The 72,089-nt window shown below is 39.7% G+C and overlaps 3 protein-coding genes across 3 annotated transcripts; 1 reads left to right on the top strand and 2 right to left on the bottom strand.

Annotated features, from left to right (window-relative positions):
* The first annotated feature begins 5,556 nt into the window (after positions 1-5,556).
* Positions 5,557-6,627, top strand: LOC143853936 (uncharacterized). The gene has a single exon (XM_077363631.1). It carries the CDS (start codon positions 5,557-5,559, stop codon positions 6,625-6,627), a length of 1,071 nt encoding a protein of 356 aa, XP_077219746.1.
* A 27,938-nt stretch (positions 6,628-34,565) lies between these two features.
* On the bottom strand, positions 34,566-45,449 carry LOC143854922 (glucomannan 4-beta-mannosyltransferase 1-like). Its single transcript, XM_077365062.1, has 9 exons — positions 44,771-45,449; positions 40,634-40,732; positions 40,290-40,542; positions 37,080-37,190; positions 36,866-37,002; positions 36,387-36,500; positions 36,006-36,205; positions 35,178-35,372; positions 34,566-34,996 (listed from the first exon to the last, which is right to left on the bottom strand). Exons 1-9 carry the CDS (start codon positions 45,089-45,091, stop codon positions 34,831-34,833), a joined length of 1,596 nt encoding a protein of 531 aa, XP_077221177.1. The 5' UTR covers positions 45,092-45,449; the 3' UTR covers positions 34,566-34,830.
* Positions 45,450-68,996: 23,547 nt separating this feature from the next.
* LOC143853935 (uncharacterized) lies at positions 68,997-71,248 on the bottom strand. The gene is made up of 3 exons (XM_077363630.1): positions 71,020-71,248; positions 70,334-70,960; positions 68,997-69,895 (listed from the first exon to the last, which is right to left on the bottom strand). The coding sequence occupies exons 1-3, from the start codon at positions 71,246-71,248 to the stop codon at positions 68,997-68,999; spliced, it is 1,755 nt and encodes a 584-aa protein (XP_077219745.1).
* Between the last annotated feature and the right edge of the window lie 841 nt (positions 71,249-72,089).

The raw sequence follows: 72,089 nt of genomic DNA, 5'->3' as shown, positions 1-72,089 counted from the left end.
CTTAGGTTTTAGGGTTTTGATTTATGAAGAACATTGGGTTATGATAATGTATATATATGGTCATGAATCTTTTTAGGGTTTGTTTGGGTGTTAACTCACCCAAAAAGGATGGAAATCGGCACTTCATAGAGAGTTTGGAAACTCTCGGATTCTCAATCCGCGACATTCTCGGAGTTCCGAGGCATTTTCTCGGAGTTCCGAGAATTCTCGGAGTTCCGAGAAATGCTCTCGGAGTTCCGAGAACCGGATTCCAAAACTACTGTCCGATTTCTCGGAATTCCGAGGTTATTTTCTCGGAGTTCCGAGATCTCTCCAGTAGTTCTCGGAGTTCCGAGAATTATTCTCGGAATTCCGAGTTTTAGTTTTTTTTTTTTTTTTTTTTTTTTTTTTAGGGTTGTTACAACAACCCAAAGGATTACGATTTGCTGATCCGAACGGTATAAAAGTGGTGTTAGAGCATCTAGGTGTAACCTTACAACGGTGATCGTGAGGATATCTTATGCTAGTGCTTACCAACGAGAAATTTGCGCCAGTTCAAGTTTCTCAATGGCCAATCGACGTCGCTGAGCTCCGATTGAAAGAGAGGCTCCCAATCGAGAGAGGGATCTTCGTGATATCGATATTGAGGAATTGAGGTGTCAAGTCCAAACCCTCACCGAGAGGTTAGCTCTTCAAGAGCCTCAAGATGAGGTGGAGGAAAGAAATGGATCGGAGTCGGATGTCAACCCTTTCACTCGGCCACACCAACACCAAGGAGAGAGTGATGTTTCTTCTTCAAGACGTGGTCCTTTACGTCAACGTTTCACCGGCGTTAAGGTGGAGGTTTCCGAGTTTGAAGGAAAGATACAGTCGAATATCTTTATAGAATGCCCTACTTCCGTTGTATTGAATGTTCTAGATGAACAACCACTTTTTGATGACTACAATGATGATGAGAGTGATGAGATCATTTGGAACGATCGTGGCGAGGCATTAGTTACTCGGCATGCTATGAATACGGCCAAAGTGGAAGAAAATCCTCACGGGTTGTCGCATAATATTTTTCATAAAGGATATATGTCAAATGAAGAGATGTGCAATCTTATCATTTACAGTGGGTGTTATAAGAATGTGGTGGCACAAGAGATAGTCAACAATGTCAATCTTGAGACCAAGATGAGGCCTATGAATTTCGAACTTGCATGGTTCAAGAAAGTGAAAGAGAGTAAATTTTTTCTTTACGAGAACAAATTTGATCAAGAGACCAAGGGTAATGGCATATCTTATGCTCTACTTGATGTTAAAGCTAATGAGGAGCACATGGAACTTCAACGGAAATTTAATGAATTCATCACCAAAGGGATTGGATTGGTCAACATATTAGGTGAACCGATGGATATTGAAGAGATGGGTGAATGGAAAAAAATTACATCAATTTTTTCATCCAATTACATTGATCCATTTTTATTCGATCCGACATCGAAGCGTATAGCGTTTATTCATGAATTCAAGCATATTCAAAATGGAGACATATTCTATTTTTGCCATCTTGAACAAGGGAAGTTTGACGAACTTCAAGATCACGCGGATGGTCCATTTCGAGATCAATCACCTGAAGATTATGGCGTTTCAGCTACTTTCAATATTTTTTTATCTTATTACATACCATGAAAGTGACCCGTTCAACTCGGGGACAACTTGACGTTCAGCCGAGGGAGAACAATGCAGGTGCATTCCTGCTACTAGCTTCTGACTGATTTTCAACCACACTTTTGGGATATTAAATGGAAGAATCATGGAAAATGGTAAACTAAAAAGTTGTAGGTCTTTTTGAGATGTTTCCACAAGTACTCATTGTTGAAAATTGGAGTAGTGGTTAGAAAGTTATGCCAATTTTAGTAGACTGTGTTTTGTTAGCCTTGACTAGTCAATGTTTTGAGTTTCTAAGCTATTTATGAGGGTCGTAAGTCCCTAAAATTATTAATGGGATAGCTTGAACGTCATATTCTCATGTATTTCTCTATTTAAAGAATTGCAAACATCTGTAATGAAAGTTTTAGTTGAAGAAGAAAAGCTTTTTTAAATATTTTGGAAGAATTTCACTTCTTGTTTCTCTCCACAACCCAAAGGATTGTGTTTCGCCGATCCGAACGGTATCACATCTGGCCCCAACTCTTACAGTTTACCAAGACAGTTGATCCCCTTTATCAAACTATGTTGCTGAAGGTGCATGGCCCTGCATCATACATAAATTTATTGTGTACCTGATAGAAATGGGATTGTCCAAAGGAGCTGAGTGTGATTTCAGCTGATGTATACTATTATAGATTAGTTCTTGATCAGTTGATCTTGCTGGTAGTTATGATTAAAAGTTAAGCTCAGCAGGTGAAGCAGTGTGCAGAACTGACAACTTCCTACAAAATAGATATAATGCAGAATTTCTATAAGTGGGGATGTACTTGATGTCCCTTACTGGAGAAGCATGCTATGTGATTGGAGTTGATCGTTGTTCCTAAGTAGAAACAAGAAATTGTTGGAATTTACAGTCCACTAGTAAAGTAGCATGGAGCTATAATGTTGAGGCACACTAATTGACAGGTCATATCGGAATGTACCATGTGAACAAGATATGCGATCTGATCAATGAAGAGGGAGATGTGAATTCAAAATAGCATGCTGACAATGGAGGAAGTACTTCTCTCCCTTTAAATATGCCGAGGAAGGTACGAGCTTGAGGACAAGGCCATTTCTAAAGGGGGAGTATGATGTAGACAAGGACAAGGAAATGCACCATTTGGCCAATATTCAAGACAAAGAAGCCACGGTGTGGCTGGGTTATGGATCAACGGTCAAGATTAGGCAAGCTATGATGTAGTTTGGCAGTGTAACAAGTGTGTGTAATTGTGAATGTACAAGTGGCAAGTGCAAGTATGTGAGTGTGGGCCCTTAGTAAAGTGGCATGACAACCTATGCTCAGCTGTCATCCACTTGAGAGGGTTGGATGTTTTCTATAAGTAGGGTTGGGTTTGTCTTGGGGGGGGGGGGGTGTTTAGGCCCTATATCAAGGCTAAAGTTGTAAAGAAGACAGAGAAGGACAAATCGAGAAGAAAAGTAACAGTAGCAAGTAATTGGAAGGTAGTCGGAGCTAAAAAATGATATTCACCTGAAGTGACGTGCGGACACCTCATGGTTGTAGAATTTCTCGCTAATGTGCAAGATCCAACTCCTTGGCATGATAATTCAAGCGATGTGATGTAATTTATTCACCTATCTTGAGATTCTCTATGACTTTTGAGATAATTTTTTTTTCTACATATTCCTTTTCTTAGATCTTTTAAATTTTAGTCTGTATGCTTGAATTCCATTCGTGGTTTTCATGTTTCTCATTCGTAGTTTGTTGAAAAATAAAATCCTAGATCCGAATTGAAAAACAGTCAATAGATCTTGTGAAAACAATCCACTTTCATAATAATCCTGTGCACACTTTCATAGAAATTTCAGATCTGATCATACCTTTCCAGATCTGAGATTTTGAATGATTTTGTTGATTACCATACATGGCTGTTGGTGAATGATCTTGTCACCTATCTAATGAAGCCCTGCCATGGAAGGGCCATGGCTGAAAATGATGATAGATTGAACTGTGTGTAACCTAATGGGGTATGCAAAACAACCCCAATCGTCATACGACACGTGGCACCAGGGCAAACCCCTAAAAGCCCTCATCTCCTAAAGGGTATTCTTGTCATTGCGCCAAACCAAGATGGAATCATCTGTTCACCTCACCCAACCATGGGTTGACACTTGTCTAAGGGCAAAGAAACAGAGGCGCAATTTGACTCAATAACTGGACGACACCTGTCCCAAAAGGACAAGCAAACTTACACTCAAAGTCCCGCTATAAATAGCCCTCATAAAGACAAGGTAAGGGACTCGAATCCCAAAAAATCACTATTCATCACTTTGGCAGTTCAATTTCACTAACTTGAGTGTCGAAGTGCCCGTCCGGAGCAAGGACTCTGGGTTGGCCTTCTGACCTCGTGTGCCGTCGTGCAGGTTATTGCCTCTTTATCAATTCAGCTATCAGGATTCGCCAGATCAGCTCTTACGTCACTGCCTTATCTGTTACCAATTCAGGGCGTAACAAATTGGCGCCATCCGTGGGACCCGAACAAAAAGCCGTTCTAAGTCTCAAGAAAAATGGCAGGACGGAAGAGTACCCGAGCACCTCCTGTTCGGACAGTCCGACCTACACCACGTCAAAATGCTAGGGAAGAACGACTCGCCTCGAGGATCGTCATTCCTCCAGCCAGAGCGGAGCCAGGCCCTGCTCAGTCGACTCCGGCTTCGGCTCCTACGCCCGAGCAGGTTCAAACTCTTTTTCAACAAAAGACTATGTTGGTCGACCATTACAAGAGCTTAGTCCAGCAGGTCCCTCAAGACCTTCCCCCTGAGGTCTCTGCACCCCCGGAGGTAAGGATGGATCTGCCAGTGGGCGAGCCCGCACCGCCCCGTCGCTATCAGACTCCTCATTCTCACTCGAGACATGACCATCACTCTCGGGCAGGACTTGTGCAGACTGAACCTCATAAGCGATATCGGTCCAGATCTGTGCAGCAACACTGGCCCCGAGCCGCTCATGCAGAGCGGAAGAGATCCAGCCGTCACAGAAGAAGTCCAGAGAGCCGCTCGGATTCAGCGGCAAGCCCCACTGTGGAAACGAAGGCCAAACCATGCTGCCGGACAGAAAAAAGAGCTGATCCCGTACTGCGAAGGTTTGAAGAGATTGACCATCGGATCGAAGAACTGGCCAAAAACCACAATCGGTCCTCCATAAAGTCGTTCTCCAACAGACATCCTTTTACAGATAACGTGCTAAACATGCCAGCTCCAAAAGGATTCAAAATGCCTCCGGTCCAACAGTACGATGGGACCACGGATCCCGTAGATCATCCGTAGACATTCAAAACCATGATGCTATTGCACGGAGCTTCACACGGATTCCTCTGTAGGGCATTTCCAACCAGCTTGACCGGAGCTGCAAGAGATTGGTACTCGAGGCTCAAACCGAACTCTGTAGATAGTTTCAAAGAATTAGCGGACGACCTGGTTAGGCACTTCATGAGCAGCCGAAGGCCGCGCAAGACCGCGGCGTCGCTAATGGCTCTTAGATAAGAAGATGGTGAAAGCCTAAAAAATGTTTGTCAGCCGATTCAACAGAGAAGCCCTGCAAGTCCCGAACTTGGATCCCTCTGTCGCTCCAAATGCACTCCTCGCGGGTGCTAAATCAATCGAATTCTGCCGAGCTATAGCTCGTCGGAACCCACACTCATTGGCAGATCTCATGGTGGGGGCGGAAGAGTACATCTCTATAAAAGAAACATTGGCAGCCCTGGACTCAGGGAGGAGAAAAATGCCGGAAGAGGAAAAGAACCCTACGAGATGTAGGGACGAAGGCTCCTAAGGAGAGAAAGAAGCCCGGAACGAAGGGAGCGAAATTTCACGCCCCTCAATACATCCAGGAACCGTATACTGGCCACGATCAGAGGAGAAAACTTTCTCAAATGGCCGGACAAAATGCTAACTAAGGGGAACAAGCGGGACAAATCTAAGTACTGCTGGTTCCACAAGGACCATGGGCATGACACTAACGAGTGCAAGCATCTTAAGGAAGAAATCAAGCTATTGATCCAAAGGGGATATCTTAGGAAATACGTTGAGCATGGCGGTGACAGAAGAGAGCGCCAAGAAAGAAGTCCTCAAGGCAGAAGAAGCCCCCAGCGGCCACGGTCACCCCCAGCCCATCGAAACTCTACCGCTCCTCGCAGCCCGCGGTCAGAGCTGCAACGATCGCAGCCTGCTGGAGTCATAAACACCATCATCGGTGGCCAGGCAGCAGGAGGAACCTCATCGGCCGCCCGTAAAGCCTATGCTCGGCAGATCAACACGGTCCAGACCAGCCAAAAAAAATTGAAAGTAGAAAACGAGATCTCATTCTCGGACGCAGATCTGGACAACCTGATACTCCCCCATGATTATGCCCTGGTCATAACCATGCTGGTTGCCAATTGGGAACTGAAGAAAATCTTGGTGGATAACGGCAGTTCAGCCGACCTCTTATATTACCACGCCTTCAAGCAAATGATGGTCGGAGACGACCGCCTGCAGCCGGCGAACTCAGATTTGTTCGGATTCTCTGGGGAGATAGTCAAGGTAGAGGGACAGATCGAACTCCCCGTCCTGGTCAGAAAATATCCCCACCAGGCCTTTGCAATGGTTAATTTCTTGGTAGTGAGGGCCACGTCGGCCTACAACGCTATATTAGGAAGACCGGGACAGAACCTACTCTGCGCAATCGCCTCAGCCTATCACCAGAAAATGAAATTCATAACACCCTGCGGTGTCGGCAAAGTGAAAGGCGACCAGCCACAGTCGACGGAGTGTTACGCGACGGCACTAAAAGGAAAAAATACATCAGAGGCCTTACCGATTGAACTGCAGGACTTGAGAGATGAAACCCGGACTATTATGTACCAACCCGCAGAAGACATGATTCCAATCGTGTTGTACGAAGATGACCAGGAAAAACTGGTCAGCATAGGTGATTGTGATTTAAAAAGTAACCGCAAGTGTACGGATCGCGTGTAGTCACAGGTCGAACTCAGGGAAGAGAAATCTTGTTTGTGAATCCTATTCTTGTATCACTTAGAATATAAACTATAATATATGTTGCCTAGCATTTACTCAGGATTTCCGTGGACGTACCTCGGAGCCAACAATATCTATGAATTTTTATTCTAAGCAATCTAAGAATCGGACACAAATAAGATTGCGATTTGGAAATCTTAATTTAGGCAAAGTGTACCAAAATTCTAACTATCTTTATTAACTACTTTTCTAATTTAATTAGAAAACCAAATTCTAAGGGCTTAAGTAAATTGAAAAATTGCAAAAGTAATTTGGAATAGTGTAAAAACCTTAATTCAATATAAAAGAATACTTAGGGTTAGAATCCACCATGGGTTTGGATTAGATAGATTAATTAAAACAACTCTTGAATTGGGTTGAAAATTCGATTAACTAGTCAATAAGGAATAAGATCAAAGGGATGTCATTCCTTATAAGTAATTAATCAAATCTACTCTCCAATTTACATTAATTATATAGAACTTTATAGTTGTTAATCAACAATCATTCATACGAAAGGGGAAAGCCAATGGCATGAATGATTGAGATTTTCCAAACACAAAATCCTACACAATTTTTTAATTGAGTAGATTGATATAATTATAAATATTTCTCCTTCCCCATGGCTTCAACTAAACCCTAAGTAATTAGGATTTAGTTATTCATGAATAAGGGAAGAAAAACAAAAATAAAAAAAGATAGATGGAACTTGAAAGGAAATAAAACAAAAGCAAATTACTTCTTCACTAACTTGAATTGAAACAAAATTACATCAAATTGAACTTAAAATAAATAACAAAAATTAAATAGAACTTAGTCTTTTTCTCCTCCAACTTTGGCCAAATCCTCCTCTTCAAGCTTTAGTGTCACCTTGGATTGAACGGTGGATGATTGATCCTTGGTTGAGAGTAGATAGAAAAAGAGCATGAAAAAGAGTAAGAGAGAACAAGAAAACCTAAGAGTGGTAGAGAGAAAAAGAGAATCAGAGAATCAGAGAGTGCAAAGGAGATATGGAAATGACAAGAGAGAGAGAGAGAGAGAAAGTATCTAAGAGAGAGAGGAGTGCAAAAGAGAGTTTAAAATATATAGAGTTTAAGTTGCCAAAAAACTTAATTTCCCCAATTCGTTCCTCTCTTTCCCCTTTTGTAATTTTTTTCTTGTAACTCTCTCCACTTGGATATCTCTCTCCTTTAATTTCAGCCATGGATCACTTTCTCTCTATAAGATGAATGGCTGAAGATAGAAAGTGGGTGAACTGTAGAGAGACCGAGTCGAATGGCTGAGGGTTTGCAAAAAAATACCAATTTCCACTCTTGGTTGTACACGAAATTTTATTCCTAAAATTTAGCCGCATGGTTCCCAGTTTATTTGTCACATTCTTCCCTCTGTGTTGTAGTCGGTTAGAAACTTGGAATACCATCTCTTTTTTTTCTTCTAACTTTCCCCAATTAAGTTACCCGAATCAATCCAACGTAGCAACCTGCATTTTATAATCCTTATGCTACTTGTCCAAAATCTGCAATAACACATGTAATTTCCATGTCAAGACAAGCAACTTCTTCCTTTAAAGAAATACGGTTTTTTTTATAAATCAATTCCCTTTTTTCAGCTCCTTATTTCACATGGATAATCAATGCTCTTTGAACCACGTGGGCAACATCCAAAGACCAAGAATAACACTCGTCCAGATATAGAATCTTCTTGCTAGCCTGTTATTGGTTTTGTTTTTGAATTGAAAATGACTGAATACAAGTCTTTTTCTCTTGATAATAACACCCCCTGCCATTCGAGTTTTTCAACCACCTAGTATTGACTAACTGTGTGGCCGACCATCATGTGGGATCTACATAGTTGATCTCAGCACTACGTAATTTGATATTGGCACCACCATGTGCATCACCATGATCCAAATGGTCCAAATTAAATTCCACTGATGGGACCCACCATTTCATTACCACCGACCTTGCAATTTCATAGTATTTTTCCTTCTTGGTTCAACTCCACTTGGGCAACAATTCATGCCATATCTTTATGCCATGCATATATGTATAGCGGGCCCCATCAAGCTACCATAAAAGTCAAGTTTCTATAAAAACAAAAGTCTTTCTTATCACCTTCCCATGCATGTTATCCACCCCATGCAACAATTCATGCCATATCTTTATGCCATGCATATATGTATAGTGTGCCCCATCAAGCTACCATAAAAGACAAGTTTCTATAAAAACAAAAGTCCTTCTTGTCACCTTCCCATGCATGTTATCCACCCCATGTAAGTATAGTAGGTTTTTTTTTTTTTTTTTTTCTTGCCTTGCATGCTCGGTTACACTATTTCCATGCATATTGATGTCATCAAATCCATGCAAACCTTGTGCTCTCTTTGTTAGTGCATGGGTTTATTGGTACATAATACAAAATTGCACATCAAGAATAAATCCAAACCATCCAAAAGAAAGAGTACAACCCATTCTGAGAGTAGAAAATCGAATTTTTAAATCCAAGGGTGGTCCCTTCCTTCAAGCTTAGACGAACATGTCTCTTTCTCCCAAAATTTATATTGTTCATAGTGGGCCCAATTTTCAGGTTTAACCGAGCATATAGTCTCCCTTGTGACTGGGACATGTGGTTGGGCCCATTTGAATCAAATTGGGCAATCCAAACCGTTACTTTGTAGACCACAATGTCCATTGATGGTCCTCTCAATCCTTTTCACAAGATGATCCAAACAGTCCATTTAGTGGGACCCGTCAAATGAAGTTGAAATCTAAAACCCACTCAATGCACAAGGGAAGTGATATTTACACCCCTTTTTCACAAGGGACACCCATTTGCTAATGTACTTGGTAATCAAAGCCCTTGGATTTTTCAGTCATGAAGTACATTTGCCCCCCTTTTCGCCATTGATATACTTACGCTAGGTGCCCCTGGCAATGAAAATGGTGTAAATTTGTAGGACCCACTTCTTGATTTTCGACCACAACGACGCCCTTTTTATCTTTTTAGCTTCATTTTCTGTAAAAATCCATAGATAACCCTGTAACACCATAAACACACAAAATATTAGTAGCACCACTTTAAATGATAAAAATATGCATGTTTCCTACCAATACCATTCACACATAAATGTGTTAATCAAATTCCCCCATACTTGAACTTTGCTTGTCCTCAAGCAAATAAGAAGAAAATAAAGAAATATAGAAACAAAATAAAATCCTAACTCACTTTCATAGGAATCACGATTGCACTTAGCACGTGCAACAAGCCTTTAAACCCCTAGGTTACCCTAGTGGACGAGTTTTGTCTCGTGAGTGTTTGCAGTGAATATACTCACAAAATTCTAAAAACAAACTTTTCTTTCCAAATCTCACTATAGAATAAAGCTAAAAATTTCTAATCATTTTTCTCTGATAAATTACTCAAAATAGAAGAACAAGAATACCCCCATATTAAACTTTGCATCCTATCCCAAGTTGAAAAAATTAGAAAAATATTTTAATCAAGGAATCCTCTTTTGAATTTTTCCTACTCTTCTCCCTTAAACTTGCCTCTAATGTAATCGTACCATAAAAGAAATTTGATTGGGAAACTTAATAGAAAAATCTGCAAATTTATATGGTCCACCACACTTTCCACTTTTCCCATACTTTCTAAGAATAGAACTCAATTTTGTGATCCTCTACTGGTTTTGGCGTGAATGACATGCAGGGCATTCACCAGAAAGCTACTAAGCAGTGTCCGACTAATCTTTGATTTGCATATATCATAGACATTGATGCATATGAGTTCAAGTTTTACCTTTGATTACATGCAATGTTTTGATTTATTAAGCTTTCTAATTGACCCATGTATGGAGTTTTCAGTCAGTTGCTCTCAAGCTAGTTAGTTTTAAGGAACTAGGCATAAAAACCCTTCAGACTTAATAGCTCAAGTAAAAAAGGCTACAAATCAAAACTGTAATCAAAAGGTAAACTTTCTAAAAATAATTTTTTTTCAATCTTTCTTTCCTTTTTCACATACCATATAAAAAGCAAGTTTCTATTTTTATTTCTTACTCAAATCCTTTTAAGAGAAAGATTCCAAAAGAAAACAAATCTAAGAAAGGAAAGTATTATTTCTAAATTTTTCGGATTCCAAAATTAAAATATATACTAACTTTCTTTCTTAAAATAGGAAAACAACTTTTTTCTAAGAATACCAAGTTCTTTCTAATTTGAGAAAAATTACCAAAAACAAAAAGAAAAAAAACTTTCTAACTTTAAACCATAGAAAAGAATAGAAAAGGAAAGTTTCGAAAAGCTACCCCCCCATACTTGAATTAGGGATCAGTCTTGAATGCCGTCCTATGAGCCTACAAGGCATCCACAAATCTAATGGACCAATCTTTGCGGTTTGGATTCACTGTCTTCTCCAAAATTTGCTTAACTTGCCTATTTGAAACCTCCACTTGGCCACTCGTTTGTGGATGATAAGGGGTGGCCAACTTATGAGTAATACCATATTTCTTCATAAGGGCTTCAAAAGGTCTATTACAAAAGTGCTTATCCCTATCACTAATGATGGCACGAGGTGTACCGAAGCGCGAAAAAATATTTTCTTTAAGAAACTTGACCACCACCTTGTGTTCATTAGATTTGCAAGCAATGCCTTCAATCCATTTTGACACGTAATCTACACCTAATAAAATATACAAGTTTCCAAAAGAGTTGGGAAACAGACCCGTAAAATCAATACCCCACACATCGAAGATTTCTACCACTAAGATCGGGTTAAGGGGCATCATATTTTGCTTTGTAACTCTTCCTAAGGATTGACATGACCTACAAGCTTGACAAAAATTAAAAGAATCCCTAAAGAGACTAGGCCAATAGAAACCACATTGTAAAATTTTATGTGCGGTTTTCTTTTCACTAAAGTGGCCACCACAAGCTTGATCATGGCAAAAAGATAGAATCGATTGGTGCTCATGATCGGGCACACATCGTCGGACAATCTGATCCGAACAAGTTTTGAACAAATAGGGATCATCCCAAAAGAAATACTTTACCTGTGAGTGAAATCGGTATTTGTCTTGGTAGGTCCAATGATCCGGTGTAGCACCTGTAGCCAAGTAATTCACAATATCCGCGTACCATGGCTCACTAGAAATAGCAAACAATTGCTCATCAGGGAAGTTTTCATTAATTGGACCTTCGTTATTCTTTGCATTAGGAAGTCTAGACAAGTGATCGGCAACCAAGTTTTTCGTACCTTTCTTATCTCTAATTTCCAAATCAAACTCTTGAAGAAGTAAAACCCACCTAATGAGGCGAGCTTTAGCATTCTTCTTTCCAACAAGATACTTGATTGCCGAATGGTTGGTATAAATTATCACATGTGATCCAATCAAGTATGACTGAACTTCTCTAATGCAAACACAACCGGTAAGAATTCTTTTTCCGTAGTGGTGTAGTTGAGTTGTGCATCATTGAGAGTCCTACTTGCACAATAGATTACATGCGGTAATTTATTGAATCTTTGACCCAACACGGCTCCTATTGCAAAGTCGAAAGCATCACACATAATTTCAAACGGTTCGGTCCAATTGGGTGCTTGAATGATGGGAGCCGTAGTTAACTCCTTTTTCAAACACTCAAAAGAATCGAAGCATTCTATGGAAAACTCAAATTTTTTATCTTTTGCTAACAAGTTGGTTAGAGGCCTAGCAATTTTAGAAAAATCTTTTATAAAACGTCGGTAAAAGCCCGCATGGCCCAAAAATGATCGAATATCTTTCATACTTTTGGGCGGTGGAAGATGGACAATGAGATCCACCTTGGCTTTATCAATCTTAATACCTTCTTTTGAAATCACATGACCTAGAACTATGCGATCTTTTACCATAAAATGACACTTTTCCCAATTGAGGACAAGGTTCTTTTCTCTACTCCTTTGTAAGACCAATTTTAAGTGATGTAAACATTCGGCATAGGTGGAGCCATGAATAGAAAAATCATCCATAAAAACCTCTACGAAGGTCTCCACCATGTCAGAAAAGATACTCATCATGCATCTTTGGAAAGTTGTCGGAGCATTGCATAAGCCAAAAGGCATGCGTCTATAAGCAAACGTTCCAAAGGGGCATGTGAATGTCTTTTTCTCTTGATCTTCAGGAGCTATGGGAATTTGGTAATAGCTGGAATATCCATCAAGAAAGCAATAATACCCATGACCCGCTAACCTTTCTAACATTTGATCAATAAAAGGCAAAGGAAAGTGATCCTTCCAAGTGGCGGCATTAAGCTTTCGGTAGTCAATACAAACCCGCCAACCCATTTGAATGCGAGTAGGTATAAGCTTATTGGTGGCGGATTGTATAACCGTGACTCTCAACTTCTTAGGCACTACTTGGACGGGACTCACCCATTGGCTATCCGAGATGGGATAAATGATCTCATTATCTAACAATTTAAAAATCTCTTTTTGGATGGCTTCCTTCATCACAGGATTAGCCCTTCTTTTATGTTCCCTTGAAGGTTTGGCACCCTCAATGAGATGGATGTGATGTTGCACAATCGAAGGGCTAATTCCTTTGATGTCGGCCATTGTCCAACCTATGGCTTCCTTGTTATCTTTTATCAATTTAATGAGTTCCTCCTCTTGAGTGGAGGTTAGGTCCGCAGCAATTATTACAGGCAAAGTACAATTGTCACCCAAAAAAGCATAACGTAAAAGAGAAGGAAAAGGCTTCAACTCCAGCTGTGGCGCCTCTTCAATTGATGGCTTTGGAAGAGATGTTGCTAATGGTCCAACAGGCTCCACATTTTGGATGGCAAAAGCATTGGAGAAGAAATCATCTCCATCATTTCCTAGTTCGTCCAAGCATTCTTGGAATCCTGCATCAAAATCAATTTTAAAATTAGAAACAATATCGTCAGGAAAGGAATGCAACATATTGATTTCTTCATGAAAATTTGGTTGCTTACCCAATCTAAAGACATTAAAATCAACCGATGTGTTTCCAAAAGACAATTTCATTAATCCATTTCTACAATTAATGAGAGCATTGCTAGTAGCAAGGAACAGCCTACCAAGAATGATGGGGATTTGGTCCTTGTTATTAACAACCGGCTCCGTGTCCAAAATCACAAAATCCACGGGAAATAAGAAATTGCCTACTTTTACTAGGACATCCTCAACCATACCTTTTGGTATTTTAATTGATCTATCCGCCAATTGGAGTGTGAAGGTGGTAGGTTTGAGGTCCCCTAGTCCTAATTGCTTGAAAACCGAAAACGGTATGAGATTTACACTAGCTCCCAAATCTATAACAATGCATGATCAATTTGAGTGTTTCCAATAGTACATGATATAGTGGGACATCCCGGGTCCTTATATTTTGCTACCATTTGATGGGACAAAACAGAACTAACGTTTGCGGCAAAGAAAGCTTTCTTGGGCACATTCGTTGTTCTCTTTTGTGTACATAGATCTTTCAAAACTTTAGCATATGTGAGGACTTGGGAAATCGCATCAAGCAAAGGAATATTCACATGTACTTGTTTAAAAATATTCAAAACTTTATCAATTTGATCTACCTTTTTATTATTAGAAAGTCTCCTTGGAAAATGAGCTTTAAGAATGAAATCTCTGCAGGGGGAGAAGTTACCTCTTCTGGACTTACCTGTTTGGGCTCCTCTTCTGAGCCTGTGGAGGGAGGTTCTTCACTTACCTCTTTTGGAAGATCTTGCCTATTTTTAGAAGGTTTGGTGCTGACCTCCTCTTTTTGGTATTCTTTTCCACTTCTCAAAGCATAAACCGCATTGCATTGATTCGCAGGGTCCTGCTGCGGCAAACTACATTGCATGGCATTCAACTGATTCACCTGTGGTTGTTGATTCCCATTCATGGCCATATTCCTTGGGTTAGGAATGGGTTGACTTGGCATCTTTCCTTTTTCCCTTTCACTTAGGGCCGTAGCGAGTTGGGAGATTTGCTTCTCCAAGTTGTGTTGGCTAGTCATGAAGGTACAAGTGAGGAGTTCTATGCTCTTCTCTAAAGATGCAATTCGTGCTGACTCCCATTATTTTTGAAAATCCGGAGGGGGCTGATTTGAAACATTATTAATCATGGGGTTTTGGAAAGTAGGAGGGGGAGGTGATGGCCGAACAAAAGTGGGAGGGAAGGTGGGCCTAAGTTGGCCGAAGTGGCCTTGGCCTTGGAAATTGGATGGCCCACCTTGACTCCATGAAAAGTTGGGATGATTTCTCCATCCCGGATTATAAGTGCTAGAATAAGGATTATTAGCATAAAGAGCACTCACATTCTCATTAGAATTACCAAATTTAGCAAGAGTTGGACACTCTTCCATGACATGGTCCGTGGCTTGACACCAATTACACATGGGAACACTATGTGCAATTTGATTGACTTGTGAAGGTCCTTTGACAACTATTGCTTCTAGCCTTTTGATTAGGCTATCAGGATTGGCCTCTTTTGCCACGACACCCTCTATTAGAAATCCCTTGCTTGAAGTGGCTCTCTCACCATCTTGAGTGGATTCCCACTCTCTTGTTTTTTCTGCTAAATCAAGTAAGAAGTTCCACGCCGCGGTCTCATCCGTGAAAGATGTAAAACCGTTAGGACACATGGACTCAAGAAGTTGCTTTGTTTGGTAATCTATGCCCTCATAAACAATTTGGCATAAGTGCCACAAATCAATTCCATGGTGAGGACACTCTTGGAGTAGGTCTTTGAACCTCTCTATAAACTTAGAAAATGACTCTAATGGTTTTTGTTTGAATTGTAAAATATCGTTCCTAAGCTTATTAGTTTTATGTAATGAAAATTTTTTTTTTAGGAAAGCGACGGTGAACTCCTCCCAAGTGGTGATGGAGTTCGTTGGTAAGCCATAGAGCCACTTTTTGGCTCCATCCTTGAGTGAAAACGTAATAAACCGCAACTTTACGGCATCATTGGTAAGTTGTTGCAACTTAATCAACGCACATACATCTTCAAACTCACACAAAAATAAAGAAGAATCCTCCGAAGGGAGGCCATGAAAATGAGGAAGCAAAGAGATAAATTGTAATTTTAACTCAAAATTATTGCCCTGCGCAATACTCAATCTAATGCAAGAAGGTTGCGCGATTCGGGCCGGATAGAAGCGATCACGTAAACTCTTTGGCGGCTCTTGTTCTTCCGCCATGACTACTTGATTTGGATTTGGTTCGATGTCTTCCGCCGTCTCTAACCGGTTAGTTCTTTCTAATCGATTGGCCGAGTTACGCACCCAACCTGCACTCATAAACACAAGGAAACCAAGTAAGAGAGATCGATAAGCAAGAAACCAAAAATATAACTAAACTAAAAATAACTACTAATCTAACACTTCAAATAATTAAGATTCTAATGAAACTCTCTTCCCCGGCAACGGCGCCAAAAACTTGATTGTGATTTAAAAAGTAACCGCAAGTGCACGGATCGCGTGTAGTCACGGGTCGAACTCAAGGAAGAGAAATCTTGTTTGTGAATCCTATTCTTGTATCACTTAGAATATAAACTATAATATATGTTGCCTAGCATTTACTCAGGATTTTCGTGGACGTACCTTGGAGCCAACAATATCTATGAATTTTTATTCTAAACAATCTAAGAATCGGACACAAATAAGATTGCGATTTGGAAATCTTAATTTAGGCAAAGTATACCAAAATTCTAATGATCTTTACTAACTACTTTTCTAATTTAATTAGAAAACCAAATTTTAAGGGCTTAAGTAAATTGAAAAATTGCAAAAGTAATTTGGAATAGTGTAAAAACCTTAATTCAATATAAAAGAATACTTAGGGTTAGAATCCACCATGGGTTTGGATTAGACAGATTAATTAAAACAACTCTTGAATTAGGTTGAAAATTCGATTAACTAGTCAATAAGGAATAAGATCAAAGGGATGTCATTCCTTATAAGTAATTAATCAAATCTACTCTCCAATTTACATTAATTATATAGAACTTTATATTTTTTAATCAACAATCATTCATACGAAAGGGGAAAGCCAATGGCATGAATGATTGAGATTTTCCAAATACAAAATCCTACACAAATTTTCAATTGAGTAGATTGATTTAATTATAAATATTTCTCCTTCCCCATTGCTTCAACTAAACCCTAAGTAATTAGGATTTAGTTATTCATGAAGAAGGGAAGAAAAACAAAAATAAAAAAAGATAGATGGGAGAAGAATTGCCATATAGAACTTGAAAGGAAATGAAACAAAAGCAAATTACTTCTTCACTAACTTGAATTGAAACAACATTACATCAAATTGAACTTAAAATAAATAACAAAAATTAAATAGAACTTAGTATTTTTCTCCTCCAACTTTGGCCAAATCCTCCTCTTCAAGCTTTAGTGTCACATTGGATTGAACAGTGGATGAAAGAGCATGAAAAAGAGCAAGAGAGAACAAGAAAACCTAAGAGTGGTAGAGAGAAAAAAGAGAATCAGAGAATCAGAGAGTGCAAAGGAGATATGGAAATGACAAGAGAGAGAGAGAGAGAGAAAGTATCTAAGAGAGAGAGGAGTGCAAAAGAGAGTTTAAAATATATAGAGTTTAATCTGTCAAAAAAATTAATTTCCCCAATTCGTTCATCTCTTTCCCCTTTTATAATTTCTTTCTTGTAAATTTTCCTCTCTCCACTTGGCTATCTCTCTCCTTTAATTTCAGCCATGGATCACTTTCTCTCTATAAGATGAATGGCTGAAGATAGAAAGTGGGTGAACTGTAGAGAGACAGAGTCGAATGGCTGAGGGTTTGCAAAAAAATACCAATTTCCACTCTTGGCTGTACACGAAATTTTATTCCTAAAATTTTGCCGCATGGTTCCCTGTTTATTTGTCACATTCTTCCCTCTGTGTTGTAGTCGGTTGGAAACTCGGAATACCATCTCAATATTCTGAGATTGGAATGTGGGGTTGATATGTTGGTTTGCAAAAGAAAGACTCCAAAAAGTTTTTTTTTTCTTTCTTTTCTTAAAGACATGCTATATTTGCAGCCCTCTTTTTATACAAATCTTTTTTTTTCTTCTAACTTTCCCCATTTAAGTTACCCGAATCAATCCAACGTAGCAACCTGCATTTTATAATCCTTATGCTACTTGTCCAAAATCTGCAATAACACATGTAATTTCCATGTCAAGACAAGCAACTTCTTCCTTTAAAAAAATATAGTTTCCTTTATAAATCAATTGCCATTTTTCAGCTCCTTAATTCACATGGATAATCAATGCTCTTTGAACCACGTGGGCAACATCCAAAGACCAAGAATAACACTCGTCCAGATATAGAATCCTCTTGCTAGCCTGTTATTGGTTTTGTTTTTGAATTGAAAATGACTGAATACAAGTCTTTTTCTCTTGAAAATAACACCCCCTGCCATTCGAGTTTTTCAACCACCCTAGTAGGGACTAACTGTGTGGCCGACCATCATGTGGGATCTACATAGTTGATCTCAGAACTACGCAATTTGATGTTGGCACCTCCATCACCATGATCCAAACGGTCCAAATTAAATTCCACTGGTGGGACCCACCATTTCATTACCACCGACCTTGCAATTTCATAGTATTTTTCCTTCTTGGTTCAACTCCACTTGGGCAACAATTATGCCATGCATATATGTATAGTGGGCCCCATCAAGCTACCATAAGACAAGTTTCTATAAAAACAAAAGTCCTTCTTGTCACCTGCCCATGCATGTTACCCACCCCATGCAAGTATAGTAGGTTATTAATTTTTATTTTTTTTCTTGCCTTGCATGCTCGGTTACACTATTTCCATGCATATTGATGTCATCAAATCCATGCGAACCTTGTGCTGTCTTTGTTAGTGCATGGGTTTATTGGTACGTAATACAAAATTGCACATCAAGAATAAATCCAAACCATCCAAAAGAAAGAGTACAAACCATTCTGAGATTAGAAAATCGAATTTTTAAATCCAAGGGTGGGTCCCTTCCTTCAAGCTTAGCCGAACATGTCTCTCTCTCCCAAAATTTATATTGTTCATAGTGGGCCCAATTTTTCAGGTTTAACCGAGCATATAGTCTCCCTTGTGACTGGGACATGTGGTTGGGCCCATTTGAATCAAATTGGGCAATCCAAACCGTTACTTTGTAGACCACAATGTCCATTGATGGTCCTCACAATCCTTTTCACAAGATGATCCAAATAGTCCATTTAGTGGGACCCATCAAATGAAGTTGAAATCTAAAACCCACTCAATGCACAAGGAAAGTGATATTTACACCCCTTTTTCACAAGGGACACCCATTTGCTAATGTACTAGGTAATCAAAGCCCTTGGATTTTTCAGTCATAAAGTACATTTGCCCCCCTTTTCACCATTGATATACTTACGCTAGGTGCCCCTGTCAATGAAAAGGGTTTAAATTTGTAGGGCCCACTTCTTATTTTCGACCACAACGACGCCCTTTTTATCTTTTTAGCTTCATTTTCTGTAAAAATTCATAGATAACCATGTAACACCATAAACACACAAAATATTAGTAGCACCACTTTAAATGATAAAAATATGCATGTCTCCTACCAATATCATTCACACATAAATGTGTTCATGAATAGGGTCAACATTGAGCGACTACTCCCGCGAAGAATTAGTCCGGTTTTTGAGAAAAAATGCTGACGTATTCGCTTGGGCGCCTACTGATATGCCTGGGATAGATCCCGATGTTATCGTGCACAAGCTCTGCGTTGACCCCACTTGCAAACCTGTGAAGCAAAAAATAAGGCATTTCGCCCCAGTTTACTTAGATCATGTCATCATTTTTGACATTTTGACTCGAGGTACCAACAGATATGCTCAAGATTGCTCTTATTTCTATTTGTTCAGAATTCTTATCTCATGGCTGTTGATCTAGTGTGTGCGCTTCCAAGTCAAGAGTCTGTGTTCAACGAAAGACCATTCCTCCAAAAGACTAACCACTTTCAAACACATTTGATCAAAGTAGTCTATTGCTTGCCCTATATTGCCAACATAGCCTTTTATTGTCCCACTTAACCCTGGCCTTGAAGGGTTATCCTTTCCGAGATTCCTACTTCAGGATCGAACTCAATAGATACTTTTATCATGGAGGAGGGTATACCGCCCAGGAACTTTCAATGCCAGTCTCTTGCTCATGAAGAAGTGTCAAGTTTTCAGAGTTTGTCTTTTGTTGAGTTTATACCAATTCTTGTATCAAATTTGGTAAGTCTAGTTGTGTCATCAATAATTCAGAATATATAGTGTTTGTCAGTCTTCTTGTCGAGTCAATGTCCAGTCTGGTGTTAAGTCTGATGTAGAGCCCATTGAGGCGCGTCAAAGAGTTACTGATGTACTTATATTTTTCAATTCAATAAAGTTGTTGATTTCGTAACTTTGATATTCTTTGATTCACACTTGGATTTAACGTTTAAATAACTAAAGACACCCTGCTCGGATAAGAATGCAGACGAAATTCCCCTCGAGATCTAAAAAATGGTCAAACGAGAGGAAGAACTTCTAGCATAGCCACTCAAAGAGGAAATCGAAGCTATCGATAGTGGTATTGAAATCCGAAACTCAGGAAAGATGGATTGGAAAAACTTTATCTCCCGATGAGCGCAAAGAATTGATAAACCTATTTAGAGGGGTTCATAGTAGTCTTGCTTGATCCTATAAGGATAAACCGGGTGAATGCCAGGGTAGGGTGCAAAGCAAGACTCCATTTGTTTGAGACATCGGGTTAAAGAACAAAATTCAAGAGAGATGGACATCAGACATCCTATGGAGCTGATGAAGAAGTGAGAGAAGACTTTCTCAAAATGAAGTCATAGATTTGAGCCCTAAAAGAACAATTGGGTTGTGTATTTTCATTATGATTCTGAGATGGAATATTTCAAGAAAGAAATGAGATTTTTAATGTTTAGAATATGAGAGAAAGACAAAGAGAAGGGAATGTGTCCATATGACAATTCTTTTGGAATATCAAAGACCCAGATGATGGAGTCAATGAGATAGATCGCATATGAGAATCGTCTTTACTATTTGGAGACAAATGAAAGTTGAAGAATCTTGAGCATGAATTCAAGATCTCAAGAAGAGAATGGAGCACCGTGGTTGAAGTCTTACTTGCAAATACCGCCAGACTACTCGACAAAAACATTCAAAGTCTTGAACCTTAAACATTCAAAAACTTGTACATCAAAACACCAGGAGGCCATCCTTGGACGTTTGAGCCTTTATAGCTAAAATCCCAACGTTTAAAAAAATCCTTTTGTGAGCCCTTTGAGCCAACATTTTAAAAACCAAACAATTCTTTCAACTACATTATAAACCAGGGGCATTTTATGCACCCGAACTACGCGGACCTGATCCCCACTTCTTCAGGGGTACGTAGGCAACCTGATCAACTCAGGTTCGGTCAACGTTTGGGATAAAAGCTAAATCATCCCCTTTTCAAAATTTTGAAGCTAAAAAGCTAAGCCATTCTTTGATAAACCCCAAAGCGAACTACGCAGATCTGATCCTCCATTTTTGGGGTACGTAGGTAGTCTGGCAAGACCAGATTCGGTCTAAATCGTTTGAACTTTTGATATCTAACCATTTTGAACCCGAGCCTACCTATAAAGTTCTTCTGGTGAAACGAGCAAAGGTTAAAGGCAATTGAAAACAAAAACAGAAATAAATGAAAAGAACGAGAGTCTGAAGAACCACTAGGTTGAAAACCCGAAAGGGCAGCCTAGAGTCATGCGTTTGCTAAGTCGATAACCAAATGAGCTGGCTTATGCAAAATGAGGGTAGCGATCTACTGGATTGAAAAATTGAAGAGGCAATCCAGTCGAGGAGTAGACTTCCCACAAGAAGTGAGCTGATAAGACATGGAAGGAGTTCTCGGTTGTGAAGAACTATGCTGTTTGAATAGTGTGAGAATTCCAGGCAAAAGCTAAGGCAAATGGTTTGCTAGACCAGAAACCTGGAATGCAATAATCATGAGTTCCCACCAGAGGAGACTCGAAGAGATGAAGAAGCAATCACTACACAGGGCAGGATCTTGGAATCCGAGTAGTGTCAGTGAGACTTACTTTGACATTTTTTAAAACTAGGGGCATTAAGACTAAGCAATCCGAATGGGGTAGTAACCATAACGGAAATCCTAATGGAGGAAATTAGAACCTCTTGACATTGTTTTCGAGATTACTCTAAAAGTGGCTAGCCTTACCATAACAAAATAACACATCAGATCTAAGGTTGAATCGAAAGTGAGTCAAGTCCTTTGAATAATCTGCATCTTCTTTGTTGAGTCCTTAGAAGTCTATTTTTCATTGATATTCATTTTCTTCTAAAGTCCATAGTGTATGGCACTGGAAAAAGCGGGTGCATACTTTCTGAAATGCGAAGAAAATTCAAAGTAGATTCTGGTTTATGAATCAAGGAAGAGGCAAGTCACATTTTGTTCAAACTTGTCAAAGACATCAAAGCCTCAAACATTGAGCAAAAGGAAGAATGCTTACATTCAGCCTTTGTGGAGATGGTTTTACCACTATACCAAAGAAAGAACCATGCAAATTTAAATTTTCCTACTTACCTTGGTTCTGCTTTCTTAAGACTCTTATCATGGAAGCACATCATACTAGGGGCATCTTTTATGACTTACGTCATAAAAGATATTACACAATGATAACTGGGATATCTATTCTTAGCAAATAGAAACCAGAGAAGCTTGAACACACTCTTTGAGTTGAATTCTTTGATTAAATTGTCAATTTTGGAGTCAAAGTTTCAGAAACTTCAATTCCCGGCGGAGTCTAGAAACTACTCCTACAGTCTTCAAACCTCAGCAAAATGCTTCTCACATGTTAAAGAGAGTCATTGCCCAAAAATCTCATCAATCTATTTGAGTTTTGCTTGCAGCAAAGATCATGCATTCTTAGTTACTCTCGACAAGAGATAACTAATCCATTAGTGAAATTAATCAAAGTTGTCAGTTTTTTCAGTCACTTCTTTACAGTTTTTAATAAGGATAGAAATTGATAGCTCCGTGCTTCGGAGTCTAGCTTTTCTTTCATCATTTTGAATTTTTTTTAATAAGGATAGAAATTGACAGTTCCATATTTCGGAGTTTGCCTTTTCTTCCATCTTTTGAATTTTTAATAAGGATAGAAATTGATAGCTTCGTGCTTCGGAGTCTAGCTTTTCTTTCATCATTTTGAATATATATTTTTTGTTTTAAGGATAGAAATTGACAGTTCCGTACTTTGGAGTTTGCCATTTCTTCCATCTTTTGAGTTTTAATAAGGATAGAAATTGACAGCTCTGTGCTTCGGAGTTTGCCTTTTCTTCCATCTTTTGAGTTTTTAATAAGGATAGAAACTGACGGTTCTCTGCTTCGGAGTTTGTTTTTTTTCCTTCCATCGTTTTTGAGAAGTTTTCAATAAAGTAGAAAATTACTAGAGTTCGTATTGCACGGTTTGGTCTTTTTCTTCAGTTTTCAAAAAAAAAAAAAAAAAACTCTTTGAGCGTTTAGTTTGTACTTGCTTTGGTAAAGACTCTTTGAGTGTTTGGTTTATACGTGTTTTGGTAAAATTTAAAAAAAAAAAAAAAAAAAACTCTTTGAGTGTTTAGTTTTATACTTGTTTTGGTGAAGGTTTTCATACATCGATAAAAAAAAAAACTCTTTGAGTGTTTGGTTTTATACTTGTATGGAGCTGGTTTATGCGGCACTATACAAATCAAGGTTGATCCGCAATGTGTTGCCACCTAATGAAATTAGGGGTCAGGCATATCTGCGAGGGTTCATATGAAGCTGGTTTATGCAGAGCCTTATGAATCTGGGTTTACATAGAGCTGGTCTATGCGGGGCCATGTAAATCTTGGGTGATTCGCTACCTTGAAAGAGAGGAGTCAGAGTTACCTTGATAGCTAAACAGATGAATTTTCAACAATGGTCTGTATAGTTATCGCCCTGGTATTAAACTCTTTGAGTGTTTGGTTTTATGCTTATTATCGTGTACTAGTGAAAGGTTCACATGGAGCTGGTTTATGAAGCACCGCATTTATTTTGAAAAATTGCATGGAGCTGGTTTATGCAGCACCGCACTTTTGAAAAGAAAATCTTCAGATGTTTGGTTTTGTAATATCTGTGAAGGATTCATATGGATCTGGTTTATGCAGAACCATACGAATCTGGATTTACATGGAGCTGGTTTATACAGCACTACGTTTCTGGAAAAGAAATCTTTGGATGTTTGGTTTTGTAATATCTGTGAGGGGTTCATATGGATCTGATTTTTGCAGAACCATAAGAATCTTGATTTCTATGGAGCTGGTTTATGCAGCATCGCATAAAGAAAAGAGGGACTCTTTGAGTGTTTGGTTTTATGTTTGTTTTAGTATGTCTAAGAGGAGGTTCATATGGATCTGTTTTGTGCAGAACCATACGAATTTGGATTTCTATGGAGCTGGTTTATGCGGCACCATATAAAACAAAATTTCTTTGAGTGTTTGTGATTTTAAAAATGAAAGAGTTTGTGTTTTGTGATTGTTTAGTTGACTCATGAGCGTTAGAGAGAGGCTATCTCTTTGAGATGTCATGGTTCCTATTTTTTTTTTAGGACTAGTGAGGGATCATTTTCCTATTTGTTTTGAGTCCTGTAGTGTCTTTTTGTTGTTTTATTTTTGTGAATATCGTTTTTGAACTAAAAACCCAAAAAATTACTTTCTTTTATTTTCGGGTCGATCAAAATGTGTTGTCTGTTCAAGTTTGGCATTCGCGCGACAAGCACGCTTTGCCAAAGAGGGGCATCTGTAGACACCCTATTTTGACCGGACCCAAGTTCGCTGTGTTTGTGCGAAACCCCATCAAATCAACTAGGTAGGGTCCCAAACTTCACCCTAGGCTAGCTTTGGGTCTTATCTAAGTCCTCGTACAATTTCGTCGAAATCCGAGCGCGTTTGCTCAGTGAATGAGCCGAGAGAATGTGCGCAATGCAGACCAAAAGGAGGGTGAAACATCTGAAAAGGGGGTTGTCCGCGGGAAAAAGGAGGTAAATATATCATGTATGTATAAAGGAAAAAGGGGGTTGAATCAGCCTATTCAAAGCCGAGCTCAGTTCGCGCGCTCATCAACGTTTTAGTGCGCTCATCAATTTGGGGTGCCAATAGTGGTGGCCCTATTTGTATATAAAAGTTATTATCGAAAAAAAAAAAGGAGGGATTTTTTCATTTTTGCTGGAAATTTTAGAGAGATAGAGAGTGAGAAATTAGAGAGAGAGAAAGCGGATCTCGCGCCTCAAACCCTTCTTCTCCGGCCTATCTCCGGCCAACCCGAACCAAATCCGATCAGATCTCCAGTTAATTTCCGGCTCTAGAGGGATTTTTTCTATAAAAGTAGAGAGAGAGAAGGAAATTTGGGGCAAATCCGTTGCTTTTCTTTCACCAGCAATTATTCGATCGGCGAGCTCATCTTCTCCGGTTGGAAGTCATCTCCGGTAAGCCTATGGGAATTCTGACAATCTTTATATCTTAGATTGTTTTTTCTTCTTCTTAAGATCCAAACCCTAGCCTATTCTTCTCCTTTTTCTCCGATCGATCTCACTTGAGATCCTATTTAGTTCCAGACAATTTCTGATCTATTCTTTCCGACGAATCTGCCAGAGCTCCGGTTAAATTTCGGGTCATCGGATTTGTATTCCTCCTCTTTTGATCTTCCATTTCTAGTTCATTACATTTTTTTTAGTGCTATAAACCCTAATTTCATCTCTATTCTATAGAAACCTTAGATCTATACAGCTCTTCTGTTCCAAACCTTGGATTGGGTCTCTTATATGTAGATCCATCACTAATACTTCATTTCCTCGGTGTCTTCAATAGAAATTGCAGAGGAGGTCTTGGATATGAGAAATAAATTTCAGATCTGAGCTTCTGTGATATAGATTTGTCTATTTTCATCAAAATTGTGGCTGTTTTGATCAAGATCCAAGCATTTTCTTTTACAAGTCGAAGAATCGTTCAGGTTACAAGGATATGTATTTGATTGAGGCGTAAAGAAGGTAAAGAAAGAAAGAAATTACAGAGTTCAGGCACTGTCATGATTTTTTACGATTCTAAAATATTGAGTAATCTCTTTTGTTCATTTGCTTGCCTACTCACTCTACAGCATATGCCATGTCATTTCATTTACAAGAAATTAGATTTCAAGGTAGAATTTTTGGATATCGTCACTTGTAGCAAATTGTTTTCACGTACATATGACTGTTCTTGTATGTGTATATGTATGTGTTTGTAGGGGTGTGTGTATGCATGCCTGTGTGTAGGGGTGTGTAAGGAAATAGGTATTGCAAAGGCCTATATCTTAGTTGAGTAAATGATTATATGCATATAACTGTGATAAGGGTTTTCTGTCAAGCTTCATTGTCAAGTAGTTCAGCTATTTGTTTTGACTGATCACAGGATTATGAGTGTAAAGTAAGACCTTGTAAAAATCTGTTCAATTATTTTATCAATATAATAGCGTACCTTTTCTTTGTGATAATTTATGAGATATTCTCGCGATCTAGTTTGGATTTGTGCATGTCTAAACATGTACATAGTCAAGTTATTCTCAGTTGTAGCATATAATGTAATTATATATTTTGCACTTTTGAAACTTAGCTCACCTTGTTGATGTTATCAAGCTAAAATGGTTGTATTGTTCTTTTGTAAGACAAATTGAGTTGGGTTGAAATCACTATCCCACTTAGAGAATAGTCTCACTAGAGGAATTGATTTGGAGACTCGAAAGGGAGCCTCGTGATAGTTCGTCATCTTTGGTTTCTTTATTTATTTTATAGTATAACTACCCTTCTTTCTTTTTTCTTGTATAACAGCCATTTTCTATATTTGTCAAGTCATAGTAATGCTCATGACAGTTTACACAGGTTGTTAGTATGTCCATATTTTTAGTAGTGATGCTTGTAAGACATTCACTCTAAGAATGCCCTCACTGAATTTCAAGTAGTTGAACATGGTTAATTGTCAATTAGAATATAAGAATTCAAAGGAAAAATTAATTTTTGTGAGGTTTTAAAAGTGATGAGATTCCAGATTTTGAATCCATTCCATAGCTTGCTCTGTGCAGTCAAAATCTGTGTAGAATCATTTAACTGGAGCAATTTAATCATAGACTGAAAAGGTTCTTATTGACATAGTTTCACTGTTCATAACCCATTGTTTTTTTTAGCCTTATGGAAATGATACAAAAGGTGGAAACTATGAGCTTGTAACTGCAGAAATGGTAAATAGTCTTCGATGGTGTAACCATTGCATTAGAACAATTTAAGTGGAGCCCATTTGCGTTTGTAGCTTTGTGGGAGTTGTTGTATGATAAGTCAGTTTGCTAGATCTTTGCTGGACCATTTTATATACCTGTTTGGTTGATTAATTGGGTAGAATACACTTGTCAAGATAGGATGTTTGTAAGTTTTGATATCACTGTTAACATGTTTTGCCGATTATAGCTATCTGATTTGTGTCTTCTATCCCATTCTGCTTCTTTATTTTCTATTGAGCATTCTCATGATCTGTTGGAAGAAGTAGAGTTTAACATGTGCATACCATCATATAATATGGATTTGTTTAATGATGTTTTCTAGTAGCCATAACAATTTCATAGGATAATGGCAGCCCATACCCTTTTGGTAATGTCAGCCCTCACATGGCTTTGATAGTGGCGGCCCACTCATCTTGATATTGTATTGTTTAAGGATTGATGTTCATAATATTGTGTTGTGCATATGATGTCACAAGATATATTTTTTTTTTTCACCTAAACATTTAACTTTGATGATTATTTCTTTCATAATGTAAATATCAGAGCCCATCCTTAGGGGACTTGCTCAGTCCAAGTAGCATACCCCTCCTTTGTATATAGGAGACTTGCCCAGTCTCATCAGATGTTTACGTCATTTGTGTCTCAGAGACAAGCCTTGTCTCATATAGGGAGTCTTTCTTTTGCGAGGTTTACCCAGCCTCATGTTAGAATAACCCTTTCTTCTAGCGAGTCTTTGACTCATTTTTTTCCCCCATTCTTGGTAGTGTTATTAGAGAGTCATTGACTCATTTGTACCTCTCTTTAGTGTTTAGTTAGGAGTTTCTCCTTTAGAGTTGTTGATTACTTCGCTTTGAATAGAGATTAACTCAGTCTTATTAGAGCTTTGCTCGTTTGAGATCATAGATTCGTTTTCTCTGTTCTTGGGACACTTCTTCATTGTTGTGGTTCGTCTCTTTGAGACGCTAGTTGCTTGTTCGGGGTTTCCCCGTTAGCTTTAGGGCTTTGCCCTAGTTTGTGGTTGTACTTGCGTGTTCCTTTTAAGAGTGAAAACATTTAAAGGTCCGAAACATTGGAAAAGCTTTGAAATAAAAAAAACATCGAAAATTTGAAATTTAAAAACATTTGAAAACGTTAAAAATGTCAAAAAAACAACTGAAAACATTAAAAACCTTAAATCTTTTGGATTGTTAAGTTTTAATTAGGAGAGTTCGTTTCGAACTACGTTGGCTTGATCCTCTTTCACGAGGTACGTAGTGCAGCTTGGGATCCACATCCCAGGTCCAGCCAAACCTTTAAAAATAAATTTGTCAAACCTTCCAAAAATACAAAAACTTCTTCAAAACTTTTTTTTAAAGAGATCTTCCCCTAGAATTAGGAGTTTGTCCTAGCTATTTGGTGTGTTTAGAGTTAGGGGGCTGTCCTGATTTGTATTGATATAGTGTGTCATGTCGTGTGAGTGTCCCTAGAGTTAGGAGGCCTCGAGTCGATCGGTTAGACATTTAATCGAACCGATGGCTAGACTAGGAAGCATATAGTCAGCCCATGATTTTCTTAGGATGCACAGACTAGTTACACATAGGGTGTAGGGCCCACCTGCATTAGCTTAAGGCTAACAAACTTACATTAGTTAGGGCATATAGAGAGTCCTAAAACTTACAATTCACATAAATTTAAGCAATTGTGTAAAATGCTTTAAAAATCAGTCGAGTCTAGTAGATCGAGTCTAGGATAACGGTTCTAGATGGTTAGGCATCGTAGTTTAGAATAGGTCATCGAGCTACGTTGACTCCGATTCTTCCCGAGGCCGGGATACGTAGAGCAGGTGAGATGGACTGTCATCTTGGTCCCAGTCAAGTCGCATTAGAGTTTTAGGATTCATCTTATCCAGTCATATATAGAATTGATTAGTGTTGTGTGTTTTGATGTGTTTTCTTACTTTCTTGTACTGATACTATACCTTTAGCTGTAGCTTGCATGTGTATGTCCACCAGAACTTAGACACCCATTAGGCATGTCACTCATAACTTAGCTTTGCTTAAGTGACACATTTTTCATTTCATTTTGTGTATGCTTATTTCTTTATCCTCAGGAAATGCATGCTTAGGTAGACGATTCCTGAGAATTGTTCCTATTTCATATGATTTTCGCCCGAAACTCTTTAAGGTTAATAATAAATGGCATAAGAGACCAAGTGCTTGTACTCGGACGAATTGGGGGTGCTCTTAAGACCTTTTCCATTCGTAATCAGGCACAAACCCATATATATTTCTAGTTATCCATGGTATACGGAGCCTATTTTGGTTAAGGATCCATGGCCGTATACCATGGATGGCGACTCTGAGTTTGTTTAGGTATGTTTCGAATCCGGACTTGTTCCCGAATCGAGAGGTATCTCTTTTATATCGCCACTCGTGCTATGCTAGGAGGGTGGCATCCATTTCGAGAGTTCCTTGGTAGAGCTCTCCTTCACACGTGGATGATCCTAGAGGCCGCTGGGGGCTCGTCCCCCACCTCTCTCCCGGATCGGGGTCCACACGTCCTCATAAAAGAAATTGTATACAGATGTAGTCGCCCTAAGATTTGTGCAATTAATGAAAATATCACGACGTTTTGCAAATTCGTTCACCTCGCATTAATGTTAACTTTGTTCGCCACCATCATCTCCGTTAAGACCGAAAATATATTTCTGGTCGGGATGGGTTGAAGCCTAAAACCAATATGGCGCTCGATGAAAACCCAAGTCATTTAGCTCGGGCTAACTCGGTTCACTTCGACCATTTCCATTTAGACCGGGAATATATTTTTGGTCGGGGTTGCTGTTGAAGCAGAATACCAATGGAGATCTTAAGACCCTAGTTCTTTCACTAAGGAGTTATGTCATCCTAGCCGTTCTTGTTGAACTTAACAATGTAGCCTCGAATGAATCGACATGCGTTCCAAAAGTAAAGTAAGCGGATTAAAAACAAACACTCATAAACGAACTCAAGCACTTGGAAAAATCCACAAAGTATATTCCTTCCAAAAAGAGCCCCATGGGCAAGGTACATCTTGGCCCAAAGCCGGCGTAAGAAAATGATGAAACAAAAAGAGAAGTACATAACAAGCAGAAGTGAGATCGAGATTCACTGAACGGCATCACCGGTCCCCGGACCCCAGATCGGGTCAGACTGAGTTGAAGCCGGGAGTTCGGCTTCGTGGACGGATTGAACCTGACCAGTCTCTTGTTCATCTTCGGTGGACAGGGGAAGTAATACGTCCTCAAGGTCCAAGTCCGAAAACTTCGCCTTAACAAGGGATTTGCACTCATCAAAGCCATCCCTAAACGACTCAGCAGCTAGTTCAATCAGCTCGTCTTCTTTGGCCTTCACCGCTTTTTCCAGATTAGACTGGTATTTCAGTTGCTGTTTTTCCGCCAAACCAATGGCCTTTTTCGTCAGCTCTTTCTGGTCATTCAGTTCTCCGGTCAAGCGCTCTATGGTAGCCCTCGCCTCCGTAACAACCGTCTCTAAGCTAGCCTTGTCCTTCTCCAACTTACCGACCTTCTCTTCAGACGAAGTCAATGTCTTGGAAAAATAGGCAGACTTAATCGCCAGATCAGTCCAGTAACATTGGAGCTGAAGAAAAAAATACTGACTAAAGTAAGGTTCGAGGTCGTAAACCAAAGGCAGATAAACAAGTCAAACATTTCAATAAGAAGTACCTGATAAAGAGCACTAAAGCCCCCAGCCTCGACCGTCTTGTTGTTCTGGTGAAGGATCCGAAGCCGATCCTTGTGCAAACAACTCTTCGTGACGATCTCCTGAGCCACCCAAGCATCATCCAAGCCGCAGTCGTCCTTCTTTACTCCCTACTTCGGACGAAAGGTGCTATCCGCTCCAGCTTGGTTAGTAGGCGCCGCCTCCAAGCCAAGGATGGGCGTATCATCATCTCCATAACGGGTGGTTCCACCAGCCAACTACCCCACAGTCAACTATGTGGATTTAGAGGTTGTACCGCCCTTACCAACAAGGACGGCCTTCTCTTTACCCTGAACGGTTGGAGCAACCGGTTCAGTCGGCTTCCTCTTCTGGCCTCCGCTCTTACCGAGGACGGACTGGCAGACTTTTTCACGAGCCGATTGCTTCTGCATCTCTGCAAAGAATACAAGTAAATTAGAACGGCCTTAAAAAAGAAGAAGTGATGAGCAGTATCTGAGAACGGCCTAAGACACCTACGTGTTCGGGAAGCGAAACTAATCCTGATCTCGACCAAAACCTCCTGCCTAGAGAATTCCGAGCAGTGAATAAGACCGTTCTTATGGATCTCATCGCGGATCATTCCTAAAGTGACCTCATCCTCGTCATCCAAAGCTGGTTTACGACTCATGGCCTTTGTATTCACAAAAGACCAATTTGTGGAGACCGGCCAACCTTCCTCGCAGCTGGCGTAGAAAAACCTGCTCTTCCAAGTATGAATCGAGGTAGGAATTCCAGTAATCATCCTCATCTCAGCACGTTGGCTAATATAAATCCAACCTCCCAGTCGATGGCTTTTCAGTTGAGCGCACCTCCTAAAAAGGGGCACAGACAAGTTCCTTTGAAGACAGAACCGCACAAGGTAAACAAAGCTGGCTATAGTCCTCCACGAGTTTGGCGCCACTTGAGCGGGGGCCAGACCATAGAATCTCAGCATGGCAGCTATAAATGAATTTATCGGCAACCTAAGACCGGCCTTCATGGCCTCCTCGTATATGCACAAATCGACGCTATCATTACACGCCCTATGCCCCTCTATAGCTGCCCTCAAGGTAAATCGGTCGGGAATACAGTACCGATCTCGAACGTCAACGAGTCGGGAAGCATCAAGTGTGTTTTCCACCTGAGCGGATGCGGTACCCTCTCTAACACCGCCCTCCATTCTCGCTGAAGCCAATAACTCGACTACTCTACTCCCAGCAAGAGAGACCGACGCCCTCCTCTCAAGGTTACTTTCCTCATCATCGTCCTCAGCTCCATTACTGTCGATAGTTGGGTTGTCCAGATTCTCGACCCAAACAGGAGTCAGATTATGGTCAACAATGACCTCATCCGAACCTACGTCTACATCCTCCTCGTCACCCACATCGTCTGGCCGACCAGCCATGGACTCTTGCCCCTTCAAATTTGAGACCGATGTTGTCCTCTCTGACGAACCCGAACTGGTTCCGCCTAAGGAGGAAGACCCTCCTGAAGACGAACTAGACCGTGAACCGGACACCAAACTAGACCCTGAACCGGACTCCGAACTAGAACTGCCACTACTCATATACGGCCAAAGAAAAATAAAAATCAGACTAGAAAATTACCTATGGGTAATCTGACCCCAAACTCAAGCAAACCGCACCGAACTGACCAAAGCGAACAAACCGCGCTGGCAGAGCAAAGGTGAAAATAAAAGTTACGGATGGTAAAAATGAGGCCCCACAGGCCCTCTTATACTCATCCTTGTCAGACGGCCGGCCGTGTCCGCCACCCATTTAATGCCACGCGTCAGGGTATTCAATGCAGACTCGAAAAACGAAGAGCCAAGGGCCAGGAATGAGACTGGAATGGGGGGAAAGTCGGAAAGGGAATAAGTAAAAACCTTCTATTTCAAAACCATCAAGTATGGGAGATTCAGAAAGGGAATGAGTAAAAATATACTCACCTAGAAGGGAAGAACGTACAGAGATCGTCTCAAGCCGTGGTGGATACAACGCAATCCACTAAACGACAAAACTGAGATCATCTCAAGCCGTGGTGGATATAACGCAATCCACTAAACGACAATACTGAGATCGTCTCAAGCAGTGGTGGATAGAACGCAATCCACTAAACGACAAAAAGGAGATCGTCTTAAGCCGTGGTGGACATAACGCAATCCACTAAACGACAAAAAGGAGACCATCTCAATCCGTGATGGATACAACGCAATCCACTAAACGACAAAAAGGAGATCGTCTCAAGCCGTGGTGGATATAACGCAATCCACTAAACGACAAAACTGAGATCGTCTCAAGCCGTGGTGGATATATGCAATCCACTAAACGACAAAAAGGAGATCGTCTCAAGCCGTGGTGAATATAACGTAATCCACTAAACGACAAAAAGGAGATCGTCTCAAGCCATGGTGGATACAATGCAATCCACTAAACGACAGAACTGAGATCCTATAGATCCGAGCTGAAAAATGAAGGAAAAAATATCCAGATCGTCTATGGCCGTTCTGGATAAATTCCACCTGCCTCAGCTCTGAATAAATCATTAGATCGTATATGGCCGTTCTGGATAAATCACACCGGCCTCAGCTCTGAATAAATCGCCAGATCGTATATGGCCGTTCTGGATAAATCCCACCAGCCTCAGCTCGATCAGTTATGGCCGTTCTGGATAAATTCCACCGGCCTCAGATCTGAATAAACCGTCAGATCGTATGTGGCCGTTCTGGATAAATCCCACCGGCCTCAACTCTGAATAAATCGTCAGATTGTCTGCGACAGGTCTGGATTAATTCCACCGGCCTCAGCTCTAAATAAATCATCAGATCGTATATGGCCATTCTGGATAAATCCCACTGGCTTCAGCTCGATCAGCTATGGCCGTTCTGGATAAATCACACCGACCTCAGCTTTGAATAAATCGTCAAATCATCTCAAGCCGTTCTGGTAAAACCAACCGCCCTCAGTACTGAAGAAATACTCAGATCGTCCCTGGCCGTTCTGGAAAGATTCCACCAGCCTCCGTATTGAACACGTGAATCAACTTTCCAGATCAACCTATGCCGCTCTGAACAAGTTTAACCTCGCTGAATGTTAACCACTGAATCCAATCCCCAGTTCATCAAAGACCGGGCCACCTCCAGTATGACGCTCAAAGGTGCTTCTCCAAGTCATTACAACGACTCGGAGAGCTGTGGGGCTGCTGATGGGGTATGCAAAACAACCCCAATCGTCATACGACACGTGGCACCAGGGCCAACCCCTAAAAGCCCTCATATCCTAAAGGGTATTCTTGTCATTGCGCCAAACCAAGATGGATTCATCTGTTCACCTCACCCAACCATGGGTTGACACTTGTCTAAGGGCAAAGAAACAGAGGCACAATTTGGCTCAATAACAGGACGACACCTGTCCCAAAAGGACAAGCGAACTTACACTCAAAGTCCCGCTATAAATAGCCCTCATAAAGGCAAGGTAAGGGACTCGAATCCCAAAAAATCACTATTCATCGCTTTGGCAGTTCAGTTTCATCCATCCGGAGCAAGGACTCCGGGTTGGCCTTCTGACCTCGTGTGCCGTTCTGCAGGTTATTGCCTCTTTTTCAACTCAGCTATCAGGATTCGCCAAATCAGCTCTTACGTCACTGCCTTATCTGTTACCAATTCAGGGTGTAACATAACCAACAATAAATGAGCAAAATTTCATTTGTTTTTTATCTTTGGGTAAGAAATGGTTTATTTAGATCAGCAAAAAACAGAAGATCATGAGAAAAAATTGGGCAAATCCCCAATCAAACAAGAAAAAGAATGGAGATTTTGTAGATGTGATTAACAAGCTCGATAAAAGTGAGCAATCAACGTATCCCCTTCAATAGACAATTTTATTATAGACAAGCTTAATTGAATTTTACTTATTGTGCAGTATATCCTTTTAGGATTACATAAACAATACAAAAGGATTAACACCTTCATCTGCGCCCTGACACAATTTATACTTGGCAAGATCGATAAACGCACTTGGGGAGCCAAATTGTACACCTATAGACACTTATATAGAACTTGGAGGGTGGTCCAACCTCACATATACATAGATTTCACCACGGTTCAACTGAAAAGCAATCCTTCCATCACCCCTGGTTGGGTACAAACGTTCCCATGTATCCAAATCCGATGATGAAGAACGCCCCCGCTTGGAGGAACAGATAGATGAACAGGTGATCACGGCCAAAGGCAAGATTATAGATTGCACAGTAGAAGAGAAAGAGTCCCATGGTCAGCTCTGAGACATGGATCCTGCATTTGCATCGAATAGACAAATTCCAGTATTTCATCAATGGAACAGTTAAAAGAAGGCATGATTACCTAAACTAACCTCTACAAATAATCAAATCTAATAACTTGGAACGAAATTTCGGCGCAAGCTGTTTTTAGATAACATTCACCAAAGCTACAAGGTGCCACAAAATACTAGTACCTTTCCCCAATTTGTGACCGCGGTTTGTTTTGGGACTTGGCTGAGCTCTTATGCTTCAGGGTATTTCCAAGCTTCTCTGTAACGACCCATTCATTCACGCGGTTTGCCTCTAGGAGTCCGATGATTGCCGCCTTTGTTCGGTGTAGAGACATAACATTCTCAAACAGTATCCAGAAAATAACCAAATGGAGAGACCTACAATGTACAAAATGAAAAATTAATTGAGACAACCATAGAAGAAACTCATAGCTAGTAATGTCTATCAAAACTTGAAAACTAATGAGAAATCTTTATGGATGCAAATGTTCATAAAGAGTGGGGAAGGCTTGGAGACAGATTGAACTAGAAGAGATGAATAGAGAACAGAACCATTTAGAGAGAGAGAATTCACCTTCATATACTGTCAAATTCTTACAAAAACCTCAGACACAACAAAACATAGTAATATTTTAAAACCAGTCAATCTACAAAAGAGTCAAGGGCATCTAAGCCCACTCAACAAGGCTAGAGCAGGGCAGACAAGTGGGTTTATTTCGAAATTTCTTCATTAGTAACTCTTTGTTTAACGGAAAGAATTCAGAGGATGGGGGAAAAGGTTACTAATATATTAAAAGATATGAACGAACTATAACAAGCATATCTAGTATAATGTTATTCCTAAATTAAACAGGCGTAAAGAACTAAAAACTTGCACCATAGGTTTGAGTATGTTCATTTTTATGTCATCTTGGCATTTTTTATATGTATTTATATATCTCCCTTCAAAAGATCATCTCAGCTACTATATATAAATTGCTCTGCAGTTATTAGATGCTACCATACTCTTACCTTGGAGTGCAGACTGCATTGAGGAAGGTAATCGCCGCTGGAATGTAAACAGCAATATATTTGGGCAGATGGATATCTGGGATCAACACGCTTAGGGGAATGATTATGCAATAGAAAAAGAAGGTGACCCAGTGAGCAACAATCTTCCTGACGAAGAAGAATGCGTATATGACATGGAGTTTCTTCCAGATTGATACTTTCTGAATAAGCAAACAGAATTTTTTTTTTATCAGTTTGATAATAAAAATCAGCAGTTGATTGAGATCAGATTATTCATTTTTCTTCAAAGTTCAAAACTTAGATGCCTTGCATTTTAAACATTTTATTGAGAAGCAATTGGAAGTTCAGTTTTGGATGATCTAGACCAAATATCAAGTATACCTCACAAAGCATGATCTCTTTGCTCATCTTCCGGAACAAGTTAGCAGGCCCACAAGACCATCTGTGCTGCTGAAATCTGTATGCCTTGAATGTGCTTGGTAGTTCATTTTTCACCTACAGAGTTTCATTTATTATAAGATAGAAATGTTGACGTATAGATGATTAAATAACACTAACTCCAACAGCTTAAGCTTCTGGAGTGATTGGTCGTTTCACATGGTATCAGAGATTGCCCCACGACAGGTCTTGGGTTCAGAATACAACTCCTTGATATTAAAAACCACACGACAGGCCCTGGGTTCAAAACCCAACAACTCCTTTATATTAAAAATCCATGTGTATGACCAACCAAAAAAAGGGGCCACACATGAGGGGGAGTCTTGACGTATAAATGATTAAATAACACGAACTCTAACAGATTAATCTTTTGGGGTAGAAAGAGTGGAAGATTGAAAAGAAGGTGAAAAGGAGAAACTGACTGATAAATCGCCAATGAAGACAAATTTCCAACCCTTAAGACTAGCTCTAACAGCAAGATCCATGTCTTCGACAGTAGTTCGTTCTTTCCACCCTCCAGCATCGTTAATTGCTTTTATCCTCCAAACTCCAGCAGTACCTGAAAATGCAGATTTTTATATATCTTGACACAGTATCAAAATGAACATGGTTTTGTTGATTCCAAAAGCGAAATACCGTTGAATCCGAAGAAGGAATATGTAGAGGAACCAACTTCTTGCTCCACACTAAAATGATAATCCAATGACATTTCTTGCAGCCGTGTCATCATACATTCATCCGCATTCACTGCATCAAAAGAGATATCAATATATGTATAGATGTTCATCCGCATTCACTACAAGAAAAGAGATATCAATATATGTATAGATGTGTGTGCGCGCATGTGTATATGTAGGGGATTTGCTAGGAAATTTCGCAGAGAGCCATTTCCTCTCTCTCTCTCTCTCTCTCTGTGCACGCTCGTATATATGTGTACATTCATCTGCATTTCTAGACATGTTTGTACATGTATCAGGTAAGAAAATGATATTTACACCCAGCATTTCTCCCACTTTTGTGTCTTTTCTAAAAACTGAGCACTTCCATCCCTAATTTGTCTGTTTTTCTGGGAATAGAAAAATCAAAAGGAGTGAAAATGTTAGGAAAAGGGGTGAAAAATATCATTTCTTAGAGCTCATATAAGCTTATATGAACTAGAGCTCACAAACCCAAGGGGCCCACATTATTTGGATGATCCAAAGCATTCATTTCATAGGCACTCACATAGATAGGGTGTGCCCAAAAAATCAGCTTCATAAGATCATCCTAACCCTTCAATTTGTGGAGGTTAAAACGGACGGGTATAAACCTCCATAAATCTGCCCATTTTCAACCTCCACAAATGGAAGGGTCATGATGATCCTATGAAGCTGATTTTTTGGGCACACCCTATCTATGTGAGGGCCTATCAGATGAATGCTTTGGATCATCCAAACAATGTGGGCCCCTTATGTTTGTGAGCTCTAGCTCATATAACCTTATATAGGGCGATGATATTCACACACCCCCCCATCCCTCGGCAGTATGCATTCGCCCCCCTTTTAACGTGATTTGACGTCAAAAAGCGTTAAAGTTGCCCACTGTTCACGTTATAAGGGGGCGAATGCGTAGTGGGGTTGAAAATATCATCGCCCTATATATATAGAGAGAGAGAGAGAACATTTCCTACACACTACCTTAAAATACAGTGGGGGCCCACATTGTTTGAGTGGGGTCCCAATCCGACGCATGTAAAAACTACTTGTAGAGAACATAAATCCAAGTCGTAATGCGAACCATAGTATCTATTTGCCTAAGAATATTTTATAGGTGCTTACATATCTATCTATCTATGCCCCCACCCGCCTACGAATATATATACATACATACACATACTAATATATATATATATATATATATGAGGAAACTGTTGGTGAGCTTAAGCGTTCCAATCACATGGGTCCCACATTTTTTGTGGTGATCCAAACCATTCATTTGCAAGGCCCTATGATGTGTACCAAAAATCAGCTCCATAGGATCATCCTAACCCCTCAATTTGTGGAGGACAAAAATGGGCAGATTTGTGGACAAATAATGTCTGTCCATTTTGACCTCCACAAATGGATGGGTTAGGATGATCCTACGGAGCTGATTTTTGGTACACACCCTATCTATGATAGGGCCTTGCAAATAAATGGTTTGGATCACCACAGAAAATGTGGGACCCATGTGATTGGGCGCTTAAGCTCACCAACACTTTCCTATATATATATATATATATATATATAAGAAAACGGTTCCTACACATATGTGTAGAGAGTTCTTTACACACTAGCTTAAAATACAGTGGGGGCCCACATTGTTTGAGTGATCCAAGCCATCCATTTTAAAGGCCCTCACATAGATAGGGTGTCTACAAAAAATTAGATCCATAGGATCATCCCAACGCTACGATTTGTTGAGGTAAAATGGATGTCTTTAAACCTTCACAAATTAGTCCATTTTTTGCCTCCACAGTTCGAATGGTTAGGATGATCCTATGGATCTGATTTTTTGTGGACACCCTATCTATGTGTGGGCCTTAAAAACGAATGGTTTGGATCACCCAAATAATGTGGCCCCCACTGTATTTTAAGCTAGTGTGTAGATAACTTATCTACACATATGTGTAGGAACCTTTCTCTCTCTCTCTCTCTCTCTTTATATATATATATATATATATATATATATATATATATAATGAGAGAACATTTCCTACACACTTGTGTAGGTAAGGTACCTACACACTACCTTAAAATACAGTGGGGGCCCACATTGTTTGGGTGATCCAAACAATTCATTTGAATGGTCCTCACATAGATAGGGTGTCCACAAAAAATCAGATCCATAGGATCATCCCAACCCTACGATTTGTGGAGGTAAAATAGACGTGTATAAACCTTCACAAATTAGTCCATTTTTTGCCTCCATAATTTGAATGGTTAGGATGATCCTATGGATTTGATTTTTTGTGGACACCCTATCTATGTGAGGACCATTCAAATGAATTGTTTGGATCACTCAAACAATGTGGGCCCCACTGTATTTTAAGGTAGTGTGTAGGTAACTTACCTACACAAGTGTGTAGGAAATGTTCTCTCATTATATATATATATATATATATATATATATATATATATATATATATATATATATGTAGAGGAAACTGTTGGTGAGCTTAAGCTCACCAAACTTATGGTGAGCTAGCTTGCCCAATCACATGGAGGCCCAATTTGTTAGGATGATCCAAACCATTCATTTGAAAGTCTCTTACATAGATGGGGGGTGTACGAAAAATCAGCTCCATAGGATCATCCTAACCCCTCCATTTGTGGAGGACAAAAATGGACAGACACAAATCTGCCCCATTTTTGTCCTCCACAAATGGAGGGGTTAGGATGATCCTATGGAGCTGATTTTTCGTACACCCCCCATCTATGATAAGGCCTTGCAAATGAATGGTTTGGATCATCCTAACAAAGTGGGGACCCATGTGATTGGGCAAGCTAGCTCACCATAAGTTTGGTGAGCTTAACAGTTTCCTCTATATGTATATATATTAGTGTGTGTATGTATGTATATATATTCGTAGGCGGGTGGGGGCATAGATAGATAGATATGTAAGCACCTATAAAATATACTTAGGCAAATAGATACTATGGTTTGCATTACGACTTGGATTTATGTTCTCTACAAGTAGTTTTTACATGCGTCGGATTGGGACCCTACAACTAGCACACGGTAGATACTTACAAAATATATATATAAACAAATAGGAGACCAAGGAACCATTCCATTCTATTGAATATCAACTCACTAAACTCTTACCGAATTTCCATCGTGCCTGAACCAAACCCAACTCTGGATTTTGGATTAGATAAGGGACGGTTCTCCAGAGATAGTCTGTTTCCGGTTGGAAATCAGCGTCAAAAATTGCCACATACTCGCAGTCTTTCACGTACTGCTTCTTCAGCCCTTCACGCAGAGCTCCTGCCTTGTAACCGTTCCTATTATTTCTCGTCTCATACTTTAGATTTACTCCCTTGTTCCTCCATCTCTGGCACTCCATCTCCACTAAATCCTATATGAACCCAAAATAAGGCGAAAATAATAAAAACTCACTTTCCTATTGAAATGGGTTTTAGAAAGTATTTTATTAATTGGATGATTACCCTGGTCATTTGGTTTGTAGAGTCATCAAGAACTTGGATTATAATCTTATCAGATGGCCATGATAACCCACATGCAGCTCCGATCGAAAGTCGATAAACCTGAAGCAACAAAGCACTATTTAAGTTGGATTAGAAAGAATAAAGCAAGATTTTATCAAGGATGATTAGGATCGAGTTCATTAATTCAACGTGATCTTTGCCTCAAATCAGATTTTTTTTTCCTTTTTTCTTTTTTGCCCTACACTACAAATAAATACTTTTTAAGCTAGGTGATTTTTTATCCAAAATATAAGCTACAATAACTATTAAAATAGTCAGTTTTAATGCACAGTTGAATGCCACACCTTCTAATAATTAAAATTGTTGGTGGCTACATTTTATATAAAGTACTATATAAATAATTATTAGATGAGGAAAGTGTTTCTAAGCTTATCTGAGCTCGACCTCAAAAACTCATGTGGGACCACATTTTTTGGGTGATCCAAAGCATTCATTTCAAAGGCCATTACATGGATAAGGTGCCTACAAAAAATCAGGTCGATAGGATCATCATAACCCTTCCATTTGTGGCGGAAAAAATGGGCAGATCTGTGCAGAGCCTTTAAAAAAATGGACAGATATGTGGAAAAACAGTATCTGTACATTTTTCCTTCACTTTTGCTTGGGTTAGGATGATCTTGTGGACCTGATTTTTGGTACACACTCTATCCATGTAAGGGCCTTCAAATGAATGCTTGATCACCCAAAAAATGTGGGCCCACATGAGTTTTTGACTCAGAAACACTTTACTCTTACTATTAGATAGGTGTTGACCATTACTGTAGCCTCTTACTCCCTAGCCATGTAATACTTCTTACGTCCAAATTGTTGTCCTTTCCATGCCCATGTTTTTGGTACATCAAGATTTATACGAGCCTATCTAGCAAGAACAAAACCCAGCGACCTCCTGCTGCCACTACCAATTGGGAGTCTCTCTCTCTCTCTCTCTCTCTCTCTCTCTCTCCATCTTCCATTGGTGTCAGTACCATCATCACACCAGAGTTCATGGCTACTTCGACCACTACAAATGATTCTATTGAAGAAATTTAAAAACATTTCCTATGTTCATACATACAGTATGTACTGTGAACAACATTAATGTTCACTTGTATGTAATTTGAACAACCTTCCTAGGAAGGTACTCACCTATATATGATATCACCGAATTTTTATATTAAGTATTACAAATTCAAGAGTAAATTATTAGCATAGGAACAATACTGGTTCCCGTGCTATAAGCAGTAAAATATTAAGGGATTATAAATTTATGTGGCATTAATTATTAGATCCCCAACTATAGTTTAATGCAAATATTATTTTGGTGGTTATCCAATATGGCAGTGATATATATCCTCCTTCCCCCCCCCCCCCCCCCCCTAACAAGCCTTTTGGACTTAACGGTGGCACCTCCACCCCTTTGTATATCCTAACGATATCTGTTGGGGGGATTTCTAGGTTTTCCTTTGTCTTATTAATGTAGCTTATTTATTTGACGGTCAACAATGAATAATAATAGAATTAATGAATATTTCGTCATTTTTGTTCTTGTAAAATATGCATCCAATTTCTTTAAGCCAAAAAACATGATTGTAATACCAACCGTTCGAAATATACCTTAGACTCTTTAACAATTTATCTATATTCATAAACTAATGGTTGAAAACTAAAATAAAAACTAAAAATACTAGCATAAGAATATATTTTACTAGCCCTTGAAAAAGAGTAAATAAATTTTACTAGCACGGAAAAACTAAAAGTTTTATACAAAAGCACCATTCAGTTTGGAATTTGTCACACACATACACACATAGACATATACTGGAGAATAAATATATTTAATAAATATAAAATAAATATATTTAATGAACATTAATATCAATTTTTTTTAAGCTTAAAAATTATATTTAATTATGTATTAATATTTGTGGGCTCGAGCGCATATAAGCTTATATTGGCTCGAGTGCACAAAATTGGGAGGGCCCACATTTTTGTGATGATAGAAACCATTCACTTGAAAGGCCCTTACCCAGATAGGGTGTCCACAAAAAATCAGATCCTATGGATCATCCTAACCCCTCCAAAAGTGGAGGGGGAAAATGGGCAGATTTGAGGACAAACAATGTTTGTCTATGGGTTAGATGATCCGCGATCCTATGGATCTGATTTTTGGTACACACCCTATCTATTGGAGCGCCTTCTCCTAATGAATGCTTTGGCCGGATCACCCTAAAAATGCGGTCCCACATGAGTTTTGTGCACTCGAGCGCATATAAGCTATATGCGCTTGAGAGCACAAACAGTTTCCCCTAATATTAATATCAATTATATATATATATATATATATATATATATTCTAGAAAATTAATATATCAAGCGAATATTGGTATCAAAATTTTAAGTAAGGTTAAAAAATAATTAAAATACAAAAACATAAAATTAGAATCATAACAAAATTCAGCGATTGAATACATAGTTCAAATAATATGAAATAAATGGAAATGATTTAAATGCACTTCATGTGCTCCATATTGTGGGGACTAGAGGTAATGGACATTTGGAGTGAGATCATCTTGACCATCCAATTGGAGTTCAATTTCCAAGCCACTATATAGTTAACCCCTCAGGATCATCTAAGTGGTGAGGCTTTTGACCCGTAGCTCATCCATGATATGACACACTACAGCCAATCTAGACCATCCACACATACAAAACATCTTATTCACTTCCATGGTTTTAAATTTTGGACGGCCGAAATATTTTGGTTTCGGTACAGACGGAAACAAAATTTACATGAAGTCGTTTCTTTACAAGATTTCCCCGAAATTTTATAGAAATTTTCATTGAAATTCTGAAATTTTACCGAAATATCTCGGAAATTTCGGTTGAAATTTCATATTTAAACTTTTTTTATAAAATTTCCACCGAAATTTTATAAATGTACACCGAAATGTTATAATTTTCATTGGAATAGCCGAAATTGACACCGAAATTTTAGACATTTCGGTCGAAATTTAAAAAATAAAGGAAATGATATTTTTACATTATTTCGGCTGAAATTTCGGCCCAAAGTGGCCAAAACCGACACTGAAACCAAGATTTAAAACCTTGTTAACATCATAAAATGGTCCACCGGATCATTCATTATAAACCTTCAAATTCTCAAGAAGCTAGGATATTGTCTAATACCGCGGATTAATAAACATCACGAAAGTCAATACTGATCAGCTCTCTGCTGAGAAATGGTCTAGATACCCTCTTCTCTGCGTTCTCTATTTCCACCCAGAATACGCAATTCACTATCTGAATTGTTTCTACTCAGAATAGGGATGGAATTTGGATTTAGTCAGGCCTAACTTCTTCTTGTTATTATCCACATTGAAGTCTCTTGACCGCAGATTTTGTGGGCCCTTCGGGACGAAATCATAACTTCCATGAAAAATTCATCTTCCGAATGGTTACTCACGAAAGAATTAATTTTGGAGAAAAGCAACCAAAATTGTTGACTTTTTCTCTATCGTTAAATGTCCCTGGAAAGGGGCTGATATATCTCTTTTTTGTACCCCTTCTTAACTTGATGTATTAGTTGAAATGACTCTTTAGTAGTTGACTATCCTTAATGTAATTCTTTGGCTCTTTATTTATTTCTCTAGGCATCTAAACCCTAGCTTGCCTACAAAAAATATGCCTAGTTGTATGATTTTAGTCAACTAGCTATGTTAGCCCATATTGAGACGTAGGGTTTAAAACCAAGAGAGGGAGAGGGGGCTAGTTATGACACTAGGATTTTATTCGTTATTTTCTATATCTCTTTTTTTTTTTGGTAGGCAAGCTGGGGTTAGGCGAGACCCCCACCAGAGTATATTAATGAAAAAAGAAAACAAGTACAATCAGGGCGGCTCAAAGGCCAGCAATATGGGGGCAAGAACCCATATTTTCTATATCTCTCCTTCCCCGTAGTGGATTCTAGGGTGCTTCTTCTTATCTAGGGTTATTACAAGCTGCACTCTTCAGCTATGAATTTTACGTTTGATCCACTGCTTGAGAGAGAGAGAGAGAGAGAGAGAGAGAGAGAAGAAGAAGAAGAAGAAGAAAAGATACCTCCTTCTCGTTGTACATGGGGATTTGAACGAGCACCCCAGGATGACTAAGTGTAGCTTCAATAAACTCTCTGATGGCATCCAGTCCGATATACTTGGTGTATCTCTTCCTCCGTAGCAACTTTACGCCCGATATCACCACAGCCATGTAGACTCGCTCAATGAATAACATCACCGACATGGCTGCACACATGAAAACTGCACAGCGGAGGATTGGCACGATGATAGGACCCTTAAGTAGTTGCCATAGCCGCCTCAGATGCTCGATCACATCATCGCTCATTCCCACCACCACCGGCTCATTCATCACCAGACCCCTCATTCTTACCCTAGTAAGTGACACACTTATTAGTAGAGAACCCCTAAGAGAGTTTTGGGTGCGGACTGTGAATTTTCCAAAAGGATGCTCTGGTCGAGTATTAGGGCGAGCGAGAGAGAGAAAGGGGGTTAGATAGACGCAGAGACAAGAAGATAAGAGGTGCGAAGGGGGAATTAGGCCAAGGCTGGAAGAGGAGGAAGTTATAGGAGGGAAAGGTAAGGGTTGGAGGCACGTAGGTCAGTCGTGAATAAGGAGGGGCAAGTTAGGGTTTTAAGACCTGGGGAAGGACAAGGGAGCAAAGGTTGATGGAGAGCCAACGTAAGAGTTGGGGATGAAGTGGACATCCCTTAAATAAGGACAGCAGTGAGAGAGAAGGTAGAGGACATAGAGTAATGCATAAAGCCATTCATATGAAGAGCCACACGGTTTGCATGCAGAGAAGATAGCCAACCCATATAACATATGTCTCACCTCTCCCCTCTCCCTTAATTTTCTCGTGCCGACCTTCCCACCCTTAGATTCTTCTTTTCCCATTGTATTCTCTCTCTCTCTCTATATATATATATACTCTGGGTTTTGTTAAAATAGGAGAAAAATAAGGGTTTGGCTACAAATGGAAAGTTGGTAGAGACGTATGAATACATGTCAAGTTGGTGCGGAGAGAGGTTCAGGACTCCGGCTGGCATTTCTTGTCTTCTCTAAAATCTCCAGCTGATTTTCTGAGAGAGGTTCAGGACTCCGGCTGGCATTTCTTGTCTTCTCTAAAATCTCCAGCTGATTTTCTGTATCTTTCTTCGGTCTGCGTTATTGCTCACAAGTTTGCAAAAAGATAAAAATGACGAAAACAAAATACGGATTCTAGCCATTTCGTATTCGTCATAATGCATCATCTTTCTCCATTCTCGTTTGTTTATTTGACTTTTCTTATCGTTATGCGGATATTATCTGCATGCGTTTTATCGGGAATAGTCACAAAGGTCGTTTTTAACCCTTTTCCACGGGAACCTCGTACAAGTGTCAAACGTCATAATTACTATGATGGAAATGATATCGGCACTCCCTTTGGTAATGGTAATGCTCTCTTTGTTTCTCACTATTCAATTTAGTTGGTTGATGGTAATGGTAATGCTCTCTTTATTTCTCACTATTCAATTTAGTTGGTCAAGGCTATTAATTTCCAAATGTCGTTTTTCTCTCTTTTCTACTGAACCTCTCACCACTGTGGTGGAAATGATATCGGCACTTCCTTTGGTAATGGTAATGCTTTCTTTCTTTCTCACTTTTCAACTTGATTAATGTTAGCTATAACTTGGTTCAAAGATGCAAATCATTTGAGAAAGAAAATGAGAAATTATTTTTTGAAAATCAAGATTTTCAAGAAGAAAAGAAAATTTGTGAAAATCTTAAATCTTCTTGTGAATTCATATGTCCTTCTATATGTTGTGCTAAGTGCCATTTTGTGGTAGAGTTGGACATTTTAAAAATGATTGTAAGTTTAAAATTTTGCCTAAAAGTAAGTTAATTTGGGTTGAAAAAGGTTCTTTAGGCAAATCTAAACACAATGGACCCAAGTTAGTTTCGGCTCCAAAGGCCCCAACTTAAGTTTTCTACACTTTGCATTAGATTAGGGGCATGTCCTAAATTGAAAAATCATTTTATTTTGTTGTCTAAGGTTCTTGTTTGATTTGATTTGTCATTACCTTGGCAATTTATTTTTATAATCCCCATTACATTCTTTCTTGTAATTCAGTTAGGGGGAGATTTGATTTAGGGGGAGCATTGTATGTGTTTTAACTTTGAAAACCCTATTTATGCTTAAACCCTCCTTGTTTTGCATTTCGCTATTTAAAAATGGGGAGTTTTGTATTATTTTATGCCTTGACAAAGGGATAGTTTTATTTGCATATGTTATACCCTTATGTTTTAAAAACTCTCACCTCATTTTTTGTTGATGACAAAGGGGGAGAAGTTTTAGGTTAATTGTGCTACAATATGGCAATCACCTTGTGTGTTGTTATCGTCAAAAAGGGGAGATTGTAACCCCAATGGTTTCCACCTTGGCAATCTTCTATGTTTTGGTGATTCCAAACACAAGCTGATTTTTGTTGTATTTCTAATGTGTTTGATGTTTAAGTGCAAGTATTGGAAATCGAAGAATCAAACACCAAAGTCAAGAAAAATGGCATGGATCGTAGCATGAACAAAATGGAGAAGATCATTTGAAGCCAAAGGAAGATGAAGTCTTGGAGCATTTCATGAAGACCTTGTGAAGCCAAAAGAATGGAAGAGATAATCCATGATGACAATGAAGACTTGAAGAGATTGAAGAAATTGAATGTTTGTCAAGTCTTAGAATGTAAAAGTCCAATCCTTAGCTTAGGACCTATGAGAGGACCAAGGAGCACTTAACAAGGTTTAAACATACTCTATTAAGGTCCTAAAACATGATAAATATTTCGGGACAAGCCTTAGAGAACACACCCAAAAGATAGACATCATTGGCACCTGCTTTGTAATTCATTTAGTGACCACAAAACTTAATTTGATAATAATTGGTCCAAAAATTTTTTAAAGATTTTTAAAAATATTTTTAACAGATAGATTTCCTTCTTCTAATATCTGTAGAGCACAAGAATGTCAAAATCCGATGAGAAACGAAGGAGATATGAATTTTATAAGTCAGACATTGTAACATGGAAAACCAATTACAGACCTCCGTGGGTTCCCACGAAGCTCCATGCACGGAACTCCGTGGGATGTCACTAAATTCCGTGGAGGCACCTGGACCAAAATAAAAAAATAGCTAATGGCTAGCACGGAACTCCGTGCGTAGCCTCCGTACTAGCCGTTGGGAGCTGTATAACGGCTAGTTTTGGTCTCCCTTGCCTATAAAAAGGTCTCTAACCTTTCTAAACAAAATTCTAACTCTCCTAAGCCTCACTTGAACATATTTAGAGTTGAAAAAATACCCTTGAGCCTCTCTTGGTTTATTTGCAAAGGATTGGAGCTAGGATTTATTTGTAAATCTTCTACATCAAGATTGTAACCCTTGAAAGGGATTTTTGTTTCTTTCTTTCTTCATCAAACGTTGTATTTGGGTGAGTGTTAGGAGATCCGGAGCCCTCTCTTCGTGGTGAGGATTGCCACCAAGGTTAAAGCAATTGGAGATTGTAATTGGCACCGGTCTTCGCCGAAGTTAAGAAAATCAACATAGTGAAGCCATCAATGTGTTTGGTTGGTGGAGTGGAGTAGGCCTCGTGGGTTTGAGGACTGAACCACATTAAATCTCTGGTGTACTCTTTCTTATCTCTTGCTCTTTACATTTGCATTGCACTTTAGATTTAACTTGTGTGCTTGGATGTTTTGATCTCTTATTTTTTAACTTGTTGGAGAGTTGTCTTTTGGGCAAAAGAGCAAAAGGCTAAAACTTATTTTTATAAACCCAATTCACCCCCCTCTTGGGTTGCCACCATCATACGTGGGCCTAACATTGCATTCTCATATCCTCTAGACAGGCTTTGTTGAGATTCTTGAAATTGACATAACATCGAACATTTTCATCTTTCTTGGGTACTGGAATGATGTTTGCTAAACACTCAGGATACCTGAACACTTTTTAGAAATCCTGCTGTTAGTTGCTTGATTACTTCATCTTTGATTTTCGAGAAACCATTCTAGTTTCATTCTTCTGAGCTTTTGCTTCTTTGGCTTGACTTCTAGGTAGAGAGGGATATGATGCTGGACAATTTCCTCACTTAATCCTTGCATATCTTTGTATGACCAAGTAAAGGCTTTTTTCAATTCTTTCAACAATTTGATTACTTCCACACACTCTTCAGGGGATAAGGTCTTGCCAATCAATCTCCTGAAGCAGGAATTCAGTGCTTATGTATTAAGTTTCAAACTCACCTTCTAAAGGTTTTGCTCGACGCTCCTCCTCTCGCTTGGTTAATTTCTTAACCTTGAGGGGAGTTTCGTCTGCATCCTCGTTTGAGGAGGGTTGTTCATTTTAAAGCATTTACTTCAGAACAATCGAGAGACAAAAGAGAGTACAGAGAAAGTTCTTTTATTGATATATCAGAAGAAGAACTGACTGATGTGCCCTTGTCGGGCTCATTTACATTTGACACTTCTTCTTTTTTCAAAAGATGAGTCAGAATCAAAAAATGAGTCTGACTTTGAAGACAAGGAATCTGTATCTGGAAGGATAATTGAGGTGGGATAAAAGTATCCAACCAGTTGGAGAGTTTTGCGTTGTCAGCATCAGTAATCATACTTTGTGGGAAAAAACACAAATGCTCATGCTTTCTTGCTCGCACTCATGAACTTTAGAGAGTAATATTCGCCACTGATGGGATGATGAAGTCGCCCTTGTTGATGAGTTTTTGGGCATGCTTCAAGGAGACACATTTCTCAGTTGGGTGGCCCTTTCCTTGATGATATTCACAAAATTCCTACTCACTGTAGTTTATCGGTAGTGGATATGAGGGAGGGCTAGGTCTACGAGCGGTGAGCTTGTTGTTCTTGATCAGAAACCTCATAACCGTGACCGGGTCAGATGGTAATGTGGAGAATTCCCTGCGGGATCATGGCAACGATTTTTCTTCCAGTTTTCTTGCTTTAGCTGAAGTGTTGTTTACTTCTGGCCCTGATTCCAGATTCTTGGAGTATGCATGCTTTAAAAGAGGGATCAGGTTGGAATCGTATTCCGATTCAGAGTTTGGCTCAGACAGGCGGACAAACTATTTTTTCTTGATAAGGTCTTGGATAGCATGTTTCAAAGCGAGACATCTATCCGTCATTTGTCCTAGACCTTGGTGGTACTCACAATACTCTCTACTGTTCCAACTCTTTCGCAGAGGGTTAGGAGGCTGACGAGGTGCAAGTAAGAACAACTTCTTTTCCTGGAGAAGTATCCTCATGAGGGTGGAAAGATTGGCAGGCAAGGGCATTCCTTTGGAGATTTTTTCGTAATGACAGGCCCTTAGGGTGCATTGCTGTGTTGCTAGATAACCGGTGGTTCAGAAGCTTCTGTGATTTCCTTTACCGTGTTAACTTCCTTGGGTCCAAGGGCTTTCTGAATAATAGCCTTTGGAAAAAGTTGAGCATCATCAATCCATCTATGAACCATGTGGGCCTCTATTTTGCTTTCCGTGTCTATGAAGCATTTTAGACTTGCGAAGCAATGAACGACTATGTTACACTGGGGGAGGGGAGTGAGGTTCTGCTACCTTATCCCAATCCTCTCTTGCAGAAAGAGATCAAATATCGGCGCTATCAGCTGTTGCAGATCCTGAATGTCCTTGGACAAGTCCAAAGGTTCTGTCATAATAGCGAGAAGATTTGGAGGATCAGAAGATTTTGAAATTTCTACCAAAGGAGTGGGAATTGGAGAACTAGGTAAATCAACGTTTTCTCTAGACGATCTTGGGTACGGGACCAAGTTTTTGATTTCTTGGGTGTAATGGTTTCAGTGTACGAACTTCCTACCTGCAGATGGGAATATTCATACACAAGTTTCAGAACTCTTCCATGCAAGGAAAGAAGCATTATGCAAATAATCAGAAGATTACAAACATGACTTTTATTTATATGTCTGACTAATTTTTACAATTTGTATGAAAAAGCATGTGCTAGCCTGACTTCTAACAACATTTTTACAAAATAATTTTACAAAACTTTTGCAAAAAATGAAAGAAAAACTTGATATCTTCTGTACAGAAGTAGTCCATAGGCCGGTGGTTATGAGCCAAGCGGAAGGTAGCATGGAGCTATATGGCTTCTGGAGGCTCTTCATCTGAAGGGATGTGCGATAGGAGTGCCGAATAGTAATGTGGATATATCCTGTCATCCTCCGAGGCATGTAGAAGGACGTATTCTCCAGACCAAGGATACAACCAAATCTGGTTCTGGCCGCATTCATGGTAAACTCACTAGAGTCAGGCATCCTCCAAGAAATGTCGTAGCTTGCACGGCTTCCTAACCAGTTGTACCACTCAGGTTCAATATCTAAGCGAACTTGTGGTCTCCATGACTTGAAGTTCAAAATGTAGGAGATTGTCCGGGGATGAGGGATAACTATGAGAAGCTTTAGGCATAGCCAAATGTAAAGCAGAGTTGGACATCCTGTGAAAGGGAAATGAGGGTACCGAGAGACGCTATCTAACACCTTCAAGATTTCGGCATGCAAGGAGGGTATTGGGTTAGCATCTAATGACCATTGGTCCACGATACTGAGAAGGGCGAGAGAGGTTACAATAGATTCCTAACATAGAAGATAGCTTGCGTACACACAAAGTAAATAGGCTTCTTGATGACGTTGCTGGAATACTACATCCTTTAGGTCTCCCTCTGGGGCATTGGCATCAATGTGCCTATCTATGTAAAGACCGTATGAGGGTCCTCCGAGTCTTGTTCTAGCATGCAAACCAGCCAAAGACATTTGAATTTGTTGATTCTATATCTAAACTCAGGGCGGATGATGGGTCCATTTTTCATATACTGCAAAAAGGGTACAACTCTCTTCAAAAGTGGGACACACTTCTTGATGACCAGAGCGAAAGACGTGATACCAGGGATCCCAGCATTTAGTTGCTGCTTTGAGGAGGTTCCAATCTATAGAGATGGACTCATGCAAGGGAAAGGTTTGCTCATGCTGAGTGAGATAGTTGAACCATGAGTAACTTCTGGACTCACCATAACTTCGTATCCATTCGGACATCATTTATGCAGACATGGTCTGTTCTATACGGAAGATAACAAGGAAAGTTTTTAGACAAACAAAAAGATTAGATACAATACCTATGCACATACTTTTATTTATTCACATTTCCTTTTTCTTTTACACTGGGGGCCTTTAACAGGCTATTTACAAAACAAAAGATTGTAAAAGAAAAGAAGCACGGTGTTCTTTGTCTTCTTTATAAGCTGATCAGTGATTGATAGAAGTGATCTCCTCAGAGACATTACTTCCGAGTATGGAGTAATAGTTGAGTGCTACTTTGTTTGCATGTGGGGTAGCCAGCTCATGACTGGACATAGTCTCCCTGTTCTTCCATTAAAAAGCAATGGTCTTGGCGAGATCATTAAATAATTCCCGCGGAGGAAAGAAATGAACGATTGGTTTGATGACCTCTTGCTTGGCTCCATATTGATGCATGATATGCTTTGGGTTGGAGAAAGAAGTGTTTTCCAATCCAAGGAGTTGTATGTAGGAAAATCCAGATGTTGACATGACAGTTCGACAATACGCATGAATTCTCCAATAAATGTTTTCAGTTTTTAGGCTAGACATCCATGCGTACCAGTCGGATACTGTCCCCAAGTGTTGAAAGTGATACCAATCACGGTAATTGTAAATGGAAACTTCTAACCTGGTACTTGGGGTGGCAATGTAAAGTTTCAAACAAAACCAAATGTATAGAAAGATAGGAAAGCCTGTAAACTGACGAGCATGATTCTCTTGGACTTTGTCTAATCCATTCAGCATTTCGGCTAGAATGATAGGCACGGGATTGGCACTATCAGGAACCTGATCCAATATACTAAGAATGCTAAAGGAAGCTTCTCCGGAACTTTGCCTTGTGCGGTATTTGGAGTACAAGCAAAATAAGAGAGCCCTATGCCGAGCCGCTTGATAAATAAGATCATCCATATCTCGAGCAGGAGAAAAATTTTTGATTAGGTGGTTGATGAGAACACCCTCTGAAGTCATGAAGTCCGAAGGGTCTTGCCCTCAGATGCAAAACAGTTGCTTGACTAGTTGTACATAACCCGGCCTGATAATAGGCCTAACAGAGGGTCCTTCCTCCGGTACCCTGAGCAAGGTACATAATTCCTCATAGGTGGGACAGATTTCTTCCAATCCGAAATGGATGACATGGTTGTCTTTATCCAAACGTAAAGCAGCAGCTCTGAGAAGATTCTAATCGACTTGAATGGAAGGGAGTAGATGAAAGAACTGTTCGAATGGACTAGTGAACCATTGGTTAAAGTGGAAGCTTTCCACAGAGTAGAAATTATGAATCCAATCATCCAGATCTCCAAGATTCATGATCTACCTACACGGAAGACTGAAATCCCAAAGGGCAACAACCAAGAGGGGGGTGAATTGGTGTTTTCAATTTTTTTTGTTTGAAAGGCTATGGTAAGTGAGTTTGGCCTAATTAGTTCTAACCCTTGTTCAAGTTATATTAAAAATAAAAGGGAAAGAGATTACCAACACCACAAGAGAGAGGAGGAAGAGTAAGGAGACTACACAATGATTTATAGTGGTTCGGTTACAACTTGACCTGCTCCACTGCCCAAGTACTTCGCCTTTCCTTGGGATTTTCTCCACTATGGTGAGACTCCTTGATGCAGTCTCACAAAGCGTATACACATTCACCACCTCAACAAGGGGACATACCCTTGTATTACAAATCTACCTCCAAAGATGTTCTTCTTTGTTGCACTCCGGCCTTGAAGCAAGAAACTCCTCTTTGCAATCTCACATACACATGAAAGGAAGAAGAAGAGAAAATGAAGAACACTCAAGCCTCTTATAGGCGTATACAACTGTCAAAGCTCACAAGACTCCCAATGATTAAAACTAAAAGCTTAGGGAGAACCTCTTGGCAAGAAATGAATGCAAGTTTAAAATACTAAAGAGATTTGAAGAAGAATCCTTTTGATTTTCAAGAGAGAGCTCTAAGTTTGATATTTAAATATTCAAAAGGTATTAGAGAAGGTCTTTGATGTGGTTTAAATAGACCTAGTTCATTTGGGAAAGAACAAGGGCAAAACTGTAATAAAACTGTGTGGTTGCATCTACCCACTACAGACCCCAACGGCTAATTCGTGATACCGTCGCGGTCGACCGAGCCACGACAGTCACCCGCCCTTAGTCATTCATGATCTATCCGTTGAAAGCAATCCTATGCTATCTCATCCCATCTCTTGATCGTACGATTTTCAAACTTCTATTATGTGATTCGATCATGTATCCATACTTTCTTTATACTGGCAGGAACTTATCCCAATCTCGTGTTCATGTAATCCTGATCATTCTTTATCCCTTCTCTTGGCTTGCAGGCACCATGTCTACTCGTGCAATTCTTGATTGGATCCGTGGTACATTAAGAGAATCTCATATCTATGCCATAAGTGAGCAAGAGAAAAATCTCTTCGGCTACGTGGCAACCATCAAGCTCGATTGGGGATTACTCTATGCCGCATCAGAGTGTTGGGATCCCGATCATCATGTCTTCCATTTTGACAACCTAGAAATGTGTCCCACCTTTGAAGAATGGTGTGCCTTATTGGAATATCCTGTGGATGGCCTTCTAGTGAAGCCATCCTGTGTTCCAGATTATCGTCCTTTGTTCCTTCGCTTGATGAATAATCCAGATGAATCCATGAACTCTTTCATCAAAGGCCAAGAAGTGTCCATGCAGCAGCTGGTTGATATTTATCCTCCTATTGGACACATTGGTGCTGTTGATATTCAAAAAGCCCGACGTCGCGCTTTGAGATTCTGCTCCTTTACTAGGTTCCTCACTGTCCAGCCTTCTCGCTTTGCGTCAGCTATTCTCTTGGACCTCGTCGATCAAATGGATCGTGGTGCCAATCCAATTCCTACTATGCTTGCAGAAACCTTCAATGGTTTGGATGATATGGCTCGTCTTCGCGCCAGCTCAGGTCCAGGCTCTTATGTTCGCTCCTTCGTTGGTTATTTCTCGAGATGTCCTGCATTACTCCAGGTGTGGTTGTGCCACAAGCTAAAAATTGCAGCTCCTGTCCATTTTGATCATACGTTGTACACCTTCAGCGAATGGCGTCATGATGTTTCTTTCGATCATAAAAGCGATTGGGTTGAATGGTTAAATTCTCGCCGACAAGATCAGATTTATTGGCAAATTCCTGGAATCCAAGAAGCTGTCTTCAACACCGGAGAAGCTAACTACGTTCACCTTCTTGGTCTCAAAAAGACTTCCCTTTATATTCCTGCCAGGATCCTGCGTCAGTATGGAAGGGAGCAATCCATTGTGCCTCCCCTTCGTCATTTCTATCCGCCTGAGGATCTCAAGCCCAAGATTGTCAAAGCTGTTTCATCTGCTTGGGATGTCAAAATCATCAAGCCTTTAAAAGAGTCAGCTGAGCAAGATTGTTGTCCAAAGAAGAAGTCTAAAAAGAATGCTTAGTTCCATGTTTAATCTTATCCGTTTATCTTTGAAAGATTGAACCATGTACTCAAAATTTTAATAATTGATCAATAAAGTTCATCTTTCTCTCTCATCATCTTGGTCTATGCGTGCATCATTGTCTACTTCTTTCTGATTTTAAAATATGTCTTTCAAATATTTCAGGACAGTAAACACCATAGTTAACCCCACTGCTCCTTGGGTTCGGGTCTCTTCACGATTGGAGAGGAATTCTGTCTCTCCACCACCATCTCTGAGAACCCCAACATCTCCTTCTTTCTCATCCTCACCAATGGCAGATAACCAAGATGGCCTTCCACCTGTTGCTATTACCGATACTCTTACCTTGATTCTCCAGCAGCTTCAAGAACTCAAAGAGGAGAACCGAGTTATCAAGGCTCAGCTTTCTGAAAAGTTGGGACCGTCATTGTCCAAGGATAAAGGGCCTATGCACCAAGCACCTACTTCAGCAGCACCTGCCCAACCAGTGTTCATCAATATCCCTGATAAAGCCGAAGAAGACTTAGAAAAAGAGCAGTACAGCGAGGATCGCAGTAGGCCTTCTCACTTCATGGTTGATAAGTCTGTTATGGAGAAATTAGAGACTCTTACCAGGAAAGTTCAAGACATTCAGTTTCAAGACCAGGGTGGTTTCAATCCCAGTGATCTTACTCTATTTCCCGAAATCCGCCTTCCTGCTAATTTTCAAATGCCAGATTTCGACAAATATGATGGTGTGGGTTGTCCAATCACACATTTGCAAATGTTCACCATCATGTGTCAGCCTCAAGGCTTATCTCCTGAGCAAATGGCTCAATTGTTCCCAGTTTCCCTAACCAAGGTTGCAAGGAGATGGTTCATGGTCTTGGACAAGACTCGTTACAGGACATGGAAGGATATCGGCAAGCAATTCATCAGGCAGTTCAAATATGATGATAGGACAGAAATCACCAAAAAGGATTTAGAGAGAACAAAGCAAGACTCGAGGGAATCCTTTCTGCTTTTTGTGAAAAGATGGAGGAGAATAGCAGCTCAGATGATGGAGCGCCCGTCTGAGGAGGAGCAGGTTCAAATAATCATGAAAAACATTTCCCCCCAACTCCAGTATCACATGTCATTGCAATACTATCCAGACTTCAAACACTTCATTGTGGCTGGCACCCAGATAGAGGAGGCTATGGCTCAAGGTGTATTTAACCGTAGCAACCCTAACCCCAGAGACTTCAAAAAGTCCCCTCCAGCCCAAGTCAGTAGCTTCTCTCGTTCCAATGCTCAGTCATCCAAATCCCAAGAACCTCTAGTAATGGACTATGCCCAACCCGCGACCGCACCTCGGCAACAAACCCGGGTAGAATTTACCCCTCTTCCCATTCCATCTTCAGAGGTGCTTAAAAGCAGTGTCTGGCTTCAGGTCGCATAACCCTACCTGCCATCCGGCCTCCACCCAATCCTCTACCTGCAAATTGGCGAGCTGACCTACACTGTGAGTACCACAGAGGTCCTGGTCATCTTACTGACAACTGCATTGCCTTGAAATATAGAATCTAGAAACTCATTGATGAGAAAGTCATTGCCTTCCAGCCAAGACCCAATGTCACCCAAAACCCGCTACCTGGTCATGCAAATCCTCCTGCTGCCGTTAATGCTTTAGTCCATCCACAGCAGCCCTCCATCTTAACCTCTCTCTGTTCTTTTATCTCTCTCAAACACCGATCACCCTTTTGTTTCCATCTTCCCATATCTCCCTTTGTTTACCTTCCTTTCTCTCCCTATGTTCTGTTTCGCTCCCCACGGCAATCCCCACAGCTGATCTTCTCTAACCTCTCGTTCATACCTCCTCTAAAAGAAAGAAAGAAAAAAAGAAAACTCACGTGAAAAACAGAGTATTCCATACTCTGTATTTCACGTCTCTCTCTCTCTCTCTCTCTCTCTCTCTCTCTCTCTTACCCTCTCACTCTCTCTCGGCCTCTCAAACTCTCTCTCGATCTCTCTCGCTTACCCTCCACCCCATCCACAGTAGTGAGAAAATAAAAATAAAAAAAGAAAGAAAAAGGGAAAGATAACGGAGCGGATCACACGTCGGCGAGATTTTTCGGACTCTGCGGCTTTTGGATTCGGCGAGGAACTCAATCACAGGTTGGTACCCCATTCTCGGATTTTTCCCGAATCATCTGGTATTTTTTTATGTATTTTGCATGGTTTTTAGCATTTAAATGATTTTAACTCAATATTAAATGTGCGTGTTTAAAATCATGATCTACATGGGTGTTTCAATTCCGTTTCGTCCCAAAATTTAATACAACGATCTATCTAAATAGAGTAAGATAATCATCGGATCGGATCGGACATTGGATCAATGGTTTTCGAAAATTTGAGTGAAGAGAGGTATTTTATTTAAAAAAATGGCTGAGTAATTACGGAATTCGAAAAAATAGCCATCTCAGGATGATCTATTTTTTGGAATTTTAAAATTTTTTTGTGTTCATCACATCAGAACAAGGTTGGAGGACGTTTTCCGGAATCGTAATTTTCTCGAAAATCGTGTTTTAAAAATAGAAAACTTTTCAAAAATATCTTTTCGACGAAGAAAAATAAATTATATATTAAACGGATTCTAAAATTAATGAAATTTCGTGGGAAAATAATATGATACTGGTACATTCTACCATGAAGTTTTGAGAATTTGTGAATTTTTTTTGGTATATTATTTCATGCTTTCTTTGAAAATTATCAGATTTTGGGAGAATTTCGACAGACATCAGATCACAGATAAAATTCCTAAAATTTTTACAGTAGTCTTATATTCCATATTCCTAGTTTCTGTAAGAGTTTTGAGTGAGTTAGATCTTGTTTCATATGGGATGTAGTGTTAATTCATAATCTTGTCTGAAAATTGAAAAATCTGAAACTGATAGTAAATAGTTTTTCAAATTCATGAAAATCTCACAGCATGCTATGTTTACTCATATCTTATTTCTGTAGAAATTTCACTGAATTTAGATTTCTATTTCTAGTAGTTTCTGTGTTATTTTTTTAATCTAGTCAATTAATTGTTAAATCAAAATTAAATATGAGCTTAATGTAAAAATCTGAAAAAATCTTCCAGTAAGCTACATTTCATCATATCTTGCTGCTGTAGAAGTTTCAACTCATTTCAAATTCGTTTACAACAGTTTCACTTGTAAAATCACTCATATGTTTAAAATTGGAAAAATTCGTTGAAAATCCGAAATTAATTGAAAATCATCTGGAAATCTCTAAAGAACCTTAAATCTCTGTCACATATTAACTCCTTAATCCATTGAAACAGAAATCTTAGGATCTTTAGATTTCCCTGGAAAAATGGCCAGTGCATCCATAATCGTATCCCAATTGCAACCGATCTTTGACAATTTGAATATTTAAGCTATAGCACGTTGTTGGCTCTGAGGTTACTGTCCACGGAATTCCTGAGATATGCCAGGCAATAAGGTGCTATAACCTAAGTATTAAATTGCACAAGGAAAGAGCGCACGATTCCCTTCCTTAGATGCTATTCTGGGCCGAAATTGGTGAACCCTAGAACCATTGGTAATCCTCGAATGTCCAGAAACTGAAAATCCTTGAAATCTGAAATTCATTAACTTCAAGAACTGAAATCGATTCATCTCGTGTCTCTCGGAACCATTGGATTATGGTTTCCGTTATAAGAACCATTAGAGCCCAATTTAGGAACACTGGTGTCGTGTCTTGTCCTAAGTTTTAGGGAGTCCTAGAGTTAGGAGTCCAACCTCATCACGGACGCTTGCTATGGATAGCAACCGTACCACAGGTCTAGTTACACTAGTCACCCAATCTTTTCCTAGGACAAGCTTAGTAAACTAGGATGTAGGCTAACCTGCATTAGTCTAAGGAACAACTTGCATTTAGATAAGAATCATTTAAAATCTTAGATGAAATCCTAGGATAATAAAATCTTCAACTTGAATTAAATAACTCCTCTTAAAACTGTTGAAACAGTCAAATCAGTCTAGGTCGGTGTCTTAGTTGAGTTAGGCATAAATAGCTTAGCTTAGGTGCACTGAACTACGTCGACTCTGATCCCAGTGAGGCTTGGGTACGTAGGCAGCTTGGATGTCTGATGGCATACCAACCGCGAGTCGGCACCACAACAAATTGTGGTGTTTTGTATATTAATTTTCTTGTAAATGCTTAATCAAATCACTTAGGATTTTTCATGAAATTAGAATTTTAGGAGAACTTTCACTTAGATTGAATCCAGACAAATTAAGAAATCAAGATACACATTTATGATTCACATTGAAATTAGATCATAGGATGCATGTCCCGTAGTTAGCACATTAATAGAGAGTTGAATGAGCCATTTAAAATAAATTTAAAAGAGTTAGCTTTTGGAATCGAAGACCGATTATCGGGCAGAAATGGTGCATGTGGTGGATAAATCCCCATACCTTCCATTCTTGTAACCAGGTAGCGAGTCTAGATTTCTGGTTAATTATGGGTCCTAGATCCCACATCTAGGTGGCGACTCTGTCAGTCTCTTTTGTGTGGAATTCAGATTGCCTTAGTGATCCCAAGTTCACATAAAAGATGAATTAAAATCAATAATAAAAAATGCACACGCCAATCGCGTGGGTACGAGAGACCAAGAGAGAGCGTGGCGGCTCGCGCCCCACCCCTCTCGCTGGATCGGGTCCCACAGATGTTTGATGGCATACCAAACACGAGTCGGCTCCACAACAAATTGTGGGGTTTTGTATATTAATTTTCATGTATATCCTTAATTAAATCACTTAGGATTTTCCATGAAATTAGAATTTTAGGAGAACTTTCACTTAGATTGAATTCAAACCAATTAAGAAATCAAGATACACATCTAGGATTCACATTGAAATTAGATCATAGGATGCATGTCCCGTAGTTAGCACATTAACAGAGAGTTGAATGAGCCATTTAAAATAAATTTAAAAGAGTTAGCTTTTGGAATTGAAGACCGATTATCGGGCAGGAATGGTGCATGTGGTGGATAAATCCCCATACCTTCCATTCTTGCAACCAGGTAGCGAGTCTAGATTTCTGATTAATTACGAGTCCTAGATCTCACATCTAGATGGCGACTCTGTCAGTCTCTTTTGTGTGGAATTCAGATTGCCTTAGTGATCCCAAGTTCACATAAAAGATGAATTAAAATCAATAATTAAAATGCACACGCCAATCGCGTGGGTACGAGAGACCAAGAGAGAGCGTGGCGGGTCGCGCCCCACCCCTCTCTCGCGGGATCGGGTCCCACAATAATGAGGCGAGCCTTTTGAAAATCATGATGTATTGAAAAGTAGATTACACTCTATCGTTTTGTATCCCAATAGTAAGTTCTTTTTTTTAGATAAAAGATTCATTTCAATCAGGTTTTGTAGTGTTTTGCCTCATTAAGGGCGATGAAGGCGCTAGCCCAAGCCCATCTTTTAGGGAGACCTACTTGGTCCATGTAGTATCCCTCTTTCTTTTGTCTTTTATAAAGACAGCCTCAAGTCGTTAAATCCTTCCTAAATCCTTCCATTCATCGTAAGGGCGATGAAGGCGCTAGCCCAAGCCCATCATTAGGGGACTTGCTCAGTCCAAGTAGCACTCCCCTCTTTTACTTAGAAGACTTTCCCAGTCTTTTAGATGTGTATCCCTTAAGATTTTAGGTTCTCCTGTTCATTGCATGGGCAATGAAAGAGATATCTAGAGCCCGTTTTTTTAGAAGACAAGCTATGTCTCATGCAGAAATGTCTTACCCTGTTAGGAGACATGCTTTGTCTCATAGAAAGTCACACCCTTTTAGAGAGACATGCTTTGTCTCGTAGAAAAGTTTATCCACAGGGAGACAGGTTATGTCTCATGCAGAGAAAGTTATATCCTTTAGAGACAAGCTTTGTCTCATTAGTGAGTTCATACCTAGGAGACATGCCATGTCTCGTTAGCACTTCTCTTAGAGTCACTAATTTCAGAGTCAGTCCTTTAGCCTAGGAGTCTGTCCTTAGCTAGAGAGTCAGTCATTCTTTCAGGAGTCAGTCCTATCATCATAGGGGTTAGGATTCTTTCCAACCTCTCAAATCATGTGATTTTTTTTATCCGCTCCTGCAAGGTATAGGATGCTATCCAACCCTTGCAGAGTTGTTATTTTGTTCATTTCCCCCGCAAAGCATAGGATGCTGTCCAACCTTTGCGGGATATTCAGGAGTCTATCCTGCCCTTATGATGATAGGAGTCTGTCCTCTTGTGCAAAAAATATTTCAAAAACCAAAAATCTTAAAAACTTGAGTCATTCAGAGTAGTTAGGAAAGTCTGTTCCGAACTACATTGGCTTGATCCCTTTCCACAGGGTACGTAGTGCAGCTTGGGATCTATATCCCAAGTCCAGCCAAACTTTTCAAAATAAGCATTTCAAACCTTCCAAAAATATAAAACTTGTTTTCAAAACCTTTTCAAAAAGATCTTCCCCTAGAGTTAGAAGTCTGTCCGAGATTTTTTGGGGTGTTTTTAGAGTTAAGAGATTGTCCTGATTTGTATTGATATGGTGTGTCCTATCGTGTGAGTGTCCCTAGAGTTAGGAGGCCTCAAGTTGATCGGTTAGACACTTAGTCGAACCGATGGGTAGACTAGGAAGCATATAGTCAGCCCATGGTCTTCTTTAGGATGTACAACCTAGTTACACATAGGATGTAGGGCCCACCTGCATTAGCTTAAGGCTAAAACAACTTGCATTAGTTAGGGCATATAGAGAGTCCTAAAACTTACAATTCACATGAACTTAAGCAATCGCACAAAAAGCTTTAAAAATCAGTCGAGTCTAGCGGATCGAGTCTAGGATAGCGGTTCTAGATGGTTAGGCATTGTAGTTTAGAATAGGTCATCGAACTACGTTGACTCCGATTCTTCCCGAGGCCGGGATACGTAGAGCAGCTGGGATGGACGGCCATCTTAGTCCGAGTCAAGTCCTGCATTAGAGTTTTAGGATTTGTCTTGTCCAGTCATGTATGTAATTGATTTGTATTGTGTGTTTTGCTGTGTTTTCTTACTTTCACGTACAGATCCTATACCTTTAGCTGTAGCATGCATGTGTTTGCACACCAGAACTCAGACACCAATTATGTATGACACTCATAACCTAGTTATTCTCAGGCGACACTTCTTTCATTTATTTTGCGTATGCTTATTATTCATCCCCGAGACATGTATGATTAGGTAGACGTCTTCTCGGAGATATATGTTCCCATTTCACCTGACTTTCGCTCAAAACTCTTCAAAATTAATAAATAAATGGCATAAGAGACCAGGTGCTTACACTTGGGCGGACGTGGTGCTCTTCAGACCTTCCAAATTCGTAACCAGGCACGAACCTTCTTTTATATCTCTGGTTATCCGTTGCAACAGAGCATAGTATGGGATCCTGGGCCCACTTCCTTGGATGGTGAGTCTTCTTTGTTTAAGGTATGCCTCGAATCTGGGCTAGTCCCCGAATCGAGAGGTATCTCACATTTTATCGCCACTCATGCTGTGAGAGGCATTGTGGACCCCGATCCGAGGACGAGTGTGGCGAGGGACGCGAGGTCCCCACAGCAATCCTCAAAGATCTCCACAATGTGAAGGAGAGCTCTGCCAAGGAACTCTCGAAACTGATGCCACTCTCACAGCATAGCATGAGTGGCGATATAAAAAGAAAGAGATATGTCTTGATCCGGAGCCGGGGCTCGAAACCGAGACATACCTAAAATAAACTCAGAGTCGCCATCCATGGACAAGCCATGGAACCAAAACAAATGCTTTGTTTGCAATGGATAACCAGAGATACAAAAGGTCCGTGCCTGGTGACGAATGGAGAAGGTCCGAAGAGCGCCCCCAATTCGCCCGAGTGCGAACACTTGGTCTCTTATGCCATTTATTACTAACCTCGAAGAGTTTTGGGCAAAAATCATGTGAAATGCGAACAAAATATCCCCGGGAAGACGTCTACCTAATCATGCATGACCAGGGGATAAAATAATAAACACACACAAAATAAGATAAAAGATGTGTCACCTAATGACAGCCAGGTTATGAGTGACATGCCTAAAGGGTGTCTAAGTTCTGATGTGCAAACACATGCAAGCTATAGCTAAAAGTATAGGATCAGCACAAGAAGGTAAGAGGACACATCAAAAGATATAATAACAACACAATAAATCCTAAGACTCTAAAACGTTAGCCCGAGTCCTCGGATGGTCTGGTATTCATCCAAAGAAGCCTACGTATCCCCGCCTCCACGAGAATCAAGGCAACGTAGTTCTCCGCACCTATTCTAGACTAGAATGCCTAAGACACCTAGACCTCTATCTTAGACTCGATCTAAAAGACCGGACTAGTTCTTAAAGCTTCTTGCGCGATTATTTAAATTCCAAATGGATTGTAGATTTTAGGACACCCTATATGTCCTAACTAAATGCAGGTTAGCCCTAAGCTAATGCAGGTAGTTCCTACAACCTATGAGTAACTAGGCTGTGTGTCCTAAGGAAAACAATGGGATCACTACCGCATTTTAGACCTAGTCATCAGTCGGCGATCTGAATCGCCAACTGACCGGACGGAGGCGTTCCTAGCTAGGACAGACTCCTAACTCTAACACAAACACACAACAAGCACACAACAAAGACAGACTCCTAACTCTAAAACCCTCTATCTAGGACAAAGTCCTAACTCTAGAGGAAGATCTTGTTGAAAACAAGGGTTTGAAGGTTGTTGAAGAAGGTTTAAAATATTATTTACAAAAGTTTGGCTGGACTTGGGATAAGAATCCCAAGCTGCACTACGTACCTTGGAAGAGGATCAAGCCAACGTAGTTCGAAACGAACTCTCTAACTACACTCAGAACATTTTAAAACAATTCAAATGTTTCGATATTTTTGGATTATAGGTTTCTGATGTTTTCACCCTTTTGGTCAAAGACCGGAGGGAAAATACAAAACAACATCCTAGGGACGAACCCTAGAGTTAAAAGGAGAAACTATGCTCTAATAATACCATTATAAGAGCAAATGAGTCCAAGACTCTCTAATAGCAGTAACTGACGAATAAATGAGTCAAAGACTCTCTAATAAAAGCAACTGAAGGATAAAAGAGTTAAAGACTCTCCAAAAAGAGCAACTGAGGGATACAAGAGTCAAAGACTCTTCAAAAGAGAGCAAATGAGGGATACAAGAGTCAAAGACTCTTCAAAGAGAGCAACTGAGGGATACAAGAGTCAAAGACTCTCCAAAAAGAGCAACTGAGAGATACAAGAGTCAAAGACTCTTCAAAAAGAGCAACTGAGGGATACAAGAGTCAAAGACTCTTCAAAAGAGATGGAAACACGAGTCAAAGACTCCACTGACAACAACACAAGAATAGACGAGTCAAAGACTCTCTAAAAGATAATGAAACACGAGTCAAAGACTCCACTAATACCAACTAAAGGATAGACGAGTCAAAGACTCTCTAAAAGAGAATGAAACACGAGTCAAAGACTCCACTAACACTAACTAAAGGATAGATGAGTCAAAGACTCTCTAAAAGAAAAGGAAACACGAATTTGCACATTTGGCAGAGGTAAAACACTCAGCCGGGCCGGACAACTGCCTAGCCCTAGGGTGTAACAAATGTGCAACCCAATACCCATAAGGGTAGGGGTATGCTGCCAAGCTGAGTAGGGTGTTCTCCCAAAACCAAACGACGCACAAAGAGGAGGACTAACGAGAGAATGAGACCGGGCGGGTCTCCCAAACACACACAAAGATGGGCTCCAGGTAACCTTATCATTGCCCTTGCAAGGGGTAAGCAAGGCTAAGACAACTAATTGGGAGGATTCTACAAATAAGGCCAAGCAGGCCTTCTAAAGGCTAATTACTTACAAAGCCAAGACAGGTGACTCCCTAATAACATCAATAAAGATCAAATGAGTCAAAGACTCCCCTGATAACATCACCACACAAACGAATGATTCAAAGGCTCTCTAAATGAGGCAAGGCATGCCTCCTATAGGTACACCATTTATCAAAATCAAAGCAACCTCCCTGAGGTTAAACTAAAAAAAGAGGCTTGCCTCCAAAGGAGGATTGCCTAACGAGACAGAGTATGTCTCCTAGTACAGGTTATAGTGTCTAAAGAAATCTAATCAAAAATCTAAAAGACTGTGCTAGTCTACCCAAAGAGAGAGGAAAAAGGATACCAGATAATCTCAAATTTCTAATCAATTATTATAAAAACAAAACAAATATCCGCAAAGTATGATTTACAACTAAAGAGTGCACAATCTGTAAGAATATCAATCATAAAATGGTAAACAACATTAATTAGCCCAGACCAGCCGCTGGGTAGCCTAATGAAGTAAAAAAAAAAATGATATTAAACACTTCAAAGCCAACCACAAACCCCAATACGGGGACTCCAACGAAATCAGATGATGCCAAAGTAATCATCTGATTTCAATACACATATAATATTTCTACAAACCGCCTTGAAATCAGACAGTACTCATGTCGATAACATCGAATAGAGTAGTCATCTGATCTCCTTCTTTCTTAAAACAATTTATTTAAATAAAAGAGAAATAAATATCATAAGCCTCAAGATAGTCTCACCTGAATAATCCATTTATTACCGTCTTCAAAACCTAACTCAAATGCTTAATATAAGAGAAGTGTTAAATCTTCAATATATTCAATAATATTCCCAATTTGTAAAAATTTTAGTGTGTAACAAGGGTATCAACTTATGCAGATTCAAGTGCAAAAAACAGTGAGCCACAAAATACAAAGACGGGCTCCAAGTAACCTTATCATTGCCCAGAGAAGGGTTCTTTTTTTAAAAAAGGTTAAAAGAAATCCAAAAGATTGGGTAGGCCTACTAAACAAAAGAGGGGAGCGCTACTTGGATTGAGCGAGTCCCCTAAAGATGGGCTTGGGCTATCGCCTTCATCGCCCGTCCTCCACACAGAGCTGTATGTATGTCAAGACCACAAACACGATGGCACGAACGATAACAAGCAGGAGCATGACGACAAGCAAGAAACCGAACACGTAGTAAAGCCTCCCAAACCAGAGACCAGAAAGGATGAAGAAGAGTTCACTGAAGAGGGCTTCAAAGGCTATCTCTTCTTCAGGGGAATGATACTGAATCTTAATCGGACTAGAAGGGATTGTATGGGGGTTGAAAGATTGGCAAAGTTTGTATGGTACTGTCATTATCAGGCTCTGATAATTACACAAACACATTCTTTTCTTAATATAAAGATGATCTATCACAATCACAAAAAAATGTGCAAATGAACTACAGTGGAACAACCAATATCCATGGTTCACATGGCAGTTGACACTATTTTCATAGAAAAACATTGAAGAATCATTTCATCTCATGGAGCTATTAAGACAGGGTAGACATTGACAAGCAAAGCTTATAATATATAGGAGACAGGTCTAGCTTTACACACTCCACGTGAGACAAAAGTACGATAAGACCAATGAGATAGACATTAACAAGTCGAATTCATAATACAAAAGCTGACAGGTTCAACTTTTCGCTCATACCAGATAAGAACAAGTGATCTCTTTGGTAAGTAATGACTCCTCCATTCAGGCATACCCCAACATGGCTAACACATTTCGCTAAAATTCGTAGAATGTTAAGCATGAGCTGAAACTAAAATCTGTGCACAATAGCACTCCAAAATTTAAGATGGAAGTTCAAATTTAGATGGACATATTGGAGCTTAAGACCAAAAATAAATATAAAAAAAAAATAATGAATGAGGCAGTCATATACCAAGAATTAGGCACGACAGTGTTAACACAAGTGAACGAAAATACTAACATGAGTACTATGCAAATCAGATTTATCACATTTTGAATAGCAAACACCCTTAATCTTATAAGCATAACCCTGTTAAAACATGTGCCCCATCTTCAGGTTCAATAACCGCAGAATCCAAGCAAAATCATACACTTTAGCCTTGACTCTATTATTTTCTAATCAATTACACCAGCCCAAAACCTATCGATTTATAAATGAGTTCCAACCAGCCCTTAGATTCTACCCCAAAGTGATGGCCAATCCTTCTATATTAGGTGCAAATTTCCCTTCTCAACTTTCAACCAAAAAAACCAACCAAAACTGCTTTCAAAACTGTTGCATACCAGCCATACAAACCTCTTAATTTCAGACCATTTGACAGTCCCTCTTATTCATTTCTTTTATACGAGTACAAGTTAAAATTCAGGTCGCTACCTGAGGAAAGTAATAGATTATAACAGGATGAAACAACATAGCATCATAGACTAGCAAGATGGGCATGATTTTCATTCATTTTAGCAACAATTTAAATTGATCCAAATCCAAACAATATCCTTGTTGTTGAAAACCATTTCCTCAATCAGAACATTAATGAAAAAATAAAATAAAATAAAATAAATAAATAAAAAATCCCAAAACACAGACTGTGAATTCCAAAATAAAAAAAATCCACACACAATGACATAACAGTACTGATTTTAGAAAATCAAATAATTCAATCAAGAGAAAGAAAATTAACAGGGTAAGGAGGAAAACTACCTTAAAGATGCTATGGCCTTTTGATTGCCGCCCTCTCTCAATGGAATTGCTAGATGCGACTGATTTGCTCCGCGCTCAGGCGGAGAAATGGCAATCGGCGAGTAGTGGAGCTCCCTTCCTTGAAACCTTCAATGCCCAGGAGTTGGGTTTGCACTAGAAATTGGGGATGGCGATGAGGGTGAGAGAGGCGGGGCTGCGGCTGGGTGGTGGTGGGTTGAGCGGATTTGATGGGAAAATGAAAATGGGTTTGAGATTGGTGTAGAAATGGAGATGTATATGGGGTTTTGGTCGTGAGGAGAGGTTTGCTGCCGGGGTGGGGTCATATTTGCGGGAGATGATGACCGGATTCCATGGAGGTTGTGGCCGGAATAGGGTGGAGATGGGTTTAGGAGTTCGAAATGGGTTTCTATGGGGGGTTTGAATAGCAGGGGTTTGAAGAAATGGGGGTAGAGGTGGTGAGATTCGGCCGGAGCTCCGATTTGCCGGAGCTTAGAAGTGGCGGTCGGAGATGGTGGCTCGTGGTTGGTATGGGTTTAAAATGGAGAATCTAAAAGGGCTTTTGGTAGTGAAAAGAGAGGTGGCTGCTGGGAAAATGAAATGATTTTTGGGGATTTTGAGAAGTGCGAACAAGGAGATGGGTTTGAAGGTGTGTTTTCGGATTCCGGTGGGGTTCGCCGAAGGTGGAGGTGGCTCGAATTCCGGTGGTCGATGGAGAAGAAGAAGAAAAAAAGAACCTCTGTGGATGAGAATGATGGAAGTTGAGAAAAATGAGGAGGTGGTTGGGGGATAGAGGTTTCGGTGAGACTTGCCGTATTTAATGGCGGCCGGTGGTGGTTAGTGGAGGAGGTGATGGGGGTTTACAGAGATGGGTTTTGGGAGGTAGAAAATGAAGAATAGATGGGTTTAGATGGGAGATGATGGTGGTGGCTGGAGGTGGGTTTGGATATTAAGGGAAATGGGTATGGAGGTGGTTGCCTCCTTCTTCTTCTTCTTCCTCCTCTCTTTCTCTCTTTTTCAAAGTTTAAGTACATCAAAAAGTATCAATTTCCAACTTCCCAACCATCATTATATATATTTCAAAATTTAAATACACCAAAAAGACAAAAAGTAGTAATTTCTAATCATCTTCATTTCCGCGCCCTCTTTGCTTGTGCTTGCTGAACATGCCTCCGTGCTTGCTCCAATGAATTACCTTGAAGAGTTGGAGGAGTTTGATGCAAGGAAGTTAGTGACGGTGGGACTAAGGTAGTAGGTGGTGTGGAGAGAACGGCATCATCACTAGGATCGATATCATCATCATCATCATCATCATCAGATAATGGTTTCTCTCTTGCCTCTATTGTTATGATATCTTCCTCAATGTTGTCATCACTTGGATAAGCATCCCAATTTTTATAGGATGCTTCATAATCCTCTCGAAATCTTGATAACAATCTCTGATTGTAATGCACAAAAACAAGTTTTTCCGCACGGTCCGCATTTAGTCGATTCCTTTTCACGCTATGAATGTAAGAATAAGTACTCCAACACCTTTCAGCACAAGAGGTGTTAACACTCTGTGACAATACTTTAATTGCTAGAGAATATAATTCAGGGGCTAGTCCACCATATAAGTGCCACCATGAAAGTATTGGCATTGTCTCCCTATCACTCACAGATTGAGGCTGTGCAAAAACACCTTTGTTACTATCAAAATCACTGATTTGTTGCCTTATTAAAGCAACTTCTGATGGTCCAGGAATCATCCTATCAAGTGCTTTAAGATAGCCTTTTTGCACTTCAGTATCAAAATGAGGTTTTGTCCTCTTCACACCACCTGGGGCATGCTTTGAAGGCCAAGAGTTTGTATAGTATTTGGGGACAAGTACGTAAGCAAGACAATGTAATGGTATGTTCATCTTGTCCCATCTCTCCACCACAAGATTATGAATCTTCTTATACATTACTTGATCATGAGAAAGAGTATCCTGAATTTGCCCCAACATTGTATCCATTTGTTCGTATACTTCTCCAATCACCGCTTTATCTGAATAAAAAAATCTCAACATTTTGTAAATAGGCTTCAACACTTTTAGTACTCTCTCTTATTTTCTCCAAAATTCATCATCCATAATAGTGCGACGAACAATGTCATGTTGGTCTGCCGATGCTCTTCTTAGGTTTTCCCATTGCCTATTTACAGCCATAGATACTAAAGCAGCCCGGACTTTTACAAGGCGTTGAATGACTATATAATGGTGAGCAAATCTTGTTTTCTTCACCCTCAGAAGCTCTAAATCAGAAATTTTTTTAAATAAAAACTGACAGGAACTATGATTCTTTACATATATAACTATTGCTTTCCCTCTTTTGTATGTTTCACCAACAAATGCTAAAGATGGATGCTCGGATTTACCAATATCTTTCATCAATAAATTTAGTGTATGAGCCAAGCAACCTGACCAAAATATGTGAGGGTACTTACTTTCTATTATTGCTCCTGCAGACTTGCAATTGGAGGCATTATCGGTGATTACTTGCACCACATTGGATGGCCCAACATAATCAATGGCCTTAAACAACAACTCAGCAATATTCTGTGCAGATTGGTCGATCGATGAAACATCATGTCCATTTATAAACATCGCTCTACCACCTGAGGCAGCCATGATGTTGATCAGAGTCTGATTTTTTTGGTTAGACCACCCATCTGAAACAATAGATACGCCATGAGTATTCCAATCCTCCATTAAAGGGCTGAGTGCCTGTCTCATCTTCGTCTGCTCTTTGTCTAACAAAGTCGTCCTCACCTTTTCATAATTGGGAGATTTATAGCCCTTTGGTGCATTATTGATGGCGGTAATCATATCTGCCCAAAGAGGAGATCTAACAACATGAAAGGGAATACCATTGCCATAGAGACACCTTGCAATCTTTTGATCAACCTCTTCTCTTGAACTGATATTAAACATTTTGTCAATTGCCTTCATTGAAGAAGGCGCATTAGAGAGCATTTTTAGTGCCGGAGTTGCTAGTGGAGGCTTTCGAGCTTTAGAATTTCCGCCAAAGACACGCTTTGCATCTGTTTCTTCTTGTTTCAATATCCCGTGCTCTATCGTGCTCAACTTCGTACATAATTAATTCCTTGAGCTCGTTGGCCTGGTAAGGTACCAATTAAGTGTGCACGGACTCGTGAATAAGATCCTGTATAAGGTTCTGATCTGCATCCAAATTTGCACACAAATTTTGCTGACCCAGCTCCTCCTTTAGGGTTTGCTCCTTCACATTGAACCTTAGTAACATATTTCCAAAGTGGAGTGGCTGATGGCTCTTCATATTCATCTTCATTGCTAGCTTCTTGAAAATCCAGATTTTGGTTTGAAGTCTGGAAGGCATCCATTATAACTGTAAAAAAGTGTGGCTCTAATCGAGTCAGGTTGCTTATAAATACAAGGAGAGAGGGAAAAGGGATTTGGAGTCTTGCTGCTTATACTTACCAATAGAAAGTGAAAATGGCTTTGATGGAGTCCCGCACTGCACTCGTGCTGCTTACACAGATGAGGAGAGATTGAACCGGCAAAAGTGGGTGGAAAGGCAAAATTGATGGAGCAAGGGTTCCATATGGAGACGAGAGAGAGAGAAAAGGCAAAACTGATTGGGATTCTTGTATGTAGAGAGGGGAAAAAACAAAAGTTAAAGATGTGAAAAGACAAAAGTAATGGATGGAAAAAAATACACAACGTTAGGGTATATGGAGTGGGAGTTTTCTAATTTGTCAGACTTTTGGTTGTCCATGCTTTGAAACTACTTAATGCTATTTTAACTTTTGTATACATTGTAATTTTGCTCAAATTAAATGGGCCTTAACTATTTTTCTTTAACATACACTAATCCAGCCCAAGCCCTTAACTATTTTTCTTTAACATACACTAATCCAGCCCAAGCCCATATTACCCTACTCTATTTTAAAAGAATGCATGCACGTACATACAGACACCATATAAAAAGTATTTATTAGAAAATTCATCAGGGCTCATGTTGTTCAAAGATCTAAACCGTTCATTTGCCCAAAAATAATCTCCATAAGATGATCCCAGCCCTTCGATTTGTAAAGGTTTAGAATGGATGTGATAAGAAAATTAAATTTTAAGTTAGAATAATCTCAGTCATTCACACAAAAGTGGATGGCTGAGATTATAATAATAGTATGATTCATTTACTTTAGTAATTCTCAATTGCCT

Source organism: Tasmannia lanceolata, unplaced genomic scaffold (assembly GCF_043159265.1).
Source record: "Tasmannia lanceolata isolate RefF3 unplaced genomic scaffold, GAP_Taslan_0.1 ptg000020l, whole genome shotgun sequence".
In the NCBI taxonomy this organism is placed as follows: Eukaryota; Viridiplantae; Streptophyta; class Magnoliopsida; order Canellales; family Winteraceae; genus Tasmannia; species Tasmannia lanceolata.
This window is presented reverse-complemented; position numbering and strand designations above follow the sequence as displayed.

Coding starts and splice junctions, on each gene's coding strand:
- LOC143853936 (XM_077363631.1), top strand. CDS start 5,557: ATGCTAACTAAGGGGAACAAGCGGGACAAATCTAAGTACTGCTGGTTC.
- LOC143854922 (XM_077365062.1), bottom strand. CDS start 45,091: ATGAGGGGTCTGGTGATGAATGAGCCGGTGGTGGTGGGAATGAGCGAT. Junction 35,373..36,005: donor AATGCAGTCTGCACTCCAAG/GTAAGAGTATGG, acceptor TGTACATTGTAG/GTCTCTCCATTTGGTTATTT. Junction 34,997..35,177: donor CGGTCACAAATTGGGGAAAG/GTACTAGTATTT, acceptor ATGCAAATGCAG/GATCCATGTCTCAGAGCTGA.
- LOC143853935 (XM_077363630.1), bottom strand. CDS start 71,248: ATGGATGCCTTCCAGACTTCAAACCAAAATCTGGATTTTCAAGAAGCT. Junction 70,961..71,019: donor AGTCCGTGCACACTTAATTG/GTACCTTACCAG, acceptor TGAGCACGATAG/AGCACGGGATATTGAAACAA. Junction 69,896..70,333: donor TGCAGGAGCAATAATAGAAA/GTAAGTACCCTC, acceptor TTTTTTATTCAG/ATAAAGCGGTGATTGGAGAA.